This window comes from Mastigoproctus giganteus, chromosome 13 (assembly GCF_048544385.1).
Source record: "Mastigoproctus giganteus isolate SK-2022 chromosome 13, ASM4854438v1, whole genome shotgun sequence".
Taxonomy (NCBI): Eukaryota; Metazoa; Arthropoda; class Arachnida; order Uropygi; family Thelyphonidae; genus Mastigoproctus; species Mastigoproctus giganteus.
Genome location: NC_143587.1, coordinates 155,261,039 through 155,333,127, shown reverse-complemented (window position 1 = coordinate 155,333,127; position 72,089 = coordinate 155,261,039). Strand labels below are relative to the sequence as shown.

The 72,089-nt window shown below is 39.0% G+C and overlaps 1 protein-coding gene across 1 annotated transcript; it reads left to right on the top strand.

Moving 5' to 3' along the window:
* The first annotated feature begins 31,286 nt into the window (after nucleotides 1–31,286).
* LOC150076538 (metabotropic glutamate receptor 2-like) lies at nucleotides 31,287–65,155 on the top strand. Its single transcript, XM_090387657.1, has 4 exons — nucleotides 31,287–31,351; nucleotides 56,956–58,044; nucleotides 64,762–64,958; nucleotides 65,078–65,155. The coding sequence occupies exons 2-3, from the start codon at nucleotides 56,982–56,984 to the stop codon at nucleotides 64,929–64,931; spliced, it is 1,233 nt and encodes a 410-aa protein (XP_090243783.1). The 5' UTR covers nucleotides 31,287–31,351; nucleotides 56,956–56,981; the 3' UTR covers nucleotides 64,932–64,958; nucleotides 65,078–65,155.
* The last annotated feature ends 6,934 nt before the right edge of the window (nucleotides 65,156–72,089 follow it).

The following is a 72,089-nucleotide window of genomic DNA, read 5'->3' as shown; positions in this document are numbered from 1 at the left end:
CCTATCATCAGAAAAATGTAAACAAATGCAGTAAACTTTTGAATTCCTATTTGAAACAAACAAAGAATCGCATACAGAACATTCTTTACGGTTGGCCTTATCACATGAAGACATTTTTCAATATTATGTGTTGATTAACTTTTTTAGATGGTAGATCGCATCACAAATTAAGCTGGCCATCCCTGCTCTATAGCGTGGGTCCGTGTTTTAGCAGGTGGCTGTATCTGGATTCCTTTCCTAAGCCGCTCTACCAGCATGAATATTTTCCACTATTAGAACACATTCGCTTTTTGTAAAATTACAATTATGGTGAAGGTAAATAAAGCCTGCACGAGAAACGTCGGATAACTTACGCGGAAAATTAGTTTCCCGATACGTGTTATCGGTCTGCAGCAAAGTCGAGAACGATATGTTGATTGATGCGCGAACACAACAAATGATAACATCGGTTTAGTATCACTAATGGTAACTTGTCCTAATCGCACGTACCCTAACCTTTTTTCACCATTACGAAATACTGTAATGGTGAAAAAAGGTCAGGTTACCTCGACTTGAATCCCTCACGAAGTGGAGGGGGTAACATAACCTTTTTCTTTAGAATCATGGATGGACTAGCACATAAATTGTTTACTACTGTACTTTTAAAGACACTCGTATCATAACGTCAATCAGCACCTTACAAGATTCATCACAAAAAAACTATTATGCACCGTTTTTACGGGTAAATACACATCATATTGCCAACCAATGAATCAATATATCCTTCTCGATTTCTGCTCCAGACCGATAACACCTACCGTCTGTTTATCGAGCGAGCAGCGCTAGAGTACGGTGTCGGGAAACTAATTTTCCGCATAAGTTATCCGACGTTTCTCATCGTTCCTTTACCTTAGCCAAAATTACTTCTTCCCGCCATGTTGCACCCCAGTTTTTCGTAAGAAGATCTTCCCACAAGCTGCCGGCTTTAACATTTCAAGAAGTATTTCGTCTTTGAAAAGTTGCCTTAATGTTCTCTGTACTAAGTCTTGTGAATGCAGGACCGTTCTCTTCCAAAGCTTTCACGAAATTTTTCATGATCCCCAGTTTGATGTGGAAGCAAAACTTTATTTGAATCTCAAGATCACCAAATGCTACGCTCTTCATTCCAGGTGTTAATAATTTTCGTTGAGGCCAGAATCGTCCATAAGCAGTGAGTTCACCTTCTGTTTGATAGAATTTATCATAGTCTTTTCGAGTACGAAATGTTACTGTCACAGCCTCGAGGCCAAAAGCTCTGCCTTATTTTTCAGCAATTCAAGATCCTTGATGAGGTCATTTAAGCTCATTTTCTGTTAATGAAGGATAAAATAGTGGATCCCTTGACTTAGATGGCATATTTGGGTATGTCACTGCCAACTTAGGAGCACCATACAGAATTAACAGTCTGTGGTGTGATTTGTTGGCTCCCTCCATATCATGGGCACTGCGAAAAACATAGAATGTCCTTTTCGGTTCAGCTAATGTGACTTCTCCACATACGCAATAGCAGTCTTACGACACAAATACTGTACTGCGCAAAAAGTAGGAATCTCACAGAGAACAAATCAGCTAGCCTAGCCGTATTCGGGGATTATTGCAACAGAGTTGAAGTTGCATGTGATGCAAGAAAGCAAGTGTATGAGCTTATGCAGAATCAGCCAAAAAAAATCACACCATTCCCTCCTTAAATTTATTCAACCTATCAACTTTCACAACGACAGATGGAAGTTTGTTCCAGCAATTACCCACCCGCTGGCTAAAGGAAAATTTCCACACATCTGTCCTTTCTTAATTTGAATTTATGCCCCCTTAGGTTCGTAATCTGAACAAGTGGAAGGATCCCATCAGAATTTAGCGTGCTCAACCCATTCAAGGCCTTATACACCTCAATCAGATCACCGCGCAGGTGCCTAGTCTCCAGCCACTGCAATTTGCTGAACTTAAGCCTCTCTTGGTAAGAGGATCCCTTCATTCCCCTCACCAATCTTGTTGCCCTTCTCTGTACACGCTCAAGTAAATCTACATCCTTCCTAAAATGAGGCCTCCAGACCTGACCATTGCCTTATACAGAGGGACAATCACCTCCTTTTCCCTGCTAGCAAAATTCCTATATAACATTGACAAAACCCCATGACCTGCCCTGGCAGCATTGCTCAGAAAACTTCATATCTGACTGCACAATTACTCCCAGGTCTTTTTCATTCTCTACCACCTTAAGTGTAGTACCACACAGTTGGTACGTTTCTCTGGGGTTACTTCTACCCATATGCAGTACTTTGCATTTGTCAAGGTTAAAAAATGGGCTAAGAAGTGGCAAAGTTCAGTTGCCACTTCTTAGCCCATCTGCCCAAATTATCTAGATCCTGTTGCAGCAGCACACTGCTATTACTGTCATTAACAACCCTGATATACCATCATCAATAAATATACAAAACAACAGTGGACCCAACACCGAACCCTGTGGGACTCCACTAATAACATTAGTCCACGAAGAGCAGCACCCACTGATCACCACCCTCTGTCTTCTGCCACTTAACCTTAATAGCATTCTGCTCCAATTTGTACGTGATGCAGAGCGCCGTAGTATACAGCAGCATAAAATTACTCAAGATTGGTTATTTTTGTAACGTGTATCCTTAACTAAACGCAAAGATTTGAATTGCCTAGAAAATCCTCTAGCTAAATTAAAAATAACGAGCGTAACTACTTATAGATTATGATTTAATATGACAGTTAAGGCAAAACGGAAACAGTCTTCAAACACTTATCCATTGCTTGCGCTTGGATAATCTCGTCACCAAATATATACCTCTATCGGGGCTCCCCCCCCCCCAAGTGTGGTCTCACTGATTTTTCAGAAAAGGAAAAATGCATCTTTTCCCTGCACAACATGACACCATACGAGTGTCATAAGCAAACATGTAACAAAACCGCTGATGGGTAAGACACCCAAAAATCTTTCAATATTTGCTATAACAGCTTATTCTCGGCCATTTGTCTTCTTTAACCTTGATGAAGTGTGCTGCTTTTACCGGAAATCCGTATCTCGTAGGAGGCGAAGTAGTGATACATAGAACCTGCCAGACCGTCACATTTTTAACAGTCTTCTTTAGATACGGAAGGCTTAGTCACCTGATGATGATCGCTCAGAGATAACTACAAGGAAGGCCGCCGACCACGAAGGTTACCAGGTGGAGAAAAGGTCGCTGTACTTGTGCTGCGCACCGTCCTGTGGATTCCATTTGTCCAAATTGCCTCTCAGATTACTACGTGATATAAAACAGTGTAGTGCTTACCCGGCAGCATGCCTTCAGCGTTCACTTTCGTTCGAAGAGGGGTGTGTTCGCGGCCATGGTTGTACAGAGGTTAAGGGTCGTCGGTGGACTCATTGTGGGCGTTCCACTATCTCATCCATCTCCTGCTCCTTAGTGCCGAGCATCTCCCGGATGTAAGAAATTGCGGTAGTTATTCGTTCGTGTTCTTCCCTCCTACTTCTCCCTGCGTGTACCCTTATGCGCTATCGACCACTGAACTCAAAGAAGCCATGGTAGTGAATAATACATTGCCATGTTTTTGTTTGCTGGAAAACGTACTGAGCGAGAGAGTGAAGTTTTTATAGCCTACAATTGTCTGTAGGATTACTAGGTGATATAAAACAGTGTAGTTCTTACGCAGTCCCTTCCCCCAAAATAAGCAGGAAGAAATTAAAGTAACTGCTATTTTTTTACTTCATACATCAATTGATTCGCGCGAGCTAAATGCCGTTAAATTTCGCTGCGTATTTTGGTTTCTGTCTGGATTCGGATTAAATGGCGAAATAATTTCCTCATGAAAATACCACAACGTCCCCACTAAATGCTCAACGCGCTGCAATCGACACATGGAATGAGACAGAAGAGATGACCTTCAACCGCTGATGGAATTTCTCTCCTTTGACTTAGTAAAATTTCGTTTGCATCACGTGCTAAAACTGTTCATGCACAGACACCGTTGCAGTAGCGAGCAGTGCATGGCTCCTTCTGTTCAGCTGAATTTGAAAATGGCCATGTGGTCCACATCAATTATTCAATCACACAAGAAGCTGGCGTGTATTGTCTGAAAATGTCAAAGGCTAATTGAAAATTGCAACAATTTTTGCAATTGTCCCTCAATCAATGGACCTTTCAAAAGTAAATTTCCTCCACTCGCTTTAGCAAACGAGAGAACAGTGAACATCAATTCTCCCTTGTTTTACTGCATCATATAATAGTAGATTACGCAAATCTCAACGTTATCCATTCTTATTAGGCGCGTCAGCAGGCAGATTGTCATTCAATTTTATATTTAGTTCTTGCAAAAATATTTGTCGAGCCATCCCAAATTTGGCCGAACGAACTGCATGGTGGGGGGAGAATAAATACAAGATTCATAGATTACACCTAGTTTTAATGCAGTACTGTTAACTTAAATCTATTGTAATTATTTGAAAAGGATACACTGTACTGGTTTACTGAGATGTGCCTCATCCAGCCGATTATTGCAAACATGTAAAGAAATATACCTTTCCCCACCATTTTTTCCTAATTATAAAAATTGTGAAGTAGTATCATACTCCATACCGTTACATATAAAAAGGGATGCGGCAACCTCCTAAAGGAAGGAGTACTAAAATCGAAAACTGATAGTTACCTTATTACGTCAATAACTGTTTACTTTTCACAGAAAACAAAATCGATTGATTTAATATTTGTTTTCTGTAATTAATAGAAGAAGAAAAAAAACTAACGGAAACCTATCGTATCTAACCCATGGCTAGATACGATTTATATTTATTGTCCACTGTCACTTGATTAAGGTGTGATAATCAGCCCTATGGGATCCAGTATCTATCTGCAATAATTAACCTATACTCCTAAGCTCCCCATCTTCTCTTTGACAGTCATTATTCCCGTAATACTTTTCCATTACTCATCAACACTCAAAATAAAAATAAATTTTCTGTAAAGAATACAAGAAATAGCTCCCATTTAAAACCCGGGTACTCTTGCCTGACTAAAGATTCAACTCGCAGTTCTTCAACACTGAAGAATACCAGTTGCTTTTTCGGTATGCTTACTGTCTTAGGTTATAGAAGCGGCCAAGCTTAATAAATATTGTTAAAAAGAAGAATAAAAAAAAGTTTTAATCAATTAGTTCTCATTAAAGACGGGTTTTTTTAATTTCATAGTAATAGAGATATTTCGAGACGAATTTTTCAGTCTTCTCAGGCTAGTAGTTAGGTAACACCCGAATTAATCAAAATATGTATGCCCTGTCTAGTACATAGAAATTTACACCCAAATAATCATCACTTAGAAGCCCTAACTGTGAGTGCGCGCAGAGCACAAATTTAAACCGTATCTCTATCACAGCTCCGCGTCCAATAGCTGTAGCGTAGCTTGCAACGCTACGGACTGCCAACCACCAAAAAGCAGAGATGGGTCCCATCAAAGTCATTAGCTATAGATAACATTTAAAAAATAACTTTTTTTTTTTATCTTACAACGACTCGCGTTAGCTCTCTACACCCAGCCTGGAACTTAGTCTTCAAAAACCGTTCCTAATACCCGCCCATCGTTTATGAACAATAACTTAAATACGTTCTTCGGTTTAAAATTATTATTCCTGTATTTTTCTAATGGGTGCAAAATACGGAGCTCTTATATGTGTAACCCCAAGAATAGACAGAATCCACTTGTCTCACAGGTAGCGTGAGATGCATACCTTCTGGAAGAAGGGTTGTTTTAACAGTGAATAGCGGTACGCATTCATTCTGAACATGCTTGAAAAGGAGATTCGGGTTTTACGTGTATATCCTTTGTTATTTCTCGTATTCCTAAGATACCTAACAAGAAAAGCGTATGAAAAGGGAAAAAGAAAGCTGCTTATCTCGCGAGCAAACCCCCCCTCCCCTTCACCACGTTCGTTCCCGCTTAATTTTACGTGCGTATCTCTGATTGCTCGCTGTTAAGAGGGGTTCACGGTCTCGCGCAGGATCATCTTTTCTAGATAAGTTTCCCGGAAGTGGATGGCCGGTATTAGTATAGTGGTGATTTACCCGACTACAGAGAAAATATAGGGTTCACCAACCCCCGGACTCACGTGACCACAGAGAAAGAACAGGTTGCTAACAAAGCACGGTTCCTCCTCCATTTTCGAAAAAATCATTTTTGCTCCGCTACCAATGACAACCTACAAACTCGTAACGTTTACCAGTTCTCCTTGGTCTAGACAAATCTATGATCAAGGTCACACAATATTACTACTGAAAATGGCCAAGTAACACATTGAATCAGTAAAGTATGATTTGCAAGCAATCAGCACAAATCTATTACATTATCAGACTAGGAAATTGTATTCTTCTTCTATTTATATGCAAGATGTTGTACAAGCGAATCCTCCTAATCAGTCACTTCGGAAGACACCTGAACGATCCCAGCCCACACCTCACAGCAGTCTTGCAAACAGTTTCAACAGATGGACAGTAAACCCCTTGAATTATAGCTTTAAAAAAGTAATAAAAACTTTAAAACTTTGTTTGCCCCTTAAATGAACTTTCGCAAGTGTTATTGATACGTTACGATTTAATTCATGTCCGGTAAGAAAATTCAAAAGTATTAATTACTTATGTAATAAACTGCCCTTTCGAATCACTTGATAAAACAGTCACGAATTCGTGCCAATTGGCATTAAAAGTTAGACGCTGGAAACGATTGTCGCATTTGAATGGGTTGATTAGGTCAGGAGATATCATTCAAAAAATGTTTTGTGCTTTCCCTTCTGTAAGTTAAATCATCGAGAACGAAAATACAAGTGCGTGAAGTATAAGCAGTTGTAATTACAATACTTGTAAGAATTCGTTATGACTTGTTTCTTTTTTGCTTCCATGCTGAAACAGGCTTCCACAACTGGCAGGCATGATCCGAGTAATTCCTCGCTATCCTGTTTTGTTGTAGCTGGAGGCAACGTTGCCTCCATTTCACAGTTTGGCTTCAATAACACCAATCCGAATTTCTCTCATTTCTTGCACAATTTAAGTTATTACACAGAACCAGTCATCAAGTACAACTTGTATTTTTGAATATCAATTGCTTTTTCCTTACAAGATCGATGAAATGTTATCAAAAGTATTGCAATACTTTTGTTGCAATTGGTTGTAAATCTTGTTGTAAATCCAAACGCCATTTTTTGCATGTCAAAATAAAAGAACCTTGATTATTCAAACTAATCAGATGGTTTTGTGAGTTGCCTAATATAACATGGAATTTAAGATCAAATAGTGAATGAGCAACTCAAAGAATACCTTCTCCCTTTAACTTATTGTAGCTTTCTCATCCTCTGTACACAGAGGGATGAGGGAAAAAAATCAATTAAGATATTTCATAGGAAATAAATGTGACCGAGTTATTAAGCAGAGAAACTTTGTTACACTCTTTATTGTCAACCATCCACACAAACTTTTCCCTCCGGTTAATAAAGATTAGTCCTGCAGTTGCAGAAGCTCCGGGCTAATCATCCAAATAAAAGAGCTCACAAAAGTAGTTTGGCAAAGCGAGACGTTGGTTATTCGCTTTGAACGACCAATGAAAAGACTGTGAAAGGCACAAAAAGCGATCCAAAAAGATTCCCCCGACAAAAACCTCATTTTTCTTTTGGGAATTCGTTTTGTGTTTCCTCCTCTTCAAAACTACGGACGTCATGCAGAAGGATCGTCGTCTTCTGTCTTTATCTGAAAGCCATCTTGTACAAACAATTGCTCGTTATCCCACTAAAGCCACGAACCACCCACCGCTAACGACCACGCATTTACAGAACGCTCGAACAAAGTGACAATGGACGCCGTGTCATTCAACATTTTGACAACACGGGGTTGATTTATGAGACAAGTCAGCGAAAATATTTCACATTATCAGATAACTTTTGTTGGTTCGCACATTCTTACTGTTTGCTTGAAGCATTTAAACAACACCGACCGTATTGAATTCGCTATGTCGAAAATAGTTATGGGAGAATGGTATAAATTCACGATTTATATTGATCTTATAGAAGCCCCTATGCCACTACGGCCATATTAGCACAAGTTAAATATATAAATCACAACGCACTTCAATTATTCCACTAACAGAAAAAAGCCAAACAAAGAATTGGTCTTAGAAATTTCTATTTAATAATTAGTTTATAGAATTTTATTGCTGGAATAAAATGTTCAGTTCTATTTGAATTACATTTTTCGTAGACCCTTGCCTAATATAAAAGACACTCCTGGGTAAGATCTCTTTAGATCGATACGCGACAAAACGCTAACGAATCCGTCCTAGGATATAGCGATGGTTATCAATGAGCACTGCTATTTGTAGACTAATGTTATCAGTGCAGTGGAGTCCTCCCTCAGGGCTGGGCCCATTGTTATTTTCAACATTTATTAATAATATGGATGAAGGTAAATCAGGCTTAATGTCTAAGTTTGCAGAGTGATTAAAGACAGTCATCAGGGTGAGCTGCTGCAACAAGATCTAGGAAAATTTGGTCGATGGGTTGAGATATGGCAGTTGAAGCTTAACATTGACAAAGGAAAGGTACTGCATATGGATAGCAGTAATTGTACAGTCAGATATGAAATTCTCCGAGCATGGATAAGGAGGTGATTATCCCTTTATATAAGGCCATATCTTGAGTACTGTATACAGGAGGTCGGGAGGCCTCACTTTAAGAAGGATGTATGTCTGATGGAATGCAGAGAAGAGCAAAAAGATTGGTGAAACAAAAGAGTGCTATTACCTAGTACTATTTTAGTTCTGCAAATTGCAGCGTCTGGAGACTAAGCACCTGCGGGGTGATCTGACTGAAGTGTTAAAGGCCTTGAATGGTATTCTTCCTCTTGCTGAGAATACACACATGATGTGGCATAAATTTAAGTTGAGGAAGAATGGTTGCAAGTTTGCCTTCGGTCAACGGATTGTTGGAATAGGCCTCCATCTGTTGTTGTGGATGGTTTGAATAAATTGAAGGGAAAACTAAACAAATTCCTGAAGGGCATTTGTCTAGTTCACGATTTATATTGATCTTATAGAATCTCCTATGCAATTACGGCCATATTAGCACAAGTTAAATATATAAATCACAAGGTGGGTGAAGTGTGTAACGTTTATTTTTATTTTTTTGGCTGATGCTATATATTAAGATTTCTTTCTTGCATTATTTGCCACCACTATGACACCTTTGGATATCGGTAATCTCGAAGGAAAATTGTCCCCTTTGGTGTGCATAAACTGATTTGTGTGTCGTTGATGAAACATCAGATATTGTAAATATGTTAAGTAGCATCAGGATTAATTTCAAATTTGTAAATGATATCTCACTACTCTTAAAAATCATTGTCCATCATGCACGTCTCGGTATATGATGCTGAATGCAGTGTCAATATCCCTTCCTCCAGCAATTGTTAAGACTCTTTCATGTACGATTGAATTGTAGGAAGTTTCTTCCTACTTTTCGCAGGAGGGAAATTCTAGCATATAACAGCTGCACGTAGAATGCATCTCACTGTTTGTCCCAGGCCAGTGATAGCTTCATACGCGTATATGTTTACCTTCCCTCTTCAACCTGATTAAAAGTAACTACGGTACTTGTATTTCTTCTTCATTGAACAGTCGTATATACTTTGAGATAATGTTGATTTAGGAACACCCCCTCCACCAACCGTTACTTAATAATTCAGCCCATACCCTAAGGAAGAGGAAAGGTGCGGTTGGTAAGAATGATAGCTACACAGTGGAAAAGTGATTCAACCACCAAACTGCAGTTGAACCTCTTTGTACACACGTCAACTTTCAAGAAAACTGGAATTTATTCAGAAAATTTAATGTGTGGCCCCGTCCTTTTTGGAAATAAGCACCTGATAATTGCTCCATTTCTTCAAAGCAGTCGTCACTTGCGCATTATACTCGCAGAATGGTATTATTAATCATGTCCCGATGTGGCGTTTCAAATCAGCACGCGGTGCCAACCACCTTTATGATGGTACAAGCACGAAACTCCCACGATGTAGACATCACAGAATTGTCCAAACCAAGACGATACCAATAATGAAAACTTTCGGGATTTACACTTATAAGAAAGGTGCAGCCATTATATAAACCGGCTTAAACTGTGTTCCGCGAAAAACAATAATAAATAAATTTTGCATATTTGTAGCGTACACCACTTTTGTATCATTATAATATTTAACATAATTTTTTTTCGGTTATGAATATACTGACATAGAAAAAGTAGCAATGTGGTGATCTTTTATGCCATCCAGTCTGGAATACACGGGTTGAAGAACAGGAGAAAGCGAAGCGAAATCATAACTAAACTCACTTCCTTGTATAATTTTTTGTATTTCGAAATATTATTATTAAAATATATGACCATAGATTTGTGGTTGAAAAGAGGAACAATAAAACGAGAAGCAAAGTACTTCTAGTAGTGTAACTGTGTTCGATGAAAACGAACACAATATTGTCACACTTCAAAGTAAGGATGAACAATCGCAGCCTTTTGTTCTCCAAAAATCCGAAGTGGAAAAACGAGAACCAACTAATAAAAGACCAAAACGAAAGTATGATCACAGTTATTTGAATTTCGGCTTTACTGGTGTTGGAAATAAAGATGCTCCTGATGCACAGTGCGTCGTATGTAATAAAATATTACGAATCCTATTGCAGCAGCGTACTGTCATTAGTGTCCTTAACAACCTGCCAACCTTCGTATCGTCTGCAAACTTGTGTTCCATTCCAAAAAAAAAAGTTTGGGAAACGCTGATATAAAGTTCTATCATGAGTACGGGAGTGTTGGTCGACTTGAAGTTTTACGGAACGGTCCTCAAAATTCAACACTCCAGCTGTCGTCTTAATCACCCCAGGGGCTCACATCTGGTGAGTATGGGCTTGGCACACCCAGGGTCCTGATCTGGATATCATCATTCTTCTCTCTCAGGGTAACTCGGAAATTTATTTTAGCTGGTGCAGCAGAAGCCTCAGGCTTCCTTTTCCTATAAGGCTAGTAATACTAATAATCCAAGCTGTCACAAGAACTTGTGTTGATTGACTATAGTCTGAAAGTTAATTAACTGGGAACATCATTTTTTGAGAGCTTTGTCACTAAAGAGATCTTCAGACGTTCTGAAATCAATTATGTGCTAAATAATTCTTTGCATAAAGACACTAATTTGGAAAATATGTTCGGATATCACTAGCCTGAGACAACCAGTGAGACGCCTATTACATGTAGCTGTAATATGCTGAAATTCCCCCTCCCCCCCACACACTTCTCGAAGAAACTCGCGAAACTTGTATAGCGCATTCGTACATGGAAGAGTCTTAACAACGACAATTGCTGGGGAAAGGGGTATTGCCACTGCATTCAATTAACCCTAATATTTCCACAAGAATGCCACTTAACATATTTCTTCTCAAAAACACTGGCGTGCTGGTAACCAAAATCCCGGAGATACGACCTCTTGAATGAATCGCACAGCTGTGGATTGGCAATCTCTGACAGTTTAGGGCTATCGTTATCTCATAGTAACATCCTGCCCCAATCTCTAGGCACTGAGAACCAGAAGTTCCTTTAATCGAGTTGGGTCAGATAGATATATTTTGGGATCCGCAAAGACATAATGGATAGGCCAGAGGAAAAAGACATTCCTTCAGCAGAAACCCCTTTTAATTGCATACACCAAGTCCTCCGTGACCGTATAGTGGTTTCGTTAGTCGTATGAGAAATCCGGTTTCTAATTCCGTTGGCAACTGGAGGAATTGCTCAGCCTCTAGTTAACCAGTCTCGTGTTGTGTGGACACTGAAAAACTACCTGCTGAAAACAACGAACAGACAATCTTACAGTGTAACACCAATCACTTAATGAATTCTCGTTGGTAGGGATTCAGCTAGATCCCTCAAATAGTTTGTCAATGTTCATGCCCGTTCTGAAAGCAATTTTCAAATTTTGTGGATGCTGTTGTGTTTCTCTGCTTTCCTTTCAACATAGCGCCATACGTTCTCTATAAGATTTAAACCTATGACTTGGCCGACCAGTTTAAAACAGTAGAGGGCGTGAGAATCTGATAGTTATCATCTTGGAATAAAGAAATCATGAGTGTTTCTTAAATTTTGGAGAAAACTCGCAATCTGATCGTTCAGACTTGTAAAGCCAGCTTGGTAATTGAAGTAGGAGATCAATGCATAGTAATTAACATTGCTTCTCCTGTGAACTCGGCTCTGCCCATCAGAGTGGAACAGAGAAAATTTGGAATCATCAGACCACATCACAGCTGTAAACATTGGCCGCTTTCAGGGGCTTTTTTACAGATATCCGAGTCGTTGGATAATGAAGTTCTTAGTTAGCTGTTTGCATAAGTTGGTCTTCTTTAATTTAATTCGTTGTCGTTATGATCACTTAGCGCAGTTTCAAATAAAATTCAGCTCACACCATTCCTCATAAAAAAAAAAAAGACATCAGCAAATTCTTTAACATCTATCACTCTATTTTGCCACTCAAGCTCCATCTTTCGTGATGGAAACCCTTCAGTTACACATAGTATACTATAAACAGAGAAAACAGGTTAACTATATACGAAATGATGCACGTGCTCAATCTCAAACCCTAAAAGGCCTAAATACTACGAGTGAATAACTTTTTGTTCTGTGTCAGTATATGAACTTAACAGTTTTATAAACTGAAGAATTGTTTTTTGACTTTTTAAGAACCCACAAAGTAAATAGCTTAATATAAAAATCTGTTTGGTTCCCCCCCCCCAAATATAAAGGAGGAAAGACATTTTTGTCAAGATTAAAATATAGGTTCGCCTTGCAAGCTAAACATTAATTACAGTTTTGTAATTGCTCATCACTGCCAATACGTTACTAAGCTTACGATAGAATTAGCTGTTTAATGGCGAATAGGAGTACGTGGCGAAACGAACAGTGGATGCCACAGACTCATTCCGTTACCCAGCAACAACAACCCATACAATGGACGACGTGATCTTTCTGCCCTATTAAGCATTTCAGGCAACACTCGGCAATTTAAAAAGCAGGTTCCATCACCTACACCCCGGTTTCTCTTAAATTCATTGCCTCGGCGACCAAACAGCCGTCATTTACCTCTTTCGCACGTGCTTGGTCACGTAATCGTCACGCCCAATGACCGCCGCAGATGCGGAGCTGGTAAGCCTCACGGCCAAGGCCGATAGACAAACCTGAAAAGGGCCAGCACGTTTGAATTCTTTCATCGGCGTCGCATCTCCGCTGTTCGGTTGTAAGAAATGGGTGACGCCACACACATCCATCATTTTCTGGAATCTCCACTGCGCCCCCTGTCGGTGACTTCTGCGTACACCAGTGGTCAGAGGTGAATTCTGCTCCGCAGCACTTCGCAGAATTGCATTGTTCCGCCATTTGTTATTAAAATGTTTTTGTTGCGGGAATGTCTCGGACAACATATGGCTTGCACGCTCACCGGTCGTGTAACCAAAATGATGAAATTAATATTATTATTTAAAAAAAAGAGGCTATTGTGGGGTACTTTCACTGGTTATTATTTCAAGATTAAGAATGCCCTGATAAAAATTATGCATATTAGGACAAATACTGATTACATCCTTCCATTTCCTCCCGAGGTAGGTTAGAAACGTTCCCCATTCCGTGACCACATACCCGTCTTTGTCTATTTTATCCCCCATATTCAATTTAACAACTTAACTAACGCTCCTAAAAATCCTCCTTCACTACCAACAGTTTCATTAAAATTTATCAACACATGTTTTGATCATAAATTTTTGCAGAGAATGATCTTTCGACATTAACAGAAAGGAAGCCAACAGAGACATACCAAAAGGAAGAATTGCACTGATGCTGTGGTGAATACTTGGTGATATCAACGTTTGCAGACTAACATTAGTGGAAATTGTCTTCTCCCTCTTTTCTCGTAATCCACTTCCACAGTTTCCTGTTGCTGGTTGAAGCTTGTTCTGAACCACCAAGTGTCTACAGAATTCTTCAGGCAAAACGGGAACAGTAACTAGGTTTTGACACTTTTGAATTTGTTAGTGGGTTCTGAGCCTTCACAATACAACAGCATCAAGAGTGAAAAAAACTATCCTCTTTGGCATCAGCACAACTTTCCTGCTATCACATTTGTTACAAACCCACGTCAGTAGTTCTATTAATGTTAACAAATAGCGGGCTGGTCCATTGGGCGAAGCGGAAATCGCTACCGGAACCAATAGCAAATTTCGGCCATCGACTAATTCAATTAGGTAACGTTTTGAAACCCATAATTAGGTGCAATGTTAACAGCCTCCTCCTTGCCGAAGTCATCGACTTACTAGTCTATCCCAGACGTTAGCCATGTTTCAGTTGTTTCCAACGATAACAGTTAACCACGCTCCAGTGGGAAGTGTGAAACCTTGGCAGAAACACACAATTTACTATTGTACTTTACAAAGAAAACTTGAGTACTTTTTCCATAGGCACGATTCAGCAATCAAAAATAATAAAATATTTCACCAAACCGTTTTGTTTTCAAAGCAAAATTATAAGGCTTTTTTCGGATGTTTATTAGATTGGCATCAGTATTTAAATTTGACTTAGGGAGAATCATCTGCCCTCTTTGCAAACAAAATTTTAAAAATAATCTGAGTATAAATTATGCTCTTAAAAACGAAATACGCATTTTCTCCAAATCTCTTTCTAGTGAATAAGGTTAATATAACGGCATTTGAATATGTCAGTATTTCGAGCTGTCGCTTTCGTCTTGACTGCATTCCAAATCGCCAGTTTCATGACCCCTTCTAAAAGGGCAAACATCAAACGAGAACCGACTCTCCACCTTCAACTACGGAAATAAGACTTACACACCCTAGTTCGTATACACAACCTACCCATGCGTGTCTCATGATTTCATATACTGACAGAAACGAGCATGAAAGAAGAGGTAGTTCGCCGAACCCAACATAAACCGGGCTTTCACGGTGTGGCCCAAGAAAAACTTCTGCTGACAGAAGGAAATTACGACGAAATCACCTGGGTTAGGCAACTGATTCATCGTCTCGAAGTTCTGAACAGTTATTTGACTAGGTGTTCGTGAATAAATTGCACGTACAATTTGAAAACTCTCTTAAGTCTAACAAATGGACCTAAATCTCGTCAGTATTATCCTTATGGTATTTTTTGAAACAGAAATTTAGGAATGTGTTTGTAAACGGTTTTCTAAATAAAGAAAAAAATGGTGTTCCCATTTTTTACTTTTGCTTGTGTGGTGCAATAAATAGGAATCTTTTCAAAAATATCTATTCTGTTGAATAAATTGATTCAAAAGACACAAAATTGTTACGATGTGATGTCAAGATGATAAAAAACATATTTCATTAAAAAAAACAGTGAATTTTACCTGAAGTATTGATATTATTCTTGAACCCCGTGTTTCTGCTAAAGAAATTAGTGAAGTCACTGGTAAAAGTCGTCTTTCAAAGCTACTTTCTTTTCGCCTCAACAACCTCTCGTCATCCCTAAATGTTAGAATATCAATTAATGATTCCAATATAAAACTACAATATTGCAAAAAATGTTGATTATATACATTTAAATACTTTTTGAAATGCCAACAAAATTTCATTAATCTTTGTATATTCTAGGGGCAAAAGATGTCATGAAGCTCAAACAACTTTTGCCCGTTGGAACCATGTCTGATATATTTAAAGTTAACCTATAAAACCTCATATGTGACTATCTCGGGTGAAGAAACTTAAGTCTCATTGAAGAAGAATTATATCATATTCTTCTTCCCTCATCTCATGTATAGAAGGTTGTTTATCTATTCTCTAAAGAGCTTTTTATTCAACATTTATCCTTCCCCCAGCAGACCTAGACCAACTAACTCAGCCCTACCTGAAAAGATTTAAGCTACCTCAGTATTTAAATTGCCAAAATTCGAAAGATTTAAGAAAATTTGTTAAAAAAAAATACCTCAGTTCACGTTATTTATGCAATTTTAAATGGTTTAGCGAGACCCCCTTCCCAAAAATAAACCTATCCATTGTACAAAAGGATACAAGACTCCTTCACAGCTAGAGACATTTCCAATAGATTCTGTTATATAGCTGGTATACAGAATTTACATCTAGAAAATGAAATCATTTAAGTGAAAGCGGTTGTAAGAAAAAGTTCAATTTTATGTCGCAATGCAAATTTGAAAGTCATTCTTTCTCAGTGTTTCTTTCTTCATGATAAAGGATTTACTTCCAAAATAGGTCAATGTTACAAAGATGAATAGAGCAACACCCAGCGTGAAGTTACTGATGGAGTGGCTATTCATAAGCAGAACCAATCAGGTTTTAGTCACTTAACAGTCAGACATCGAGCTCAGACGATATTGGTTAATGCGTAAATATTTATATAACCTTGCGTAAGGTACACGGTAATGAATACCACATACGTAATTCTAAAAGCAATAAGGCTCTGAAGAAAGATGCCACTGCCCTCTTGTCTGAGTGAATTCAAGGGAGCTGTTTTATAAAGCAATAACCAACTCTAATGTTAAATTTGGAAAAATGTATTAAGGAGATGTCATCACATGTCCTTGCCATTTGAGGTTGATTGGAACTTGGTTTAGGACCGACGACTGCAGCTTATTTTACACCTTTCTTAGGTGGATCACTTAACGCTAACCACGAATTTTATTTATGGAACTGGGGAAGGGGTCAAGTCAATCAGAAAAAATCCCCATAACCAAAGGTTAGTGGCAACAAACTCTCCCAACAATAAATTCTCCGAAAATTTTTCTGTCAGCTCAGTAGCTGGAACTCAACTCGCAAATAACTACTATAAACGCTACCGATGATCCAATCAATGTACTGCAATGAAAGACTTCGCGGTTATTTACAAAGAAGAGAATTTTACAATGATTTATGGGCTATGAAAACATGCATTTAAAGAAAAATCCATCAAAGAAACCGCATGGACATGGAATTTCTGATTATTCTTACCTCAGGGTACAACTGGAGTCTTTTATTTGATCGTTAACCAGATTAATTTTCAACTGTGAGACCGAAATGAATTCTAAATAAGCCAAAGAAGAATGATCACACAACTCTGAAAGTAAACTAGACCTAATTAATGACCAGAGTTAAGACGACATGGAGCCAATTAAGGTAGATAATGAACGTGATAAAAGCATCCGGAAGGAAGAAATTACAACAAAAACAAAGCCAGAATAAGTATTGCAAGATCTGCATCAGATATAATCATTCAGGCACGTCGTCCGCACCGAATTAATAATCCCTCCCCTCCCCCCAAAATGCTAAATAAACAAGACACATTAGGTAATTCATTCCAATTTTCAATAGCTAAATTCGCATATAAAGATGCTCTGGTAACAACTGCAGATAAATTTTTATTACATTCATTCTTTATGTTTAGAGTGTCTTTATGGCGTGTTTTCGTTTTCTTTATAAAAAATGTAATTCTGCAAGTTTTATAGCTACAAGGAGTCTTTGTAATTGCAAATTACGCCCAATATTTGGATGTCGGTGTCCTGAAAACCCACTTACATTCACCAACCATTACGGGTGTAGATAATCACCTATTTCCGACATACTGGAACTCCTTGGCTCGTATTTCAATTATAAAAGACTCTTTACGACAGAAATATAAACAAAAATTACGTAAAGTATTTTGAAATTGAAGCGTTGTAGTTTCAAGAAAAACGCGGGTTTTTTTTCTTTCTTTTTGAAATAAATTGTCAGAGTAAAAAACATGTCCACTCTTGTTAAGAAGGGATGGTGGTCCAGGTGTTCTTAATTAATTATTTAATGGAACGCCCTGTTAAAATGGACACCATCTTCATGATCATCTATTTTAAAATGCAACGAAGTACGGCAGGAATGATGGATTGTTAAGGTTGTTTTGGTTTTTTAGGCGATTTTCGCTCAAATCGGTGCCTTTGCACTGTCCGAAGTTTTCTGCTGGAAGGATGTAAGTTGTTACGCGTGCCTTTCAATTTAGAAATAATTACCACAAGTGATTTAAGAAAAAAACTAATTCCAAACTTTTAAATATCCCCCTACCCTAAACAACACTTAAGTAAGGTATTCTTTCACTGCTTTATTAATTTATACTCATCTATCACTAAATTCATCGTTAACCATTACTTTTTTCCAAAATTATCTCCGGAACATTCAATTAACAAAGGTTATCAAAAAAAATGAACCTCTCCCCCCCCCCCTTCTTTCTGGCCTACAGCATGCCCAAACACGATTTTTATGGAAGAAGAACTCGACAAAGCAGATTTGGTTACTGCTTGAATTTATGAATAATCTGTACCAAAAGGCGTAAATTCTACAGAATTGCAAATCCCACCATCCATTTGGTGGATTCAGCAAATATAAAAACTCCTAAATTTTTAATAATATTGTTGATGCATGGTTTTGCTCAAAATACGGGTTTTTACAGTTCGGAATATACGGTATATTTATGCAGAGCATTAAGTGTATTTATCATTTAGCATATTGTTATTTATACAGAAAAATATAATTTTGATTTCCATGAGGGCTGCGTTGAACTGAAAACGTTTTAGTGTATTTTCAAGGCATACTGTTTATGATAATATGAGCTACACAAGCCGATCCCTCTTTAGGACAAAAAATAAATAAATAAACCATAAAGGAAGGAAGCAAAATTTATAATCCTTCTGTTGTCCATTTAAGAATTATTGCAATTATAACTTGAACTATGATAAAGCAGAAGGTATACTGAATAGGAATAATCCTTTGATCACTTCATAGCTCTCTATCTCCTAATTTCCATGGGCAATGATCATGTGAAAGACCCTCATCCATCGCAACTTGAAATATTGCTGCTGACAGCAGTTTCCATGACTGCTGCGAATGCTCCAAGTGGAGATTGTCACCTTAGTAACTGGTACATCCGCATTCTATAAATGCTGAGAAGTTGTAGGTACCCAGAAGCATCATTTTATAGTGGGTTTTATGTACTGCGATGTGTTGCTTATTTTGCCACAGGGTGCTGCAGGTCATTATTCCTGCCGATTTCTGTTAGAGGCAGGTGACAGGTCCTGAACCCACCGGGTTAGTGATATCCGTCATCTACAGAATGCTTTGCGACTTCCTTGCAAGAGAAATTCTAAAGAATATAATAACACTTTTCTTTGGTTGTGGTTAAGGGTCACCTCTTAACAATAAACAGTACTGACTTTTAAAGTCTCCAACATTAATAGGTTTTAGGTTTCCAGGTTATGTCAATGATGCCTGTACAATAGGATAATAATCATCCCCCTCTAGTTAACCACGGACCTCCTAAGGCGTGTAGAATTGCAATAAAGATTGTTGTCATTCTACAAGACCAAAGGGGAATGCTACTTTTAAAAAGATTGTAATTTAAAAACAAAACGGACAGAAATAAATATTCATTTTTTCCCCTAGAGAATTATGCCATGTTAGAACTAAATCACAATTGTTCAATGTTTAGCTAGAGTTAGTTTTTATCCTCTCCCTCTTACACAAAAATTAATGCAGGAAAACACCGGGGACGATGCCATCATACAAATAATTTTTTTACCTCTGCGGTTCTGTTGTTAATTCAGACAAGCGGAAGTCCAAACCTTCCTCAATACATTCATTCAATTGTTTTTTCAACGATGACTTGTGTTACGAAGAAATTGATTAGTCCCTGGAAAAACGTGAGCTTCATTACTCACTTCTTATTTTCGTTTATATATTTTTCCTCGCTCTTCTATTGTACTGTACATTAGCTGTATTTATTAGTGTAGAATTTTTACTTTGTTCATATACTTGCCTCTTATATATTCAAGGTACAAAGCGAAAACTAGGAAGTTGGGTTGACAACTCGTTAATATCTTTCCATAGCTTGGAACCAAACTGGAAGCAAAAAAAAAATTGTCCAAAGGATAAAAACTACAGAAAATATGCAGTTTTTTGGCATGTTTGGGCGATGAAGGAACGTGAGAATTCCGACGTTGTGTTTGATCGATGAGCATCAAACCTGTTGTGACACTGACCTTTGGAAGAAAATCCATCATTTCGCAGTATGATTGCCAGCTTTTTTTTGTCTCTTACCAACAGGACACTGTACAAATACATGTTGATCGACTTTTACATTCCAATTAAACGTTTTTCTTTTCTTAATTCTAAACAGAGAAAGTCTTTCCAAATTGTCACGGGGATTGGTGAAAATATTTGGTGTTAGTCTGCTCACAGGATCCAAAACCATGTAGGTAACCAAGAAACACCCTTGTTAAAACAAAGTAGTACCATTAATTTCTGTGCTCAATCATCTGATGACATTTCCCATATTTTTCTACAGTACCTTCCATCAACTAACCTCTTGTGTCTCTAACTTCTCTCGCTTTCTTGGACCTTCTAACCCTATCAAATACTTCCTGTATTTCAGTAGAGTTTTTATCAATTCATCTTCAAGTTTATGCAATATTTCCGTATATAAGAATTAATTGTACAAGTCTAATATGAATTGGATCACATTTAGAAGACGAGAAGGGATAAAAGTTGCAACGTTGGGATATTTCAAGTCCCGTGATTCCCTTTTCACAGTAGCCGGAAGGAGTATCCTTAAGTATGCTGTGTTTAGGCTCATGGTTTTGTTATAATACTTTTAACTTACAAAGACATTTAATATTTGTATTATGTACCATATTGTCTTAATCTAAGAACCAGCAGCCTTTCCCGCTGCTGTTTTTAAATAAATCACGCTAATTATAGAGTTACTGAACAGAACAGATTAAGTAGGTACATAAATTTGAAGAAAACTTAAAACTCATTAAGACAAATGATTGAGATTTCTGGCATTGGTGTTTTCTAGAAAATTATATTTAGTTAGTCTTCAGTGCAATGTTCTTACCCATGGATCTTTGCGACAATACGCAGGTCTAGGTTCCCCCACTTCTTCAGTGATTAGCTGCTAATCACGGTTATTTTGCACATAAATTATCCATTTCTGGACATAATTTCGTTTTCCGATTTAAAACCAGAGGCAAGGGATGAAAAATTTCTGATAATCCCCTTTTGGCGTTGATTTAAAATCGGGAAGCCATTTTCCTCCCAGGAGCAGATCTTCCAGTCACTGCAAAGCAATGAAGTGTGTCAAAGATCCACCGGTGCTTAAAACTAACCAACCTTACACAGTATTTTTTATTTCTACGCACCAAAACCGACCATTTTTCCCTCTAAAATAACATACCAACACACTGCTCTTGAATGAAGTGTGTGATCTCCTCTGATACTAATGTCCTGGAACTTTGGGCTTCAGAATTGAACCCTCCCCCCCCTTAAACCAGGAAAGAGAAACTTTGCTGTTTTTTTTCCAACATTAATTCTCGTACCCGGACTCCCATTTTATTTATTTGACCTTTCACCCTAGGACAAACTTTTCTATAACTTTCAGGTAATGAGTTAACAGCGTGACAAGCTCACTTGACCAGAAACACTTCAAAGTTCGTTGCTAAACATGACTAACAACTCGTACATAAGAATCCAACTTTGCAATGGTGAATCGACTTCAAAAATAACGAATGAAAGCTGCTCATTGTTTTTAATATTATACAGTTCTCACAACATGCAAATCTACACTTATACAGACATATTGCACAAAATAACACGTGAATGAGTGCACTATGATCAAAACAGGAATTGTAAATTTTTTTAGCATATTTTCAAATGCGTTAAGAAGTTCAATAGATCTTGCTGGTTTCAGCTCTTGGCCAGCGCTCTCCACCCCTTCCACCGAGAAGTTTCTCATTCCACTCCGAATTACCCGTTTAGGAAACCTAATGTCACCGAAATAAGGTTAGGCTGCCTAAAAAGAACTAGAGAATCCATCAAAATTCGTTTTGATGGATTCCAACATTGAGATTGTAAAGCTATAGACTTAAAATTATGAAAGTAACGTTTCGACCATTCCTGGTCCATTTCGACATGGCACAACTGCAGTTCTTTCTTTCGTGTAGCTGGTTCCTTGGGTATTCCATTTATTGTTGAGGATGGCCGGAAATTAAAACCAAACCGAATAACACGTTAACGAAATAAACGTGTTAATTTGGACTTAAAAATCATCACGACTTTACCGCTCCCACCACTGGCATTGCATACTCTGCACCCGAGTGAACCTGGCACTCCCACAAGAAAGAATTTCGTATATTCAATGATTGAAATCACCGAAAAAAAACAAGTGATTTAAGACATCATTCAAATTACAGAATGCTTTGAAAAATAACATGCAGCGCACTTATCCGACCTCCCCCTTGTCATCCCTCTAATCCAACGACTGGATTTTCAGGTAAACTGCAGTGGATAAATGTGCTACTTTGTTTTTGAATATTCTAAGGATAGATAACAGAAAAACGAAAAATTACACCAACGGTTTGCTGGAATATAACTCATTAGTTCGCAGTTGCAGAAGAAAAAGGCGAAACTTTAATGTTGCTTAATGCAATAAGGACAGGTTTTCTAGAGTTGCTTTTTTAAGTCTCAAAAAAAAATTATGGAGTTAATATGAAATAGTATCGTTATTTATCGTAGTTTACCTATCAAGAAAAATAGCTATTTCATATTATTGTTTCACTTACAATTGGCTCGAAGTGCTTAACAATCCGTTAATTCTAATAAGAATCCCAAACATTTTTTTAATATAATCACACTCACCTGAATTCAAGTGTTCGACAAACTCCAAACTTGTTCAAAAATACGAAACACACTAATAAAAAAAAAGCAACCGCCTCTGTTCAGCACAAAGTAACAAATGCCAAACACGACATTCATTGCGCCCTCTGTCGACAACTTTCATCCTAAGTATCCAAGACTAAGGAATATCTTAGTCAGTACTAAAATAACATGAAGAGATATCGGGTGGTACCCCCAACCAGCGTACTGAGTACATAGGGTGGGGGTACCACCCAATGTAAACCCCTTCCTTCAACATTCCTCACACGGGGAAAAAACCCCGTGTGGCGAATATTGAAGAAAAGTGTTCGGGTCTGTCCCCCAATGTGTTCTAAGGTCGGTTTTCGGTCTGTGAGGGGAAACCGGAGCCCCCGGAGGAAACCTCACGACCACGGCCCTGAGACCGACTAACTCAGGATGCTGAGTGGGAAATCCGCGAATAATCCGTAACTACCGTCAGCCGGGCTCGAACCCAGGCACTCCACTCAGCACAGCCTAGCACTCTTGCTAACATGGCTACCGGGCCCGATGAAACTCGGTTAAAAAGTATTATATATTTCTTCAAGTTACACTAAGAACAGGCTAAACGTCTCTTAGATTTAATAGTTGACTTCACAGCGAATATTCAAACTGTCCATAAAACAATAATTGTTCAAAATATTTCAATTCGTACACTTCTATTACTAGCAATTTTTTTTTTTAATATGCAGGTCTCAAAAAACTCTTTGAAAATCCACACAATACAAAAACTAAGCAATTCTTAGCAAAGTATGATTATATCGAATTCATGTTTTGTTGACTTAAGGTTTGGGAGAAAAACATTTTTTTTTACATCTTTGTAATTTTATATTTTGTTTTTTTTTTTATTTAATTAGTTCCTTATCGCCAAAAATAATTATTAAACAACTTATTGGCAATTTTTTAGATCGATTATTTGAAAAATTATTGGCAAAATTAAAAAAAAACAGTATTCGGATTTTTGGAAAAAATCGACCAATCAATTAAAAATTCATATTGGTATTTTTTTTCAAATTGCCCACAACATGTTTTTTTTTTCAATAAAAATCTTATTGAAATTGAGGATGAAGTTCGGTTAATAAGTATTATTTATTTCTTCAAGTTACAGTAGAAAAGGCTAAACATCTCTTGAATTTAATTCATAATGGTTGACTTCACTGTCAGTGAATATTCAAAGTGGTCATAACTTAAGAACAATAATGGAATTATTATTGCGCAAAATATTTCAAACAGCCAGCAATTCGTGTACTTCTATTAATAGAAGTTTTGTTTTTTTTTTAAATATGCAGATCTGAAAAAAACTTTAAAAATCCACACAATACAAAAACTATACAACGCTTGGCAGTTTTTTTTTTTTTTTTTGACAAAATATGATTATATCACATATATGTTTCGATTACTTCAGGGCTAGGAGAAAAGCATTTTTTGTAATTTTGTATTTAATTAATTCCTTATCGCCAAAATTAATTATTAAAAAAAAACTTTTGGCAATTTTTTAGATCGATTATTTAAAAAAATATGGGCAAAATTATAACAAACCCATCGTTTTGGAAAAAATCAATCAATTAAAAATTCTTATTGGTGTTTTTTTTAAGTTTCCAGTAACACTTTTTTCCAATAAAAAAATCTTAATTGGAATTTTTTAAAAATAATTATTAAAATATCTCTGTAAAATTGTTTTTAAAAAAATTATTAAAAAATTTCCAAAAGTCAGTCTTTAAAAAAATCTTAAGTGAATTATTTAAAAAAATAAATAAAATCAATTATTAAAAAAATTTTAAAAGTATATACGATACTTCGCAAATTTCGTTAGTTGTATTTTCATCGAATAAAATTTTTTATTAATATAATTTTAAAAAATTTGCCAAAAAGATTTTTTTAATAATTGGCTTAAGTTTTTTTAAAGTTAGTTTGTCAGTTTACAGTGAACATTTAACACCCCTGTATTTTCTGTACATAACATCTGATTAGAACACTATAGGCAGCTGCTTTGCAATACTGATAGCCCCCTCGGCTGCACAGTGGCTACGGAAGAGTCCTTGTTTCGAATCCTGTCGAAACAACTTTTTTGGGAGTATTTCTTTTTCACAATGTAGCAGACTTATTCCAGATAGATTAAGCCTTTCTCTCTCTCTTTCTCCCAACATTTGTTAAGAATTATTTTGTAGACAAAACGTAACTCAAACCCGCCTCTTCAGAACTCGAAATTGTGGATTCAAAGGATTTTTAAAAATGCGTAATAACTACATAGGGTCTGTTAACGGCCATATCTTTCTGTAATTGTGTGCTGCGGGTATTTGAGGCGAAGAATTAGTCACAAACTTAATCCGAGAATAAAAACATAACGGAAGTACAGCGATTAAAGAACAGACGTGACTCTGTTCAAAAGACACGAAACGTGTTTGTGAAAATTTACACAGGCGCATTTTTACAAACAAGAAACGAAATGCTCATTGAATATATTACGAGTCCTTTTAACTTTTTTCGTTTAAAAAAAAATAAAGAAAAAAAGAAAGGTTCCGGGTCGGTGACCCAGCACAAATGAACCGCTAGTATGCACCTTACTGAACCTTGAACTGTGGGGCTTCCACACGTGTTAGGACTCACTTTACAAACATTACGACATTGGGTGGCAATATACAGCGGGATTATACGCATATTTTGGTGTAGCAGAAAGTGTGCAATTAAACTTCCATTGAGCGAACAACAACTTATTCTGTTAGAAAATATCACGCGCAATGATTTTTGATGTTTTTTCAATGGCGGCCAGAATTAGATCGATAGGCTTGTCTCGATTTAAGCTGTTTATTTGGCCCCCGATTGGAAGCCGTAGTTTCATTGGGATATAAGGGGGACTATTTGCATTCTAAATCACGATCCAGTAATCTTGCCTTCAATGATCATCAACAATTCTATTTATGAAAGATTATTGCCATTTACTTAAAAAAACCACCGCTTGGGGGAGAGCGAACCTAATTACCCACTCCCCCCCAAAAAATAATTTCTTTGTTAGCCATTGCAGGTAGTTGAAGTTAGATTTAAACTCGTTTAAATGTTCTCTTAAAATATTGCAGTAGGATGCTCCTGTTAATCTCCAATATACCCGATGAAATTTTCGCCAATTGTTCCTGCCCATATATTCATGCTGAATGGTTGCTGTTCTTGATTGAACAATGGCATGGAGATTTTCTTCAGCCCATCGATGAGCTTTGTGAAAATTGACCACACCATCCGTAGTAAATCCATCTTCATCAGTAACCGACACATCGGATAGGAAATGCTGATCACGTACCCACATCTGCAGAAACCAATTACAAAAAATTTCTCGAGGCTGGAAGTCAGCTTCAGTAAGTCCTTGTACTCTCTGAAGATAAATAAAAATAAATTTTCTGTTTATACTCCGGGACGACCAAACGGTCAGAGGAGTATGAATAAAGCTGTCGGTCCCATAAAATTTTCCACACAGTTGTATGCCCCACGTTTTCTGTTGTTGCTGTTCTTCGGATGTTCTCACCAACGTTTTCTTCACCATTATCGAGGACTCGTTCTTTCAAATCAACAGTTCTGGTGCTGTTTCTTCCACCAGCTGAACTCATTTTCTAAATGAACCAGTTTCCGCAAGATTTATGCAGTTTAAGATATACAGTTTATACCACTACAACAAGGACCTCTATGAGATAGCGAGCATAGTTTGTAAATATTGAATGGACCTAACAATTTATGGAACGAATCAATGCCGCAAAAATGGCTGTTACTTGGAAACAAGGCGAAATCAAACCTATGTTTACATTAACTGTTTTTTATTTTATTTTTGTTTTCAGGTCCTAAACCCATTCCTGAAGTGGGTTCCACATGTTATGATACATTTTGACACGATTAATCTTATATAAATAATATGGATTGACGTTAAAAAAACCACAATATGGCTTGATCAGGGGGGTAGTGGGCTTGGAAAGGCAGTTACATAACATTGCTACCGAAAAATTTGCGGGGTGGGTCAAAAAGGGGCATTGTGACTGTCAAATGCTGCTTGGATGTCACACCAACGTCTAATTATTTGCATTTTAAGATGAAAATGGGACGTTCTATGAGCTAGACTTTAATTACCAGCAACACGAACTTTCAGGTTATAATAGTATTGCTGTCGGATAAATCCCTTGGGATTCACGCAAACACTATCTAAATAGTTTTAAGACAACGCCACTGGCAATCATGGCCAAACAATCTACCGCTCCACGGTGGTTGGCACAATAATCCTTTAATCACCGAAAACACTATAAGTACTAGAAAGTTTAAAAGCAGAGGAATTTTAGATTTAGAATCACATACTAATTCTATATAATGAATCAACAAGAAATCATTTTAGATCAATTAAAATGTAAAATTTGTGGAGATTATAAAGAAATCATTATTGTACCAAAATAAACCTTACTAAATTACCCAAAACTAAAAGAGGGCTTTTTATTTGTGCTCAGTGTAAAAAAAATACGAAACCAATAACTTCCTGTAAAGCGCAAGGTGAAGCTCGCATTCAAGAACCACAAAATAAACGCCCAAAAAATCTAATGGATATCGATGCTGATACTATCCAGCCTCTGACCATCAGGAAATCAGTACACATTCTCCGAATAAAAACGTGCAATGCCTAAAATAGCCACGCATTACTAATAGCAAGTACGGGATTCCAGAATACAAGAAAATCCCCTGAACAACTCTCAGCTGGAGTAGAAGGTATTGCTTTGAATCTGAAGAACGCGCAAGAAAATCTAGCGGTTTGGATTGACGAAAACCAAATACTTAGAGACGCAAAATACAGAAATCTCTCAAGTGCTATTCACACTCAAACAATCCATCACGAGTCTGCATTTATCAGAACATGCACTGAGACCTGAAAGTCAAAACAACGGGATAAATAACATGAGTCAGACGCGATGTCAACAAAAACCCAACGACTGGTCACTGATGGTATTGTCACACTTGAACCAGAGAAAAATCTTATCTAAGTGTAGCAAACAGTTCCCAGTGATGCTCTCATTAAGTGGATACATACCGCAAGCTCAAGAACGTTTTGTTACCCTCGAACGGAAAGAATTGCTAAGCATTCGCACAACGGTACAGCCCTTACTTCTCACAGCTTGTATCGTTATGCGTAGCGATAAAAGCCCCACTGGCCAAGGGTAGAGACAACAAAACAGCACCTATGAAGAAAACCAACCTCTTAATCCCAGCACTGCGTCTTATTTCCCTCCATTTCTAGCAGTCATCAATGAAAATGCGAATACAACTCATTATCCGAAACCCAATGGCTTGTCTAGCATATAACTACAATATAATTGCTGTACAGATTCGGGACAAATCTTTGTCTCAAGATTAAATACAAAAACCACTATTCAAGTAATCACAGAATTGTATTAGAACGAATACTCCATCAAAGTAGATGTAAGACAACGCACGAGGCACGCATTTCATACCTCTTTCATTGTCTCAAAGCTAGACGATCCCAACCAACCGCTAATCAGATTGGATCCGTGGCCACGAAATACCCTAATCAAACATTTCGAAGACAAAAAAGCTAGTGCGCTGCAGAGGGGACATAATAATACTCATGCATGGCAACTACAGAGTGCCTCATCCACACTCGCATCAGTAACTATCAAATGCTACATTCATAACATAAGAAAATTTCAAACTCCATATACTTCAGTCTGCTCTCCTTGCTGCAGAGTATGATATTTGTTTAATGGAGACCTGGCTGAACTACAATATATCTACTGATATGCTGCACAATTTAATGGACGGGCCATTCGCCGCGGTGGCGATCATCTATAAAAATTCCTTCCTTTTCTCGATATAAGACCAACTCAAGTAGTTCTGTAAACTTTGAAGCCATCTCTGTAATCCTTGACCTCGATGAAATTAGAACTAGAGGACCAGAACCAGAACTAAGAGTCTTGATTACTACGAACCTTCAACCAACGTCCCTACTATTCTCGTAGGGGTTTGACAAAAACATCAAGGCTTACAGCAAATGGCAGAACTCCTGAAGATAGACTGCGTCATTTACAAAAAAAGAACGAGCCTGTATCTAAAAGCACAAAAGCCAGGAGTACAACTTAGCAACAAAAATATCAACTTCACCATGGACGAAACCTTATTTAGGGAATGGACGAACAGTATCTTCGGAATCTCTACATATCCTAAATTAAAGTTTAACTCTCCGGCAGCAGACAATACCAGTTGGCTGGTAAATTATATGAACAAAATAACTCCATCCGGATCCACGTTGATATTACACCTTTCCTAACAGAAATCACCATAACCAAAGAAAATATATAATTGAGACATTAAATAGTCTTACAAATAAATTCACTTCTGACCCTGATATGTTTTCCCTCTACATCATGAAATTAAGCTGTCCATTTATCATTAAAATAAGAACTGAAACAAGAAGGACCTTAGTCCCATCTCTATAAGCTGCGATTTAGACTTGCTGCAATTCTTGTCATGCATTGTTTCCGAAAAAAAAAACCTTCATATTTACACACTGTGATTCCAAAGATATCGACTGTGGTAAATTTAATGGACGCCCTATTTCGGGTTCAAACGACTCAATGCCAAAGGACACGTTGGTGTAATTTTTTCGACAATGTCTTTTAAGAAATTTTAGAATACAGGTAGGCTTATTAAAAGTCCTCGTTTCCATTTTCAAACAGTTATTTGAGGGTTGCATACAGGACCTTCCAATCGAACCATATCATCTACTGAGGAGTCCTCCAAGGTGGCGTCCTTTCTTCCCTAGTTTTTGGTGCCGCTTCGGACCTCCTTTCTCTCTACTCATCCTGATTGCAGCACTTACGCAGATGACATAAAACTCTTCATCTCGACAAAACACGGTGATAAATCTGACGCTATCAAAGCCCATGCCGCTGCCCTAATAGAAGAACTTGAGAATATTGACCTATCCACAAATTCGACAAGTCAACTCAAATATCTTTCACTAACTTGAAGAAGAAGAACCTGGACATATACATCAACGGTACTAGGATCCAGAAGGTCTCGCATCCACTGATTTAGGGCTTACGTGCAATGAAGGCCTTACTTTCCAACAGAATTTCGACAACACTAAAGCAAAAACTCTGTCAGCAATGTGGGTGATAAGACAGATAATTATTGGAGTAAACCACAAACTTGTGGCTCAGTATATATATGTTATGTACCATTTGCATGTTTATTGTCTAGATTATAATGAGCAAATGTATATATGTACCTCCTAGCTGAAGGGTGTTCAAGGGTGAAGCCTATGCAATAAATTGAATTAATAATAATAATTCTTTTTTGACCCTGATTTCGTTAATATTAATTTGGACTTTAAGAAGATTGATTGCCGTAGATCTGTTTGTGTGGAACATAGTAAGCCTGTCCAAGAAGGAGTTTAGTTTGACCTGGGTACAGGAGGAGCTTCTCCAAGAATGTTAGAAGTTTTACAAGCGATGGTTAGACCGCATTTGGATTATTGTATTTGGGTCTGGAGACCGCACCTAAAAAAAGTGACTGAAACACAAATCAGGGGACACACCAATAAAATCTCAGAAGACTGTACCTCACGAAGTCCACCTATGGGCCTCGGATTGCAATAAGTTACCTCCCAACGTGGGGAAGGCTGTCGGTCTAAGTTTAAAACAGAAATGCAATGGCATGCAAATCCTGCTGTATTTTAATTATTTTTGGCAATGTAGATAAAGTTCGATTCTTTGCATCATTCCACCTTACTAATATACTAAAAGCGATAAAATTCGGAACATCTGCTCTTGCCGTGTTTGTGGTGGGAGGTTGATACGCTTTGCCTGGTTATTGACAGGGATTTGAGACGTTTGTCTGGCGAGATATCATATTGCAAATTTATTTTAACTTGAGCAGTCAGTCCAGAATCTGGGTAATGTGGTCTCTCCATTTAACAGGGTTGGGACAGACTGGATCCCAAACTTGTTCCTATCTATGATCTTATCAATATCTTATGCTGTATTAAACAAGATTCTTTAAATCTTGTAAACGTTTAAAAGAAGCGCTCCCAAACTGTGCTGAGTTCACCGTAAAAACAATAACATTTTATCGTACACTTTGACATCTCCCTCCGTGATCCACCCCGTACTAGATCAAAAACCTGCAAACTTACTTCCCCCAACTTGATATCCCCCCCTCATGTTCCTTAACAACTCAGCTAACCTCCCTACACCTGCGGAGATGGGTTAACCTTTCTCCGTCACTCACGGATCAGCAGGGCGCTGGGTAGCCTCACCATAACCCGAGGGGAGATGGCAAAGAGGCCTCACCTGACGCTCGCACGAGATAAGCGAGTGAGTGAGAGTGAGAGACAGACGGAGAAAGTACGGCTGCTTGTAAAGCTGGAGGGTGCGTTTAGGTGTTCCGCCAGTTCGGGTGTGGAGTAAACGCGCACGTGTGTTTGCCATTGCTGGAATGGTCTGCGTCTACTAGCGAGAACGGCGGAACCGTCTGGTCAATATTTCGTCGATTGACGCTCTTCCTTTCTGGTAAGTACGACGTCTTTTCTTGTCTCGGTAAATAGACTCCGCAAAGAACGCAGCAGCATCTCCGACAGACACGATGAGGTCAAGGGGAAATGAGCATACAAGGGCATCCTCGTAATTTGTATTGGCTGACCTTGGACAGTTATTCCTCTCGATCTGAGTGGCCATCGGGACGAACGGCTGGTAGGCGGCAGGGTGTTCGTTGACTTCGGTTGTCTCGACACGCTCCACTTGCAGTTCTCTACTTGCCTTTTCTGGATTCAGTTAGATTCTTAAAACTTTACTCGCTGACGACATTAATGCAATCGGGGGTCAATAGCATCAAAATTACGGTATTTCTCTTACCCAGAACTTTTGCATACCTTATTGAGTTTCCACAGATGTCTATTGAGGCCTTTAGCCGGCCCTACTAGTTTTTCATCCCTTTCACCGATGCTTCTCTTTCTGTTCTGCCATCCTTTTGCCGAGTGTTCCGTCAGCATCTTTAAACCTCGAGAAACTGTTGATTAACATGTCCGGGTTGCCAGCAAGAACCGAGGTCAAATCTCTCATATTTATTTCTTTTCACGGTGTCAAAGGTCGATAATTCCCAACTACTCACACACCTACATAAACGCTATTCAAAAGGAGTTCTTCATAAAAGCGTAGCTGGTATCACTTGAGCCAACACAATTCTTTACTGCACGAGCAACTGATTCTTCCTTTAGAAATTTATGCGCATAGAAGTCAAAGTTCATCTTCAATTCGTCCGTAATATTTCCTCGCTGTAGCAAATCTAAGAACGGCCAATTATTTATTTAAAAAGTTGAAAAACTAAGAAGGTATTGATTGTCAAAGTAATTTATTACATAAATATATAAGAGAAGACCCGTTGGTTTGTTTATTAGAATTTATAAATTTCAACGTCTTGAAGGTGGAAGTCCTTAAAAGAGTTGAGCGCAAGAGAGCTACATTTTTTGTTGCCTCGCTGCTTGATTTTCCAGTGCGATTACCAAGAACATCTTTGCATGACCCACCCAAAAGGAAAACGAATACTATTGCTCTTAAGGTGTGGACAGAGAAACGCCTTCGTTGTTGAAATAAGTAGAGTTACAAGGACAGGATAAGGAGAAAGCAGATACGACCTTAAGAAAGTGAAGTTTGGGTGGGGATGAGACTTCAAATCATGTTATTCTTTCTTCTTTTAAATGCGCGAGTAGTCTGAAGATAAGGGGAAAGCATTTTTGTTTGCTTTTCACAGTCAATATTTTGTCTCGCATGTTTTTACATTCAAACTGTTTATTATTTTTCTCCTTTTGTGGCTTGCTGACGTGAAAATTTCTATATTTGATTTCTAATTTTACTTTTATTTTAACAAAAGATTTATTTTAATAGGGATTCTTCAAACATACGAAGCAGAAAGTTTCACGTTGTTAAAATTACACAAATAGACTTTGTTTAATGGTGTTGGTTTTATATGAACAATTGAATATACGAACCGATAATTGAATGTACATAATTTACCAACGCGATACATCGACGCCTCTTGACCTCGGCTCTAATTTTGAACAGAAAATCCAAAGAACGCGAAGATTTGACCTTCGATAATTCTGAATTGCTCAGAAGCTACTCTTTGGTAGCTTGATGAACACACTGAATGAAGCATTGACACGTGACAACACCATTATATAATATAAACAAAATGTTCTTTGGGGACTATGGTCCACCTAAGATATCCAGGAAGTCCAAATATCTGATCTGTAGGGAAAAAAATAATATGGGACGTCAGTGGATTATAATTATTTTAAATAATTTGTCCAAAGATGACATTCCCATTAAATTCCAAACTACTTTACAACTTCGAGTTTTTCGTACTAACATTATCACTGTGTAGAGGAAGGTTTCCAGATTTGGTTGGCAAGATTGAATACTGCAGAAATTGTCCTGGAGTTACTGGATGAAATTTTTGACATGGTGGTTTTTAAACGTTACTTTTAGGTGTATGGCAAAGGCTTTCAATGTCGCCTGATTTAAGCCCATATGATTTTTATCTCTTGGAGTTCTCTCAAAGACAGATTGTAACAGAAGAATCCACGGACCATTCCAGAGCTGAAGGAAGGCGATTGAACATGGTTTTTTTTTTTGGTTTTCCTGTATCGGGGGAAAGTGTGGAGCACGTTCGCTTAAAAACATGAAGGATACATTGAACATGTTGTGGCATGAATATTCCACACTGAAACATAGTTCAATATCTGTTTCTAAACAATATTTTATGTTTAAGATTATTAAAATGGCAAAAAAATCATCACCATTTGATGCTTAATAGTATAATTATATATGCCAATTTTTACAGCCGAGAAGCAGTCTAAATCTCTGAGAATTTTCGACCCGAGATGCCCATAGTTGATAATAACACCACATTTATTTGTTCAAACAAAGGGAGGGAAATTTTGTTTTAAAATACAATAGAAATATGTCCAAGTACGCTACACCGTACTTTCATGGATGAACTCGTGCTTGAAACAGAAGTGGGATGAATATTAAAACGGCTTAAAGGATTGGGAGATTCTATGTAAGATCGTATTGCAATAGCAAGAATTTTCCACTACACCACAATCATATCCAGTTCGATAAATAAACTAAGCCTCCAGCTATGGCCACACCACATTCGAAATGTTGTTTGCGTAAACAAAAAGACTCATTAACCGTCTTTACTCGTAAATTCTAACAGAAAACTGGTTCAGGAAGTCATTACACGGTCAGGCTCAGTGATCGAGTTGATTCGTAGAAAATATTTACCGTGCTTGTTGCTCCATTCTTTCACTGACCAGATGAACGTGTTTGAGGTTGCCCGAGAAGATGCTTAATAGCAGTAGGTCTGTGTTTGTATGATTTTTCAGAAATGTTCAACCGAGCATGATTGGGTAACTGGAAATAGCATTCTCAGGATTTATATACACCGAAAAATAAAATACAACTTGAAAACGTCTACGGTTCTTATTGCTTAATGTGGCGTGACCTTAAACAAGTTTTGACATTCTAGCTAGATCCAACTGCGCTGGATGGAAGTAATCCGTTGCTTAAAAATAAATAAAAGACCAATTGGAGACAAAGATACTCGAAGGTCGGACCCCGTTCTTAATCAAGTTGCAATTTCGACATTAAAAATGCCTGCTATTTTCTCTTTTATGGTTTTGCAATTGCAATATTATACAAAGCTTTTTGAAACTTCTGTACCAGAAAGCTTTGTATAAAATTAGTCCTAATTTCCCAGAAGCTGCAGATCAACATTCGCCGTGTTCAGTTTTCAGTTTCAGAAAAATGGTCTTTTCTGAAATTGGCTTCCACCATGATGGACTCAGGTGAAAGCGGTGACCTGTAATTTCGGTTGGTGGTCAAATAATCGTATGTTTGACGTGTTCAAATTACTTAATCGCAACTGAACATGCAGAATATTGATGGTTCTGGCTATCATTTTCTAATTATATTAGAAACGGATTATATTGGGAATCAGACTGTTAGATAAGAAGAGAAACACATGGATTAGGCAGCAAACTCAAGTAAAGGACATTCTTATCAAAACTAAAGAACTAAAATGGTCTTGGGCAGGACACATAGCTCGAAGACATGATGACAGATGGACTAAGAAAATAACAGAATGGTACCCAAGAGGAGCTAGAAGAAATCCTGGAAGACAAAGGCGGAGATGGATAGATGAAATTCATGAGTTTGTAGGTAGTAAATGGATGGCCAGTGCTCAAAACAGAAGGAACTGGAAAGTTGGTGGAGAGGCCTTCATCCTGCAGTGGATTGAAAATGGCTGATGATGATCATTTTCTATGATGTGATTAGTAAATGTTTGATAAAAATGTATTTAGTATTAAACAGCTAAATAATTCAAGGAAGTGGAATTTTTCTGCATATCCCAAAAACAAAAAAGGGAAAAAAATCTTGGTGTTCTAACGATGAAACTTGATCCAGCAGATTGCCGTTAGGAGGTGTTGAACTACGTTCCCCACCCCTTCAATGAGTGGTTCTTGCCTCGACCTTATTTATCCGAATTGGATTCTGTCTTCTTTTAGTTTGAGTGTGCTGGTTGCCTGGATTTAGAAGTTGCCCAACGATTTTCCTTCGTAGTAAAGATGTGGTTGATCGTAGGAGTTTCTCTTCAAAATATACTTCCACTCCAACCGTACAATTCTTCTTCAAGCTCTACCCTTTGTAATTATGTATGAGGGTATCTTTGGCTGATGAATTCCTCTGCTTTTGGCACTGTATGTCATTCATTTCCGTATTGCGATATCCTGGAACGTGTCCATGTGTAATATCTTCGCACAGTAAGCTATGTGGATTGTTTCCTTGCCTTTTTTTTTTTTTTTTTTCAATAAGGCAACCTGAATCTTGGCGTTATTGTAAGGCTCTTAATAATTTTTTTTTTTTTTTTCTCAACTGCAAGTAGAAATTCTAATGTACTAGCATTATTTGACTATTTTTAAGTGGTCGTCAAAAGGTAAGAGGTTAATTATAGAGCACTCTGCTGTTTCGTAGGATTTTAGGTCCGTTTTCTTGCTCTTCATAAAGGTTGTAAACTTGCTGTCTTTTCTCTTCATTTTCCTAATCAGACTGCGGTTTAGTTCTCACTCAGTAAACTGTTTTAATTCCAACGCGAATATATATTGCGTACGGGTTGTCACAGGAGGGATCTTTTCATTATTTTCTCATTACATCCTCATTGACATTGGTAATTTTCCTACCACCCCTTTTAACAGTTTGATGTCAGGTTCTCGACTGTCAATCACTCATTGAATACTAAAGAAAGTAAAAGGTTTTTTTTGCATTGACTACACTGAATAACTGTCTCTTATGACTTATTTCGGGTTGTTGGTCTCTCTTGGAGTATGAGGCCGACTATAGAGTATCTTTCTTATTCTAAATCTATTTGATGAACAGTGATTGCTGAAGTTTTCAAACAGTGGATCAAGTGAACTTTTTGTAATTAGTGAAGCCTAAACTTCGTCCAAGTCAAGGGAAGACTAAACGAATTACTCATATTGCACCAATATCTGGAGACTTCATCCTTGCTACAGTTTGGTTGGAGAATTTCCTCACATTGCTCAAGATCGGTGCCTAGTGATCTCAGTTTGAGAAAATGGAAACTCATTTTGTAATTAAGTAACGTACGAAACTTGTATGTAATTCTTAATCGATGAATTGAAATGTATTTTAAGGTCTCGTAAACCCCAGCTCAATCATGTTTTGGGATATGACCAAGTTATTTCGTCTGTAAATTATTTTTTGGTAATAAAGAATATATAAATGTTGCTTTTAATGTCATGACCAATTGAAGGAACCGTTGTTCAAATCCACTTGACTAAATATGGTTAATGATTCTATTGCCGGAATGATTACTTGTAACCCCTTTGACATTTTTTTGATTGCTGAATTGCAAAACTCTCCACGGGTAGTTGTCTAGAAGACTGATATCCGTGGGATTGCATCTAATTTTTTAACAAAACGAAGATAGCCATAAAATGTAGATCGTGGATTAGTAACAAAGAAGGAACCGTAGTGTCACATTTCATATCGAAATGCTTGCAATTATGTCACTGACTAGTTTCTAGACTGTTCTAGTCTAGGATGGGCATATTTGAGAACGTCGTTAGTTCTACGTTGACTATTCAGGGATAATTTAATTACGATTTAAATTACCTGTTGATCGAAATCTTAGTGACCTTCGCGATGAAAATGGCTTCGAGGTTAATAACGGCATTTCTTTCTCAACCACAACTTGGAAAATCTTTTTGGCGGACAACTTTCAAAAAAGTTACGTGCCTTCTCATTGATTATTAACGTCTTTATGCACAAAACATGCACCCTCAGGAGTGTGAATATTGGCCAATTTTAACTGCTGACTAAACACTGTTCTAGGACGCTTCAGACTTAAATATAAGAATAATTTAGCTGGCGCTAAGGCAACAAGGGAAGTTAGCGAACTTCGTAACTTGCGTTTTAAGCCGATTCGGGGGATGTCGACGTATCGTTCCTGGAGATCGCATAGCTCGTATCCTCAGAAAAATACATCAGTGAATTGCTGGCGTCAGATTCAAAGGTGGACCTTTCTCAAATAGGTTACAATTAAAGTGGTTACGGCAGGGGACATCAGTTTTTCCCTGTAGTTAACTCAAGAGTTGCTCGGCCCTTGAACACACTTCGACAGATCCAACACATTTGATTTGGGTAACGGTCGGACATCGTTAAAAGCCACCGGTCCTATTGGTTAGTATTTGAGAAGACTAATTTTAATTTCAAGAATTTTATCATGTTAGTCAGGTTTCCACGATGAATTTTCATGATCTACCTCTGGTAGCTCGCGAAATATTTTAAATGTGACTCACGGGTTGGCGACTCTCGTTTGTAAGTGATTGATACCATAGATTAAGTAACCGAGAATGAACTTTACAGTGACTATCCCACAAGCATTTATCTCTTTGGTGGGCACAGTCGATAAACACTAGAGAAAGGCAATAAGAGTAGGCCCAATACATTTAAATATTCTTTGATTACGAATTGCTTCATGAAGTGACCAGTTGAGTAGCTTATCTGAACGTAGGACTGTCACAACTTAGGATAAGATTCAAGGTCATCTGACCCTTCATTGTTTATTCCTCCAGCATAGACTCAATTGCCTAATCTTTAGGGTAAGTGACCTCCAACTGGAAGCCGTTTCTGTTTCTGATCGTGCATCTGCAGTAGTACACGCGTGAGTGGGGTAAAGATGGGGGAATCTTTTATGCAGTTGATGGCGATATGAAATAAGTGTTGGTTACAACTTTCATTGGCGTTCTCTTGCAATCTTCATAAGCCGTGCTAGGCAAGATAAAAATATCTGAGTGTTAATTTCTGTGTGACAGTTTCTAGAGGATACTACCCGCCCTCTGACAACGGGATAATACCTGTCCAACAAAGGATCCAACCATGACAGGCAGCTGGTGTTTTTATTAACACCAATCGTGTCGTCATTGCAACTGAAGTCGTGATAGGGAGTGTCTGCATAACTTAAAATCAAATTCGAACTTTCGTATTGGATTTTGAATAAATGATACTTGTTTGCAAGTGCTTCTACGAGATGTGGTGAATTATTCATCCATTTCAGATTATCGGTGATGTTCAGGACAAGTTCCATGTTTTTAATTTTATCATGGATTGTTCATCGAAGAATGAAGACTTCTTGTTGTTGCTGTTACGTACGTGGTACCGAATATAAACAGAACAACAAAAAAGAAGCAAGAATTCATTGCTAACCATGATTGGTACCTGCAGCCCGACCCTCCCTTTTTTCTTCCCTTCAGAAGTAGTCGAATGAACATTACAAATGTTGTTGCGTGCAGAGCATGACTTCATTACCAAGACAGCCATTATTAAGTGATGTATTGTAATTAGTGGGGTAATTGCATTACGGGGATGTCGTGCGGAATCTCCCTTGCGCTTAAAGAAAAGTTTTCTCTATCTCAATGGCTGCTTTTAAAATATGACGGTGGGGCAAACAGCTGGCGAGTACAGAGGTCGGCGGTTTTCTTTTCTGCCGCCCATGCTCTGTGCGGCTAGATCTTGATGAGCAATTCTACATTCAGAATGTTATTTATGTGTACACAATGTTTTCTGGAGTGTTATTTATGTATACGCTACGCAATTTTCTCCTTAATGTTTTATGCGTGTATAATATAGTGGGATTGCACGCAGCTCCGTTGAAGTATAAACAGTCTCTCGACTTTACGATGAGTCATATGTAAGATTATGAAGTTGTATAACACCGGCACACTTTTGGGTTGGTACCTCTGATCATAGTTTTTCTTCTGGAGAGACAACCCGCTGAGTAGGGGGTAGTGTACGATTTACGTCCACAGAGGTCACAGGTCAGATCTGAGTGTGACTTCAAAGCAATGTTAGAACGTGAGAGGCACACAATATTATACATAATTTCTTGTCCAGCTACTTTTCTTCGTGTTGCCTCATTCATGGGTGTTGTGGATTTCTTATATCACGGCCACTGGGATAAACATTCCAACCCGCTATTATTTCTGTACCGCTGAGAGGTTTGCATAATTGCTATCTGGGTTCGTTGATACGGCACCACACAACTGGGAAAATCCAAATAAACCGGAGTAATTTGCCTGTTTTACGGTGTCCTAAGATTTATGTCTATTATGGTTGGTACGATATATTTTATAATAAATTTTCGCTTTCTTTACGACAGATTGCATAGCCAAGCTCTTCCTTGGGAAAGATTTTATTCAGCAATGTATTCCCATAATGGGACTGCCAGAAAATTTAATAAAAGTAAGGGGTTTGAAAGTTACTGCGCAACGCAAAGATATTTTCAACGTGTCTACGTCAAGCTCATTATTATTAGCCATATGGTGCAAGGAAGCCTGAGGCTTACGCCGCACCAGCCAAAAAATTTCTGAATTACCCTGTGAGAGCGAGCGCAAGAGTCAGAAGCAGCAGGGAATCGCGAAGAAAGAAAAATGACGATATCCAACTCAGGACCCTGAGCTGGATATCATTCTTCAGCTGGATCAAAAAATTTAACCTAACTATTTATCAACAATTATTAAAAACATTTTTGCCAGACTTTCGGCATGTGTTTGAATCGATTTGGAAAGGAGGGGGAATTACATGCCAATTGAGAAGTGCCCATGGAAGTATCTATATAAACATGAAACAGAAGTCTGAAGCAAGTTGAGAGACTTTGTATTTGTAAATGACGAGCCATTAACTTGACTACCCTCAAGAAGCGAAGGTGTTGGATACACCATCCCAGAGCCCACGTAGGTAGCACATTTGGTAGAATGACCATCTCCCTTTCGAATCCCATCAACGAGAAATTATGGGTCTTTTTCACAACTTAGTTGAATTAGTCAGCCGAGGGTAGCAGGGTTTTTCTCCCGAAAACTTTTTTTCCTCCAGAAAACAGAAAATCGGCCACAGAACACTCAATTGACAGACATATTATATATGGCCTAATGCAACCTACCACCTCAGATTTGGACAGAATATTCCATGGTAGCACGAAAGAGAAAAACCCATTTTGCTTTATATTCAGAGGAAGCAATATTTGATGTGCTTAAGCCAAGAAAGATTAGAAGTCAGGGTAATCCTTAATAGAGATATGAGATCGTGTCTAGAAATCCGAGTGTTGGGGTTTGAAAACTTTCCAAAAAGGAGCAGAAGAATCCTTCTTGCGAGATAAGACAGAACAGTTTTAGGAAAACGGAGATCAACTAAGTTATATTTTCCCCACTGGAGGAATTACCTAGAGTTCAGCATGTAAGTTAGTTGTGATAGATATTTGAGAACTTGAAGCTGTTGTGCAGGGGCAAGGTTTTTCAAACAGAAGGCTATGGATAGGATTTCCAGTCAATGAAAGGTCATTAATATACAAAAAGGAAAGAGTGGAGAAGAACCGACCTCAGGATAACACTAGCATTAGTGGAGAAGTTAGACGACAGAGCCATCTATCATCACCTAGCAGTTAATAGTCAAAATAAAAACTGGATATCCAATTTCCGAAAAAAAGAAGTCGGGCAACATCAGATAAGAGCTTGTTTAGAAACCTTTATGCCAACCATGTTCAATAGCCTCAGATATGTCAAAAGTGTCTAGGTTCACTGAACCTTTCCCAACATAAGTAACATATGCCAATATATCACCGATGCATCGACACTTGTGGAATCCATATTGACGATTATTCAAGAGTTAGAAGAAATGTAATCTCGTGTCAGCTTTATCTTTAGTTAAGGATACAATAGAACTATTAGGTTGTAAAAAAAAAAAGGTTAATAGACAAATTGCAGCGAATAGCTTTTGACTAAAGAAATGTAATTTAGATAAATGGTTAATTAAAAAATGGTTGAGTTTGGACATCAGTTATTCTACTTTGACACCCACTTTTGTTTGTATTTTTCGATGGATATTTTTTTACATAATACTATACCACATTTGTTGAAGTTAGTTTTATAAAAAAAAAAAATTATTGATACAGCCAAGGCTGAGACTGCACAGGTACGCAACGGAATACCGTTTCTGTTCAAAACGAAACACGCAGGAGCTTTTTGTGCGTTGTCATATCGCGTGTACACTCCCACCTAAAAGTTTAGAATCTTAGTTTCATTCTTAATTTTCAAAGTTTTTATTAAAATATTTCCTATTATGTATAAAAATCAGAAAAACTTTATTACTCTCACTTTCTAGAATCATGTACGACGTTCGGGAATATTCCCGAACGTCGTACATGATTCTAGAAAGTGAGAGTACTGTTTCAACATTACAGAAAATTGTAGATGATTCTAGAGTGTTTTGCAATAATATAAATTGAGGTGTATAAAATCGAACATCCTTCGTTCAGAAAGAGTGTTTGATGTAAGTTGTGTATTTTATGATAAACATGGCAAGAAATAAGGAACTGAGTGTTCAAAAAAGAAGTGTTATTATAACTCTGCATAAAGAAAGTTACTGCACCTGAAATAAGAGTTCAACGGGAACAGAAACTCGTGTCTTCATCCACTGGAAAACTTCATCTTAAACAAGACTTCATGGTCCTGTGACTGTCCGAAAACCCCTTATTAAAATGGAAAGAAACGGTCGACTTGGGCCAATAGCCATCAACATTGGGCAATCGAAGAGTGGAATAACGTACCGTGCACGGATGAATCCAAATTTGAAATTTTTCGATCCAAGCGTAGAGTTTATACGAGGCGATCAACTGAAGAATGTTTTCTGGAATCGGTAGCATCGTCAGAATGAAAGGATTTCTAAGAAACGAAGGCTATAAAAATATTCTTGAACATAATGCAATATCCTCTGGACTTCAACTTTATCGAAGAAATTTTATATTACAATAAGACAATGACCCGAAGCATACCAATAAGCTGTGCAGGGACTTTCTAGCAACTAAACAACAGGAAGGGATATTGCATATGGTGTAGCCGTCCCAATCGCCGGACTTAAACCTAATAGAGCTTTTATGGGGTCTTCTAGACCGTCAAGTCCACGAAGTCTACTCATATTCCCAAAATTTACGGGGAACCTTGCAGATCGCTTGGAATAATGTTAGTCAAGACATAATTATTATAAAATTAATAGCCAGAATGTCACGCCTGGGTAAGGCAGTGATAAAACATCGTGGAGGATATTTTTTGATGAAAAAAATCAGCATAGTTAATATTTCTGATGTAAATTTTTCAATGTTTAATAAAAAATTAAATACTTTGTAGCGTGTTCTTTAAATTACATTGCCACAGTTAATTTGAAAAAAAAAAAAACCTGCCTTTTGTTATATTATCGTAACAAGTATTCAATTTCTTAAAACATTCTGTTTTGATCCCTGAATGTAATGAAGTTCCTCAAGCCCTCTGAGTTTACGAAACCATGAATAAATCCGACTATATACTTAGTTATATTCTCACATCTGATTCAGACGTTAATTAAAAAAAAAAAGTCATCACGGCTCTGAATCTCAATGAAAAAGAGGGCGCGAATAACGACGAGTGAAAAGGTCAAAATGAATATCTAAAGTGGAGTGAAAACGTGGAAATAAACATCCCCCCCCCCTGGCGCATTCATCGGCTAGCTTGTAGCATATATTTCAAGGAATCTCTAAGGAGCTGTGAGTCAGCTCGTTCTTGGCCTATGTCCTACGTAATGAGGTCAGCATTCTTTGACCTTGGCACGCTGAGCGTGGAATTACTTCTATGGACGATTCCAGGTATCCGGACGCCAGACACTGTATAATCAAATGAGCCGTTTTGTGTGACCAGCCGTTAGCGGTATACAAGCGGGCGTGCAGGTTCCTGAAAGTGGCTAAGGCGGAGAAAGTGACTTCTGTGTTGCTAAATACAAAACGGGGATTAATTTACAAAAGACATAAAGGATTAAGCTTTTGTGGGCAAAAGAATCTCATTGGCTATCGAGATCCATCAGATTAAGAGCAGTTGTTCGCAGCACGTGTATTAGGCACTCCAAGTGGCGCATTTACAGTTATGCTTTTCTATTTCTTAGGCTGGAGGTGCGAATGCGGTTTTATTTTTTGGTGCTTCATCAGATTGGTAGTAAATGTGGTACGGTGTAGTGAAATACTAAATAATTCGTGCGTAGTTTTATCGGGTTTGGATTTAACCGTTTATTAATTTCTGGTAAGTTGGTTATTTTTTTTGAAAATACTGTTTGATTATTTAATGAAAATAAAATGTGATATATTATTTTTTGTTAAATTATCTAAATATGAATGTTAATATAATTAAAGCGCCTTTTGTCTTCTCTATGTCCTCTGTTCGTCTGCAATTTTATTTATTTATCAATATCCAATTTTATTTATTGGATAAAATAATGGAAAACTATTCCATTAAATAAATAATATTTTATTTATCTAATAGAAATCCGGAAATTATTTTATTGCAATTATTATTTATTTTTTTATACCTTTTTATTATTTTTTATATTTTATTTATTTTTTGTGAACATGAAATTGTTCGTTTTGGTGATTTATTTGTTTATACTGAATATTATAAAAATCATGATTTATTACTATTTGGTTAATATACTAATCACAGCAGAAATGGAAATAATTTATCTTTCAACTGTTATTAAATCAAAGCCAGAATAAGTAAAGCGCATTTGTTTATTTTATGAAATCAGAGAAGGTCCTTGGAATACGTGTTTCATTTTTTTAAATTAAAAATCCAGAAAGAAACTATTACCAACATTAACGGATTATCGCGTTGTGATTAATGTCCAATGTTGTTAAAAACATTTGCTAATTACAATTATATATTACCTGATTAATATTAGTTATTTACTTTCCACTTCTATTGACCTTCTAACAAGGGGGGAGGGGAAACATAACCCAATAACAAATTAGTAACGATATCTGGAAAATTACCGGATACATCATTAGTTAGCAAAAAAGGAAAGTGCAGTTCAGAATTATTGTCGTATATTCCTCTTATAATTTATTACTGCCCCAACTAGGGGGGGGGGAGGAATTCCCCTTGGTCTACTAACTGGGGAAGTGGAAGTAATGCTTTGTTCCTCCCGCTGGATTTCGGGATATTTCTATGCTGTCTATTTTACGGTTTATAATTATAAATCTTATTTAAATAATTAAAATTATTTTTTTCAATTCTCTATCAATGTCAGAAAACATAAGCAGACTGAAAAACACAGATGAAACTACTTTCATCAGCTGTCATTAAATCGATTTAGAATGTGCGACACATACTTGGTTTTTCATCCCTTAGACTTATCGATAATGAGTTTGAAGGATGTAGAGTATAAAGTCCTCTGGAAGGACTTTATACTCTTACCTGGGACTGGCTAACCATAACCCCATAGAAAAGCCTTTAAGTAATCATTAGTAGATGACTCAACAAGATAAAATCTAATCAACTTGAAAACATCTGTTCGGAAGTTAAGGTTTGAGTTTAAAAGAATTGATAAGAAGATTCCACGCTAGGTCCAATGCTATTAGAGGTCGCTGCCATTTCATCGAACGCAAGGGTTATCGTGACGGTAATAGGACAGTATGATGTCCACCAGCAGGTTGATCTTTAATCCAAAGAGTCTAAAACAAAGCCCTTTCCCTAAAGGCTGATTTTGTTCAACAGCTGCCTAATGAAAATGAACCTTCGCGCTTGAACAACCTCGCTTCGGTGGTCACACCTGATGTTAATCGAAGTTTACACGCCCACGTGCTGCTTCAGAGACTTTATCGGCCGTTTAACCTTAATGCGGTGACAAGGGGAAAGAGGTGTTTCTGTGTCATGTACGACATTTTTCCAATTAAACTTTTGAAAGGTTAAGTAGAAGAAGATGGATGGAGAGCGGACAAAAAAGGATGCTCTTATTCGCTTCGAATGTTATGCGTTCAGTGGCTTCCGGTGTCACTGTTGCGTAATCGGGACGGGCGAAATGAAAGAATACCTCCGAGCCTCTTGGCACTGCTCACGGATGGTGTTGATTTATTGGCACATTGTGCACGAAGGGGGATGTTTACACAGAGTGCGCATGTACGAAAGAGAAAATGACATTGTCCCGTGGCAAAGAAACGCCGCAAATCACGAAATCCCCATGAACCCAGACCGACGATCTTTCTGGTTTTTTTCCCGCCAGTGTTCCGCAGACTGCCCTTCGACCTGGACATAAATATTCTCGTGTTTTTGCCATTGTCCTCAACCGTCCCCCGTAATTTTGTCTATTTGTACACTCTACACGTGCCACGGCTGTCGTACCTGTTACCAGTACATCACGAGCGCCGCGCGTGACACTTGGAGCTTCTTCCTTCTTTCCTTCCCCGGGATTGGCGTCCTTTCTTTGTTTCAGCGAGAATAAAGAAAAAGAAATGGTTGTTTGGCTAGAGCCTTGAGTGCGTTATAGCAGCGATGCGGCTCCGTCCATTATCTGACGTTACTGCGTTGATGAAGGTTGGTAATGTACGACTTACGGAATTCACCACGGATACGAGCTCGGAATAATGTCAACTACACGAGCTGAACACAGTCTGAACAGAAAGTTTATTTTGGGGGAGGGAAGGGGGAATGTACCCACTCGGAAAAGGGACCAAATAAATCGCCTAGGCGCCTCACTTCGGAAAAGAAGTGGGTGGACATCGCCTTATCGTTGGCTGGCCAACAGCCGTGCTGATTTTGGCTGAAAAAAATCAGTAATATTGTATCGGGATGAAATATGAAGTATGTACGCGCAAAGTATACAATAGAAGTCACCATCACAGTTTGCAGAAAAGGTCTGCAAATCCCAATGTCCAAACAATTTTGGACATGTGGAATTTCACTAATGCGTTTCTAAGATGGCCGACATATATTTGAAAACACTATATTCCAAAAAAAAAAAAAAAAAGCAATGACTTTTATGCGCGAACAGAGAAAATTTCGTTTCTGGGCATCCAACGAGTTGGCAGTTCATTCCCCAACCAGCGCATGGTAACAAACAAATACCACTGCTTCAACTACAATGTCCAATATATGGATAGCCTTTTGATGTGCATGGGGAAAAGGAAAAAAAATAAATAATTGCCGGATTTCTATTGGTCCGATTTTAATGAAATCTGGGACAGTTCGAAGAATCTTTTTAAAGGGGCCAAATATAAAGTGGCATGAAAATCCATCTCCTGAGAGTTCCTCTGTTACATGCAGGCAGAGGATATGATATCTTGTGTTTCCTTATTCAAATTATATTTCGTATTCCAATGCAAACAGACTTGAGATCCATCCCATCCCATCCCATCTGTTGACGGATTCAGTCTTGAAACGAAAATTTTACTCCACGTCTGAACCGCAAAAATATTATAAGAAAAGATGGAGTTTTGGGGCTGTCCTGGGTAAGATTTATTCGTGAGGGGGAATGGAGTTCCCTTTGATTCGTCAAGGTTGCCTTATGGAGAAGTTCCTTTCGCGTTTACTTCAGCCTGTGGAGTAGAACACGGTCGTTCAAATGCAGGTAGGCGATCGCCACCGGTAGCGGATGTCGTAAATTGCCATTTACGTTTCTAGGGACTGCTTTATTCTCATTTCTTCTAAACTTGGAGTTTCTGAGGGCTGCACCCAGCATGTTGCTAGGTGTGGTCCCTGCCCGAAATGTGGAAAGGGCCTCCTGGTTGCCTATGTGCCGACTCTCCCGCTCTAATCCTTATTTGTTTTGCTTATCTCAATATTGTCTCAGTTTAATTTGTTACACAAAACCCCGATTGTTAAATTACATCTAGATGTTTAAAGTTAGATTGGGTTTGACATTATTCTTTATTTTACCTTAAATCAGGATCCAACACATCCAAGTTTGGGTTACATTTTAAATTGCCTCATGTTTTCATAATGTTAGTTGCAATAAAGTACTATTGTTTGAGCTTGAAACAGTTAATCCTATTGTCCTTGGTCTCAACTTCTTTCTTCACGTAGTTTTAACCTTCCTAGGGTATTCACTGTATTCAGTGCTGGGACTGCTACCTTGAAATCTTCGTGGCGGAACTCTACCCAAAAGACTGTTCTTATAATCCTTAACCTTGTAACCAACGGCATTTCAGTTATTGTAGCATTTAACGGTAGAAGGAAGGGATTGAATCACATTGGTCCACTTGATGTTAATAGGTTAACTGTTGATGACCCTGTGCAGGTGGCTGATAAATTGAATAGGTATTTTGCATCTACAGTACTTTCACGCATGACAAATTCTTTAGGGCAGGGGATGCCAGAAGCTTATCAACGGGCAGCTAAATGACTGTGATAACTGAAAGGAAGTTGAAGCTGAATAAAAAGACGCCGGGTGGATGGAATCTATCCAATTATATTAAGGGAGGTAAGCAAACCATTAGCCACAATCAAGAGAGCATCTTTGGATTCAAGGGAGATCTCTATGGACTGCAGATGTGCGAATGTATCCCCAATTGATAAGGGGGGGGGGAATAAAAAGGTGATATGAGTAATTATTGTTAGCGTAAAGTTTGTTCCAGAGAAAATAATGGAATCACTTGTTAAAGAAGAAATGCAGGGTCATTTGGACAGGCATGCAATTAAACCGCAATCTCAACATGGATTTGTCAAAGGGCGGTCTTGTCTAGCCAATCTGATAGGTTACTATGATGCAGCGACCAAGGAACTGGATGCAACAAATAATTTTGATATCATGTACTTGGATTTCAAGAAAGCATTTGATACTGCTGCACATAAAAGACTGCAGTACAAACTGGAGCAGTGTGACATTAAGGGCAATTACTGCTATGGATAAAGATTGAGTGGGAGAAGACAGTGGTTATCGATGGACACTACTCTTCGTGGACTAAATGCTATTAGTGGAGTTCCTCAGGGTTCAGGGCTGGGCCCACTGCTGTTTTCAATATTTATTAATGATATTGACACAGTTTGCAGATGATACAAAGGTTTGCAGGATGGTTAACGCAGTAATGACTGTATGCTACTGCAACAAGATTAGAAAAATTAGGTCGATGGGCTGAGAAATGGCAGCTGAAGTTTAACGTTGAAAAATGCAAGGTACTGTGCGTTACTATATTTAGGTCTTTTTCATTTGAGAAAATTAAAAAGACCTTGTGCAGTCAGATATGAAGTTCTCCGAGCAGTGCAGACACGCTGAAATGGGGTTTTATCAGTAATCTCCTCCTTATCCAGGTGTAAGGAGGAGGAGATTATTCCTTTATATAAGGCCACGGTTAGGCTGCATTCTGAGTGCTGTATACAGCTATTACCAGGAAAGGCTTCAGTCTTGCAAGTTGCGGCGTCTGAAGGTGCGTAGTCATTTTATACATATCACATAGGTGAGCCTATGTGATATGTATAAAATTGTTGTACTAGTATGGTTTTTGGATCATCAGCGACTAATGCCATATTGTCCCATATATTACATGTCTGTAAATTGCGTGTGTTCTGAGGTAGATTTTCTGCTTTCCTGAACAAAAAAACTATGCTACCTCGTCTGCAACCGACTAACTCAGCCACGTTGAGAAAAAGTCCCATAAAAATTCCCCCATCATCGACAGGACTCGAACTCAGGTCTTTTCCACCCGATGTCTTGGGGGGGGGGGGGTACGCGATCCTACCAACGAGGGCGGTTATTCATATATTGTAGCATAAGAATTGGATGTTGTTTGTTTCCATGCGCTGGTACAGGGATGAATGGGCAATGTGGCGGATGCGCAGAAACAAAATTTTCACCTTTCGCGCATAAAAACGATCGCTTCTCGCTCGTTTTTTCGATGATAAATTTTAAATTATTGATCACTGATTTAGTCTGCGTGGTAGCACAGCGGTATTCTTAACTTTCCTCCTCAGAGGCCCGGGTTCGAATCCCGTCGATGACGAGAGAAACTTTTAGTGGGCTTTTTTCACTCCGTGGCTGAGTTAGTCGGTCTCAGGCGTAGATAGCAAATAATACTAATTGACAGTGCTTTTTTTTTTTTACAAAAAAAAGCATGCTATCTACGCCTGAAATATAACATACCGTGTACATTAACTAGCTTGTTTCTTTTATTTAGTATTAGTATTAGTAACGGCCGTATGGTGCAAGAAAGCCTATGGCTTATGCTGCACCAGCCAAAAAAAAAAAAAAAAAAAAAAAAAATCCGAACAAAACATCCGAACATTTAAAGGCGTTATAGTAGTGTACGCAATGGTTGGCGGGTCTCTGTAGGAGAAAAGATTGTAATGAGCACCTGGACTACACATACTGGCAAAAACGTTGAGAGATGGTGGAAATCTGATCATTCTTAGTCGATACTCAATTTGATATTCCAGCTGTTAACTTATTTCGTGTTAATATCGCATTTTCATAAAACAAACACCATTTCCTGTCCTTCCTTTGAATTCTCTCCCCGGCCCTCAAAACTGGCTAGGGTTTTAACCGAACACCGCTTTGGCATTTTTGGTTTAAATAACCCGTTTGAGGTTATTGAAATCAAAATTGATATAACGCTACTGGTGACTGGTTTTTTCAATGTACAAGATTTTGAATAACACTGATTTGACCAGGGGAATTGAAAGTTCCTGGGACCGTTTCCGAGCGATTTCTTTGGTGAGAATTCCACAAATACATTTACGCTTGCATTGTCCCCCATTGATATTCTTGCAAGATTTTGATGGTGCATCTTTATTTGATCTGGTAACAAAATCAGCCTGGACTCACCTGAGAAAGGGACCGATATTGAAAACTACAGAAAAGAGCAATTAAGTAACAAACGCATTCCCGGTGAGGCACTTTCCCTTGGGGCAATGATGGTTCTCGGATTCCCCGGTGTGCGTGTGTATGTTCCTTTTCAATAATGAATGCACCACATGACTGCCGAAGAGGGGACAATCGAAGGCATGGTCTGTGGATACAACTACTGCAAATATCCGCGATTTCGTGTAAGGTAAGGTTGATGTTCCGCAAGTTGTTTGCCTTTGGGGAGGGGTGGGGAGGAGTACCAATACAAGATGCCGATAAATTGTCGTAGCCGTAATTCTATCACCGTAATAACACCGCTGGAACCACCTTAGGGTACAAGATGATCCGCGAGGAAACAGCGAAAGCTACAGTCAGAAAGAGAAAAGGAAAGAATTGCGCGAAAGGCTCACCAGAGGGTGGCCAAATCTTAAAGTAGTTTTGTCTTTTCATTGCAAACTCGTGATTACTTTGCAGCTAGAGATACGTTAGTATTTTTCTGTTTGAGTTTCAGCCTTCACACCCAGCAAGATATTTTCTTAAGTGATCCAAGCCAGCTGAGATAATTCTGAGTGATTCCTCTTCTGGAGACGGACCTTGGGTAGAATACAGTCATCTTTTATGTGTTCTGGACTCTGCTCTTCTTGATGTTCAAGTTGCAAACTTCAACTATAACGACATATTGAAAAATGGACGAAATTTCAACAGAAAAATATGTTTCCATTTAAGTCGCGCTTTTCTAGAACGAATCCTTTATAAATAGAGGCCTGCATTTCAAAAGCCAAAGATTTCGTTTCGTGTGTAGAGAAGCAGTGTTTTGCCTTGCGTGGTTCTCTTTTTCAGAAAGTGTTCCGTTACATTAATTCGTGCCCTGTTTTCTGCTGAGGTAGTAACCTAGGGTCCTACAGTTTCATGGCCGAGTTCTTGAAGAGTATCTGGTATCTTAAAGCGAGAAACGGCGTGGATTGCTTCTGCAGTATAAATGTGGATCCCCCAAGTCGAACTCCTCCCCCGTCTTAGTTGACGAAAATGCTATGCTAGGAAGATCAAGCATCAGTAATAGTGCTAAAGAAAAATGGTTCACACAGTCCTTGGCTGATGCATCATACAACCCTCTCCTGTCCATCCTCATCACGCTCCTTTAGGAAACTCGACAATCGGTGGATCTTCACTTATTGGGCGTAACAGTTGCGGCACATATCACTTCCGATCTCACGGGCACACTGCCCTACAGATTTTCGATGCGGCCACGTGAGTGCATGCATCGCAACTGGAGCAACATAGCCCTCCCCCTTCCCTCTCACTTTGCCGATATGCGAGACCCTCCGCACGTTGATCGCTTGTACGTTTCTGTACCGTCAACCTGTGTCACGTGCGCATGCGGCCTACGATTTGTCCCTGCCGATTCGTGACCCCGACAAGTCGTACTGCCGGCAAACAGCGGTGGCATTACTCATTCCACCTTGGGAAGGCCACGAGGAATTCAGGAACGCGTGTCTAAAACTAGTTCGAGCACCCTCCCCGCCGTGGGATTTCGGTTTCCATAAAGAGGTTAACCGCCATCAATTTTGTAGTTCAAATCAAACGTGCGCAGATTACCTTATTACGTCAATCCAACGATTACACGCTTAGATGGTAGTGGGTGTATCCGATTTTACTTGGACATTGATGGAAATGCACAGGCAAGGCTAAATCTGTCTTGTCCGTGCACTTCCAAACATGGTGTCCGAGTACTTTTGACTCTAGTGTACTGATTTTCATCAATTCAAATTGTATCTCATTACATATTCATCGATATAATTAATACTTGAGATAAAATTCGCAGCCTTTGGCAAAATGGCATATCTTTCAAGTCTTCCATTCATTCATAAAATCCTCCATAATCAAGGTCATTGCACAGACCTTAACTTATTTTAAATTTCATGTCCAAAACAGATTCATTACACAAAAAAAAGGCTTTAAAATCGTGCAGATTATGGTCGTCCTAATCCAATCTGTCGTTTGTTATGTTTATAAATATTTTAGATATGGATCCTTTTGTTAAATTTCCTTCTGTAGTTAGACTTTAAATTATAATTAAAACTTCCTCATAATTTTCATCAGTGGAACAATTGATTTATGCAGACAAGACGTCGCCTGGCCGATTTAACCCCAGTGACCGATTTTCCAATCCAAAAAGCCACTTGATTATACAACTGCACGTGTGGGACCATGGAAACCGCTGTCTAGACGAATCAAAAGGCACCGTGCAGCAAATATAAAGTTCTTCGTGCCCTGTCGTACTAACCTACACCTGTTTATATCGAAGGCGGGTGGACGCACCTTGCCGAATTCCAGCCACGTCGGAAACGTATTAATATCGGAACTCGGAGAATTTCTATTAAAGAAGGAACCCCCCGAATAATATAGTGTCCTATCATTTTACAATGAGGGGGTGAATGGGGGGTGGGTAAATGTTACTGCCGACTTCAACCCTTGGCTTGTCAGTTCGGAGGATATTGGAGATTTATGACGCCATTGACATTCGGGTACGTGTCGCCGTAGAGCTACCTGCTCCCCCGGGAGTGCACTGCTCCAGGATGCGACCCTTTCGACTGTTTCCTTCTGTCCCTAATTACACCCTTTCACCACCATTTTACGGGCAATTCCCCGCGGTCCTGGTAGTCAGTGATCTATCACCTAACCAGGACTGCGAGGGGTACAAATTGTGGTATATTTGTCCCTAAAACTCCATCCGCTATTTATCAGCGTCTTCTGCTTGATGAAGCCGTTTATCTAAATCGCTTTTGTAACACTGGAGTGTGCTCGGAATATTAATTTCATCTCCAATCTCCCCCTACCCCCCTATTTATCACCCCGCGAGGGGAAGGAGTCTCCTTCTTCTGGGCTCCGAGAATTTGGGTTATAACCCGATGGGTGGAAACTGCGAAGGTGAGTGACTGTTGAAATATGAATCCACCTGTCGGTTTGGGGTCATCTACTTCCACTGTTTATTGCTACTTACTTCGATTAGGTTGTCAGGAAACACAAGATAATATCGTGCTGAAATACTCGCGCAGTTCTTTGCTTTTATTTCTACTGCGATGGGCAGTTTCATTATCAGATGGATTTTTATTGGCTGCGTTATCGCGTCTGCAATCGTTCAGGGATGAAAAACTACGACAGATAGCTGCAGATTAAGATTGCCGTTCTAATTTATAGTGGCTAACATATTAATGTTATTACTGATGATGAGATGGTCGCCCTACAAGTAATTTTCCTGGGTCGAGTTCTGGAAGGATTTTGAACTCCTTGTTACGTCATATCCTTCAATGTACCTTAGGTTGTATCCGTTTAGATAACAACGACATTTTGTTTTTTAGGTGCAACTTCATTTATATTGCGAATGACCCTCTTTGTACACCGAGTACCCACTTTATTAGGAACACTTTTTGTGAAAGGATGTATACTCAGATTACAGTATGATCTAATGAGTACTAACTGGAGTGTAATTGTAGTGAACTTTCTGAATACATAAATTTTTTTTTTTTCTGATGAGCCACCCTCTCTTTTTTCAAACTTTTTTTTACATGATCATATTAAATCTGTTACCAGAATTTGCAAAAATAAGTGTTCAGTACACGGATTAGAAATTGTAGTTGTCGCCTTTTTTTCACTTTCTAATTCGAAAGGTGTTTTACCTTCTACTTGGAAATTTGCTCGTGTCCAGGCAGTTCCAAAAAAAGGTGACAAATCCCTTCCATCCAATTAATGTCCCATTGCAATTACTTTCTATTAAATCCAGCTCTTAAACTATCTATAAACCTTCCATCTGATCAACGATCGCCAGGATGGATTCTGATTTATGTTACCCATCTATGGACAAATTCAATGGAAAAGTTTGGTGAAACTCAAGCAGTTGCTCTTGACATTTCAAAGGCTTTTGATCGTGATTGTTGATCGTGATTGGCTTAAAGGTCTTCTAAATGAGCTTCCATCTTATGGTTTGCCAACTGTTTTTTGTAACTGAGTATCCAGTTTTCTCTCTGATTGCTCACTGCAAATGATGATATTCATATTTAATAGGAAAAAAATTGAAATCACATACTATTGCCGAATCCCTTGCTCTCCCTGTACAGCAACGATTTAAATACCATTCCTCTATCCAGAGACGCAGCGTATTACAGTTATCGCAGACAACATAAAATTCTGTTCATTAAATCGATTGAGAGAAAGTCCAATTTTTGCAATACGGTTAAATGAATTCACAGATGTTTAAAACTTTGCTCAACTTATTGTATATGCGAGATACTACGAGGAAAATATTTTAAAGAATTTTCTATTTTGCAAAGCTTTGGAAGGAAGACCAACGGACGAGAAAATGGTTTGAAAAACTTAGTTCCCTTACTGATAAATTTGAAAAACTTAATAATTTAAATTTAAGTCTTCAAGGACAGGGAACAAATACTCAGCGATAAAATAGAAACTCTAAAAGGGAAGCTTAATCTTTGGAAAACTGAATAAAAGCGTAATTTAGTAATCTAAAAAGTAGCCTTCAACCGGAACTCTGTTCCAGTTGAAGGCTACTTTTTAGATCACTAACTTTGTTAAGTTGAAGCAAAGATTCTTCTTATTATTGTTCATTAATTTCAAAACAGGAAAATTGATTGTGCACACTATCACATAACAAGAGGGCCATTACGTAACTGGCCAAGTTGTACACAAATAGTTTATGGATGGTCTTTACAGTTTTCTGGTAAACTACCTATAACAGGTTTCATCAACTTCTTTGACTTTCATCGTATACTGAAGAAGGGGGGAGGGGAGAACGCGAATTGCTTTGCAAACACATCACGCGCAATGTAGTCTGTACGTGGTACTTACCGCCGAAACTTTAATTGCATTTGGGATTTATGATTAGGCGTATGGTCTGTAAGTGCGAGTTACTACGGGCAACAAAATCAATCATATTATTTGGCGAAAGTGGAATTGGCTGTGATGTGGTTCCACTTTCATCTACTTTGTCTGCCCGATGACCCTGGTCATTATACATCGAGGTGAAAGAGGATCTGTTGGTGGATTTTAATTAAGCCGTTGGTTGTGTACAAAGTAACTTAAGAGAAAACACGTTAAAGGACAAGTTGGTGTTGTTGGACAACTAAGGCGCTCTTGTGAACTGGTTGTTAGTTAATAACTGGGTTCATTGAGTTCAAGTGAAATTATTTACGTTTAACACTCCGGAATAAAGACAGGAGCGTGTCCCGAATTAACTGAAATAGTACAAGGACGGACCTCGATGTTATATTATACTTTGTGGTTGGGTGTGTTGTTCTAGCTCCAGAATGAAGTGTTGTTGAAAGAACATGACTAGATAATGGATGTTCGAAGAAAAACACACTTTGGAACTGTTTTTCTCAGCAATTCTTTATTTGAATAACCTAAGTAGTATATCTGTAAATATTATTTACCCACTGAACAGCAAACATGGAAAGGGGAGAGTCAAAATCTTTTAAAAACAAAGTCCGGCTCTGCAAGTAAAAAAGCCGGATGCAAGGCCTTTTAAACAAAGGTATTAAACTTAAAAACACGTTTCTCAGCCTCCTTCTTAGAATTCAAATACATTTTTCTCTCATTACATCAGGTTATCTTTTTTAACAGGCGTATCATTCATAAATCAGCGTCTTACCCACATGGGTCTGTTTAATGCTCAGTACTGAAAAGTGTTTGTTTGTCCGGTCTTCGGGAGAAAAAGAGCGCCGGAGAATCTAATTTATCCGAAGTAGTCTTCATCCTTTTCCACCGACTCTTCCGCATCCCCCTTCTGTGCATCCTATTTTTTAAATCTGTCGTTTATTTTCATCTTGCCCGCAACACGGACTTCGCCGTTTAACCCTGTTCTGGCTAAAAATGTCACACTCGCTTACGAATGGTTCCATTTTATTTCGCAGTCACGCTATTCTTTCGAGGGTTTCATTTCCGTCCGATTATCAGTTCTCTTATCCTTTACATCCCCCCCCCCCTTGTCATCGCGGCCGGATGTCAGATCTCCGAGCTACCACACTCACCACGACGCCGGCCTACGACTGGAGACCAACCAGCAATTGTCCTCCGATCACGGTCGTGGCTTCTCGCTGGTCTCCAAATATCTCTGGGCTATCCGGGAGAAAAGTTCAATGTTCTAGACGATCCACTAGAAAGAAAAGTTCCCCGACAAGATAACGCCCCCTGCAGTCTCAGTGATATAAAACGGCTATCGACTACTACTCCTCCCTGTCTCGTGGTTGTCTGTCAGTGACCTAACTTTTACTACGGAGGGTGGGCCAAATGACTTTGGTTTTAGAAAGAAAAGCATCTCCCTCACAGAATGTCACTTCTCTGTTCAGAAAAAAAAAAGGAAGAAGATCGGACTGTGTTATTACTATGTTTAACATCCTGCCTATTAGAGATTGCTTATGGCAGAAGGACAGGAGACGTGCCCAGATCACTCTTAAACACATGCGAGTCTAATCTACAATCGTAAACTGGTGTTCAGTTGAATGAATGGAAGAGAAGGGATTGTTGATTTGGATTTGTAGAATTGTGACCTCAACACACACACACACTTTATCTTTTAACCGTTAGGGCAGTTATAAGATAAATTGAACGTTCAATATCTTCCTTGATTCCTTCCAGTTCTGCCAATAATACCCAGAATTCATTAAAAAATGAATACAACGTACAAATGTAATCAACCACTGAACTCACAGTAAATACAATTATCGTTTGATGAGATTCATTTTACTGGGAGTGGAGGGGAGGAATTGTGCTTGAGGTAGTTTAAGTTGCCATCTTCAGAAAGGTAGTCATTAATGTTGTACTGTCGTTTCTGAACTAGCGTTACAATAACAAGATGTTTGTTTCTATCGATACTAAACTTGCTGTTTTACTTTCAGGTCTTGAAGACTTCCTGCACGGACTGATGACGAAATCTCTTTACCAAGGAATCCTTTTATGGGCCTGCTCGGTAATGTGGCTTGTGCAGCGATCTTGCTCTCAACGGACACTTAACCGGACCCTCAGTCTTAGTCCGTGGCCGAACGCCACTTTAAGTGAAGATGCCAATAACTGTACTTTCAAAACCCAACTGCAGATGAGGGAGGAAGTGTGGGTGATTCCCCTTATGGTGTTGGCCTCCCTCAATATCCTGTCCATTGCCAGTTTCGAGGTGTTCGTACTCTACAAGTCTTGCAGCAGTCGGCGTCGGCATCTGTTTCTCGGGCAGATGCTGCTGCTGGGACTTTTCTTGTGCTCCGCTCTGGGTTTCGCCTTTGTGCCCACCCCTCATTGGGCTACGTGCGCCATCATTCGCGTCGGTGTCGGCCTGGCGTCGGTGCTAGTGTTTGCCACGCTGATGGTGAAATGCGTCTTCCTGCTGAGTCTTCACGTGGGGATCTACCTTCCAGCCGCCTTCCAAGGTGTGCTTCTCTTCTTTGCCTTCGTCGTCCAAGTGGTTGTTGGAGTTCAGTGGTTAGTCTTCCACCCACCCCGGGTACTTGCAGTGCACGTTCTGGGACAAGACATTGTCGGGGTGTGCAACACGACCCCATCCGACGTGGTGCTCTCGCTGGTATACAACATGTTCCTCATCCTCCTGGTGGCTGCCTTATCTATCAGGGCCAGGAAATTGCACGAGAACCACAGAGAGGCTCTGTTCATTGGAACCGCCATTGGCCTAACCATACCCATATGGGTGGCGTGGATAGTGGTCGCCCTGGTTACTGACTCTCGACACTATGAGGCCTGCGTGGCTTTCGGCATCGTGCTGACGGCCACTGTGGTTTTTTTGGTTATGTTCCTGCCCAAAGGGCGTCAGCTGGTTTCCATGGGAAGAGAAGACATCTACAGCGATGATAGGGATGGGATATCATCGGTTAATCAGTCTACCTACACTCCTTCCTTCTTACATCTGAAGCCTCCTATGCTACCGCTTATGAAGCAAGGGACACTCATCAAGCCCGTGTCTCCAGCATATTCTGCTCCAGGTAAATGTACTTTTCTCTCATTTTGGTACATATAAAACATAACATCCGAAAGAACTAAACTATATATTTGATATGGAAACTATACTTTAAGTTCTTAATATTGAAAATAATAACTATTGCACCCTAAAATGTTTGAAATTACTTTTGTCACCTAAGCTCGACTGGTGCGCACCTTATCTTTTGAATACCAGTGTAACTTCATTGTATATTCTCCTATCAGATCGATAGGAATTTACTCCATAGCATTTTCCGTGGCTTATGGGCAACTGGTAATTCCACTCTGGCAGCCTAGATCGACTTATGCATTATTTCCCGAAACTACCCTGCAATGGTTGCGTGATTGACAGAGACACCTCCTTCTCAGGATTTTTCCCTCAATAGCTACACACACTGTAGAAACATCAGTGAAAGTTAATTGCACTGACCCTTTGGACAAGAACGTCTGTATGGTTACGTAATTTGTTAATTCCGATGGGGAAGGGTTGAGGCATTTTCATTTCTAGACAGTCCACTTTTTGGTACTCAACTGATTCTTTAAAAAAATGTTGATTGGAACATGAGAAAAAAAAAAAAAAAAAACTTTCGAATCAGGAGGGTGACCACCGGAATCCTATCCCACATCTATTATTCTTGGAAGGACCCCTTCCCAAAAACAAAATTCAGCGACTTGGAATCGTATTGTGCATTCTGTTGTTACAAGTCATTAATGTCTTGTTCTGAAGAGTCAAGTTTAAGTAAAATCGAGATAAGTCTGGTATCGCAACATCCTGTACCGATGGGGTTTCATCGTTCTCTTACCAGGAAAGATGCTGCGGTGATTTTCAGTGGAAACGAGACTCAGACACGCCTGTCAGCCATCGCAACTCGGAAAAGTTGGAAGAGGAATTATTGCCTTTTAATTATATGTGTAACAGGGTCGTAGGCATCCAAGAAATGCGCTGTGGACGACGCGACGAACAGATATGAAGCTACCGGAGTTACTCGTATCTTGCACCGAGGGAGAGGGGGACGCAGGGATCGAAATGGGTGTCACTGTCGTCCGCCGATGTCCTCGTGGCTGCTGTAACAAATGATTACAGTTTAATTACAGACTCTGCGGCTATAATTTCGTATCATCGGATCCGTTCGTCTGACGCCCACTGTAGCTGTTCGTGCCTCCTTTCAGCACTGAAGCACGAATTAAAAATAGTTACCGACATTCGTGCTGCGATTTTGGAGAAAAGTAGTGGACGAAGCGAAGAAACACCACCGCTGGATGACATGTCGATGTTAGAACGCTGCTGAACTTTCTTACCGTACAAAACATCCTGTGCTATAGTTTCGGACATCTGCTCCATTCTGCTAATTAGTAAAAAGCATGATGAATGGAACTGACTACGTACTTTGATCACGAGTGTACACCTCTATTGCTAAGTACACTCACTGGACGGAAAATTAGAAACTCTTATTCAATATTTCGTAAGGCCTCTTTTGTTGAATTATATCCCATACACGTTGGCTTCCACTGGGTCCTGAGGAAGTCTAGTTACTCATTTTACCCCTGGAGAATTAGGTGGCCACAGCAGATATTGGAAATCTTGAGAAGAATGTTCCTCGAATTATTAAGATTCGATTTTTCACGGTGGATAGTCGTGGTCGTCTTGAAAAAATCCATCGAATGAATCACTGCAGATTGAAGTTGGTCCAATACTACTAAAAGATATTCACCGGGGGTAACTATCTTCTAATTGTATGAGTGGACCCAGTCTGTACCAACAGAACATACCATAACACCACCTCAAGCCGCTTGAGTGGTGGACATGAGACAATGTGGTTGCATGTTTTCGTGGGTTTACGCCCCACTTTCGTCCTACCGTTGGTGCGACAGAAAGTGTAAATCGAGACTCGTCAGACCACATGAGCTTTTTCCACTGTTCCAGAATCCGTGGGTGGCGCCATTCCAGTCGAAATATTCAACTCCCGTCGCGTAGTTCGACGCGAGTTGAACACTGGACCTCGCATTCCGCGGTTTCGTTCTTTGAGTACCCACTTTCTGCTGCATTCTCCTTGCTTCCAGTCATTGCATTCTTTTCAGATGGTTGTTTTCGACACGTTGGCGACTTTATTTGTTTTCTCAATTGTGGCTCCTTGCAAACGTGCTCCAACAATAACGCCCTTCTGAAAATCGGAAAGATCACCTAACTTTCCCATGACTGGAACCACTACGGAGTCCCAGGAAAGCAGACAGTATTTATCTTTATACGAAGGAACTTGTGGATCATACCATACAATTTGCATCTTCATACTGTATGTTTAATTATCTGTTGACGCCAATTCCAAAAGGTTTCTAATTTTTTGATCAGTGATTGTAGATCGACATAAAAATAAATAAAATGTGATTTCCCTATCACATAGTTAAGATAAATGCCCCTGAAGACCACATACATTCAAACTAGCTGTCGAAAATGTGCCCGGTAACATTTGGACATCCAGTGTAGACATTCTTTGTACAATTGCCAGACACTCGCTAATTTCCTGCGCCCAACAGAGAAAGTGAAGTCTTGATGAAGTTATTCATGCCCAATACCTTTTTCAAACAGAGCGGTACGACGTCTGACCTTAGTACCAAACTGCCAGGCTAGATGCCGTCCGTCTGACGAACCTTTTGTGTGGGAATATCATCTCTACACGATCCCAAGGTCGACGCTGCTGTCTGTGTATGTGGGGGAGAGAAACCACTTCGTTATGGAACTTCTCTTTCCAAGAACCAACACCAGACTGCCACCAACAGGTTCCAAGGCATTCTAGATGAGGTGCCGCATTCTTATGGCTCACTTGGCCTTCGCTATCAGCCGAAACATTTATTTATTTTCTTTCTTTCATCAGTAAGTAGGATGCAATTATCTGTACACAGATTACATAAATTTCATTTTCAAAAGAATTTCTAAAATCTAAAGGTTTTTCATCTTTAGATTTTAACTTTTTCTCTCTGCTCTGTTGGGACTACCCATAATACGCAGCAGGTCACGTGAACTGACTATCTGCAAACTTTTTACCCAAATTGATTTCTGGACTTATGGGTGGATCGACTTTGTTGAGGTTTAAAGGATACTGTAATCTGGCGAGACCAGGGTACTACAGAGTAAAAGTGCCTATGCCAGAACTGACATCGTAAGTTGAGAATATCATATACCAGAATAGTACTAATCGCGGGGAAAGGTGAATTGACAAAAGGCAAATAGTAAATGCTCAGTAGACCCCAGTGCAAAATTCGATCTGGGGGTTAGGGTAGACGCCCGAGTGCACTAGCGAAATTTTAAATATATTTAAACGAAGTTAAAATTTATGCCATTGTATATTCAATAGATCTTGATACTTGGGGCCCATATTCTTATACCTTTGAATAATTTGTCCATTGTCTTCTGGCCTAGGGGCCCAGTCTTGATTCGAATTCAGAGAGAGCTAAAATAATGAGGGGTCAGTATATCGGCTCTGAAAGTTGCATGTTTGTTTATTTTTCTGGATGAAAATCCAATATTCCGGAGGGGAAAAAACAAACACCTAACTTTTTCCTAAGACAGACTACCTCGTGAAAGTTACCTATAAAAGGCACAGGTAATGATATAATAGGTACACGTTATAAGCTTGACTTATAACGTATGGATAATCTTTCGATAGATGATGCCCACGCTTTGAGGTCAGTTAACAATGAGTTTGAAGCCCCGATATCCCCATCATTCAGAGGTAAGAATCTTTTTTTCGGTTGTCAATGGGTTACCAAGTTGTAAGTTATGTAAAAAAACTACACATTATATTTATATTCTCAAATTCCAAGGGGCAGCTGCGCTCCATTTTACCTACCGGTGGACGCCCATGTTTACACAGTATATTAAGTGTAGGAAAGAAACCTTCCTAGGAGTCTAAACCTGCTTCTATCATTGGCTGAGGACTGTTCATCACTAGGCGAGCAGCCGTTGTCATGAATAATCAGTGGTGGATTAGGATCCGACGCTGCTCTTTGTACCGTTCCACCCAGTTTCGCAACTCTCCTCAAATAAACCACATTCCCAATTATGATGTTCTTGACTAATGAGAGGGGAGTTTTCTGCAGACGATGAGGTCATAGGTTGCTCCGAAGATAAGCACCAGGGAGTCAGAAGGTGGTGAATCATGTGCAGGTGACAAACACAAAAAATAAAGCGACTGCTTGGGTTGCCCTACGATTCTTTGTATGTAGAAAGGGCGTGAGTACGAAAACACCGAAAATTTAACACCCTGAGGTCACTGCCATCAATTCAAAGGTCATGACAAGGTCTTTGTGCGAGATATGCAAAGTTACTCATTCTGTATACATTTATTTCTTTTACTTTTCCATGACTTGGACCTGCATTTCACGGTTCTGGTATGAAATCTGCTTGGTAGCGTTAATCAGAGAAGAGAACTGTAATCCTGGTGCCACTAAGACGAGTTTTACAGGCTAGAGAGAGAGAGAGAGAGAGAGAGAGAAATGACACTGGCAAGTACTATAATATCATCTTACGGTACCTTTCGGTGGTCTTATACGGAGCATTACAAAGAAAACGCGAAAGTTTTACGTGCCCGAGAATGGTTGGCATCTCACGAACCAAAAAGTGCCCTTGATGTTAAAGATCGAATGTTTTACTTCCTCGCCTGCCTGCCTCTTTCTTTCTTTCTCTCTTCCAAGAAAAAAAAAAACTGAGAAAGGTTGAACCAGGAAACGGTTAGAGTTAATGGAAAGGAGACTAAAAGAGGTCATTTAACTTTTATTCCGCTTAAGGGCACACCCTCTCACAGAGGAGTGGTCCAAGTCATATGATTTCTTCCGCTTTATCAAACTGACAACCTTGACGCTGCCGACTGCCCGTTCTCCATTCCTGACAAGAGCTTTCTTTCCATCCAAGTCTCCGTTACAGAGTTCCGAAATAAAAGGGGAGGGGAGAGAAGGGGAGCATTTTTTGGACCAGACCACCTCGTTTAATAAATTTTCTTCGATTGTGACCTGTTACGAAGTTCAAACACGGATGGCTAAACATGGTAAGGTTAGAAGTTAAATTTATAATATCTGGTAGAAAGGATTCATGCGTTTAAATAATAGAAAAAACAGATCTTGAATAGACACACTGGACAGAAAAATACGAACCTTTGTATTGAGACATTTACAGACAGAAGAAATGCAAATAGATGCAAAGAAAACTGTGACGTGGGGGTAATGACGTGTTGCCTCGTTTGAATATAAAGATTGCACAGGCTGTTCGACTGCAGCAATCTGAAGCCAGAATTGAGAAAACGCAGGATCAATCAGACTTTAAAAAAGGTCTTATCTGGGTGCACGTTTAGTGGGAGCCACGATTCAAGAAACGAAAAATATCACTGGTTTTTCAAAAGCATCCATTCCAAAGGTTTTTCAATGACCGAAAAGCGTACTTCAAGATGGAAGCTGTCGTACTCTGAAAAATAAGAGACATCCAATAGGCAGCAAATAACACTTGAAAAACCCAGAACTGGCCTTTTCCAACCCATAGGGAATTGGATTTTGGCAATCTCCTGCCTATTCGGAAGCCCCTTATTTCGGAGAAAAACAGAAAAATCTGCTTACAGTAGTGCTGAGAACGTGATTGGACAGTGGAAGAAAGTCATGTGGGCAGACAAATCGCTATTTTTGTTATGCACTGATGGTAGGCAGAGAGTGCGGTGAGAACTTCACGAAGTGAAAGAACCCTGCTTGCCTTGTTAAGACAACCCAAGCGCCTGAGGAATTTTGTTGGCACGGGCCTGTCCGTTGATACCGGTGGAAGGTTGACTGTTATCCAGGGAGTACCTGAATTTTTTTTTTATCAGATCTACTGCGCTTTGCAATGCGACACTTTTATCCTGCATGTGATGACCACTTTATGGATGAAAATGCAACAGCGCATCGTGAAAGAAGTTCGAAGAACATGACACGGATTTCCACCGTCTTCCCTACATCTACCTTATATCAATACTACCGAGAATGTGTGCGATATGCTAGAGAGATATTCGGCAACGAAGTCCTCTTCCTTCAACTTGTCGAAGCTGCGCGAAATTTTGCTCGAAGAATGGTTACAATTGGATCAAAACGCACTAAAACCTTAATAAACTATGCCGCGCTGCACATTGCTGTTATTCGAAACAAATGGAGCCTGATTCGATACTAAATAAAGGTTCGTATTTTTATTTATTTATTATTATTTTATTTTGATCAAGTCAAGATCCAAAATCGAAATTAGACTATCATTCAATAAGCAGTTTCCCTCCCATATTACTAGCAGAGCTTTCAAATAAATATATTAGTATTCTTCTGTTTGTTAGCATTATTCGGGAAATATGAATTTCTTGGAAAAATGAACTTCTTGGATACAAACACAAACCAATCGTTGATTCAGTGACATTTATAAATAACAATTATGGACATTGAAATAAAGCTGACATATTTCTGCAGCATCCTCAGGTATTGATTATCGTGAACTAATAACCAGTTCAATACACTGATCATTAGTTTCAAATACCATTTGATGTCTCCACATGCTCAGTACTGAAGGCATTCAAGCGCAACACCATCTGGTGGTCATATCGAAGGATCCTTCGAAATATGTATTATAATAACTTTTTAATATTAATATAAACCCTAAATTTACTGGATCATCCATTTCTGCAATACCCAGAGTATTTACTAATCGCTGTCAATCTCCGTTTCAGATCGTGGCTTCTACATTCCTCCCGCTCAACCCTCCCGAGTATGGCGATACAGCCATCCTGTTGGAGTCCATATTCCCCCACCCCCTCCGCAGCCAGAGGACACCTACTACAACACAGATAGAATGTTTTTCAGCCCAAACATGAAACTGTACCGAAATCCCATCTACTGATGTCCTGAGGTTGAATACTTCTGCAAGGTGAGTTCCTTTGCTTGATGGAAATTGGGAGAAAAAATTATGAAAAATGAGCTTGTAACTGCCTTTCGATTTGTCTTAAAGTATTTTTCAACTAATGCAACGTTTCTCTTTATCCGTAGCCATCCTGAAGTCGAGGGTGAAGATGTGCAGAGTTCTGGAAGGTGTTTTTGCCTGCTGACCACCGAGGATCCACCGAGTGCCGGTTGTCAGACATCGCTGATGTTTATCTGAGTGCAACTGGCACTAAATAAGACTAACAACGTAAAGAAAGTGTCACTTTATTTTCTCTGTCACTGTGTGCAAGCGTGCGCTTCCACTAGGTGGCGCATGTCTGTTGGTTTTCGCGAAAATTGCTTGACTGCGTATTGTTTAGTAATAAAAAAATATATTCGTATTTTTAGCCTGTTTTCATTTTACTGTTCTTCGAGTCATTTCGTTTTTAACTTACCAGGATCTTCACTTAACACTGGGGACTAATACTAACGTAATAAATATGGGTTACTTCTTCCTCTTTGCCAAAGTTAAAAAAAATTGTATTTATTATCGGCAATTCCTGGTTCATTTGTTTTTCCGATTTTTAAACAAGGTCATAAGGGCCTTAAAAAAAAAAAAAATTTGAAAAAGAAATGAGCCATTGGTGTGGAACTTTTTTGATATTTTGGACTTTTACCAAAGCGAGTTGGTAACCCATAGGATTTTGAGCTTTTATTGAAAAATATGCACATAAATTAAATTCTTTTATATCGAGACAGCTTCAGTTGATTCTACTCACCTACAGTCAAATATTGAAACCTTTTCGAAACCTGGCTAGACTCGGCTCAAGAATCACCTGAATGTTCCCTCTAGAGGTTAAGCTGTGGTTATTACTCATCAACAAAGCTAAATTTCAGTCTATTGATGCTGCACCCCCCCCCCCCCCCAATGTGCTAAATATATATAAGGCCGCCTTTTTAAAGCCCCTGCGTGGCGCGGATTCCAACTCACTGGGCAACTTCGTGACACGAATTCCACTAACTGCTTCCAGGTATATAACTCCAGCTTTGATCATTCTTTCATCAAGATATTTGTCAGCTGCTGAATTGTTGCCGGTAGAAAACAGAAGAATAAATACCCCGACATTCACAACTAGATTCATATCTAGAGAAGCAGATGGCCGGGATAGATGTTGGAAACCTTGGGAATGTTCCTTGAACCATTTAGATACGATTTTTGAACGATGGATAATTGTATTGCCGAATTGAAAGAATCCATCCCAATTCGGTTAAAATGAAACATTGCAATGTGAAGTTGGTCCGATACGATAGCAAGATGTTCATTGGAGGCAATGCGACCTACAACGGTATGAGCAAAACCAGTCCGTACCAAGAGAACATACACCATACGATGGCACCACTATTTCTGACACACAGTTCGCTTTAAATTACTGTGGTCTCGTTCTTGGAGGATGGACTTTCTTCCTTTTTGTACCTGCACATTCTCCTTTCTTCTTCCACTCATTGTATACTTTTGATACCCACACCAGTTATTTCCACTGTTTCCTCCTCAATTGTGGCTTCTGCTAAACGTTTAATTATCTGTTGACATCAATTGCAAAAGGTTTCTAATTTTTTGTTCAGTGAGTGTATTTAGTATTCTGAGAACGAGTAAAATTTAGCTGTGTGAACAACAACGGCTAAAAACTAAAACCTTTTCTTTGTATTGTATAGATGGCAGAGCGGTAGTCAAAAACGAAGAGGTTTTTCATCCCGAACATCTGAAATTCAGGAAAGTCCCCAATCTAACTCCCATGTTTCTGATCTTAATACTTTAATAAGAAATACATTTAATGCAACTCTTCCAACTAAGACGGTTAAAAATATTTTACACACTTAAAAACCAAGATCGGCCATTGCATTGATGGTACGTCCAGTTACAAAGTGAACAGGACCCGTTTCAACTTGGGACGAATTTTAAGGGTTAACAGCGTTACAGGCTTTCCTTCATTATTCTGCCAGCGCAGAAGATTTTATTGGGAAGATGCATGTTTACAAATTTAGTGCTTTGGACGGGAGGAACAGAAGTCGTAAACTACGTCATAAAAGGTAGTCATAAACACCGGTTGCGGAAAATCCTGGAGGCATGCTGAAAAGTAAAGCAAATGACACCTCTACCTCGGCAGATATTAAAAAAAAAACAAAAAAAACAGTTGATGAAAGTTCTGCACATTTTGGTGCTGCTGGAAAATCTCGAATGCAGAGGTTACTTTGCTCTGAGAGGTTACTTGATTGATGAAAAACCAAGTTTCCGGGAGAAAAACCATGCTACCATCGCCTGTGGACTTGAAAATACCACCAAAAATATTTGGACAAACACTTTTCAGGTTTATTCTGGAAATAAACTGAACATTACAGCCGATTCCAAAGATATTCAAAAGAAACGGATTTTTCATCCCGAAAACAGCATATTAGAGGTTTACAAAGACATTTTGACAGGAGCCAACGATATACAAATAACCAGACTTTGTCTTCAGAGATTGAAATAAAATAAACATTGTACATAATTGAAGTACCGTTCGATAATTATTTCTGGTTGTTTTTTTTTTTTTTTTTTTTCATCACATCGTAAACTTTCGAACCAGAGGAATGTGGGAAGAAGGAACCCAAAACATTGCCATGATTCCTTCTAGAAATCTAGCGAAAAGAACTTTATCTTGACCACCTGCCTGTCTAGAAGGTCGGGCGGACCTCCTCGTCTAACCGACGTTAATTAACCTCACTGACTTCGCCAAATACCGCAATACCGTACGGTTACGTACTGCTATCGAAACATCGGACGTGAGGCACGGCGATGTTCAAACGCCGATAAAATTTCCTTTTTCACGTTAAATTTCAGCCTACAAACTCCAGCGGGTGTGCTCGGATTATTACTACTAGGGGAGGGGTCAAATATACAACAGGGGTGAGGGAGGGGGGTTTAAACTGATAATTCGCGCGTGTAATGAAACATTTGCTGCATGTCCGCAAATTCAATAGCGGGTCGACTCTTCCACACACACACCCTTACTTGACCTTTGTAGACTTTCTTCAGTCCGACCTCTTTGTGGTTAGGGATAAGCAAAGTAACGAATTTTCGTGAGGCAAAATTGTTCACGTGTCAGCAGCCCGAATAAACAGAAGAGGGGAAAAGTAAATATCACAGGAGGTTTAGTGCTGTGACTTCTTTGGCGAAATTCAATGTTATTTAATATACAGTGTCTAATGAATAGCAGATTTCGATTGTCTAAATTTAAATTATTTAAGTTTCCACCTATTAAATTTAATAGGTTTAAACTGATGACTTTATTTAACAGTAGTTCATGGTGACAAATGTACGGATAATACCCAGGTACAGAGACAATATGGCGTTAACAGTGACGGGTATGTCCAGGAGAGGCGCAGTCTTATCCAGTGTTTTAAGGGAATGTTACTATTATTTAACGGGCACTGAAGATGATCGCCCATATCCGTATATTGGGTATTGTCTGTGTTCCCAAACCATTTGCATGTTGTGCAGATTAAAAACCCGAAATGGTAATGATATTCGCCATTTAGTGCAAGAAAGCCACAGGCTTTTGCTGTGCTGGCCAAAAAAAAAAAAAAAAACACAAGTAGATATGAAAATACAAATTATGTGCTTCCCTAGGGCCTCACATAGTTAACTATCCAGTTGACCTTTGAATCTATTCAATCTGTCAACCTCAACTAACTGTGAGGACAACTTGCTCTAGCAATCAACGACTCCATGGCTAAAACAAAACTTACTACAATGTAATCTAAACCTCAACTCCTGTGATTTTAATTTATGGCCCCTAGTTCGGTAATTCTTTATAACAGTGAAAATTCTGCCTTCATTCATTTTACTAACCCCCACCCCCCCTCTCAGTGCCTTATAAACCTCAATCAGGTCACCTCTGATGTGCCTGGTTGCCAAGCTCTGCAGCCTACATAATTAGTCTTCCGTCGTACGGTCCGCCTTTTTCCGATAACACCATTCGAGTTGTCCGTCTTTGGACCCTTACAAGAAGCTTAATGTCGTTTTATATGAGGTCTCCATATTGAACACAGCATTTCATATGTGGTCTTACAATTGCTATATACAGTGGGACTATAGCCTCTATCTCTACAGGATAATGTTCGATAAATCACTGATAGGACGCCATCCCTATCAATAGGGCTTTCCTGGCTGCACTGCTCAGAAAACGTCATATCTGCCCGTATTGTAACTCCCAGATCCTTCATTCCTCTACTCTTTTTAATTAAATCCCACCAAGTATATTGGGGTTACTATTTCCCGAGTGTAAGACCCTGCTGTTTGCTGCCTTAAAACATAGCTACCACTTTTTCCTGACCACATCTGAAGCCTGCTCAAGCCATCCAGGACCACTGCTTGGCATCAATTATTAGCGATTCTACCAATCTTTACGTCAACATCAAATTTTGACAACACCACGCCTTTTATCCCTTCGTCAATGTCGTAGTTTATGAAAATCAGAAACAACAGTGGTCCATGAACCAATCCTTGGGAGACCCTACTTTTGATATCTCACCAATCTGAAGAATGTCCATTAATCATAACCCTCAGCATTCTGGCCTATAGCAACTAAGCAATCCACCTTATAATCTTTCCAGCAATCCCAACCTGTTCAAGCTTATACGGTAATCTGTGATGACGGACCGTGTCAAATGATTTACTAAAATCCAAATATGCTATGTCGAAATTGTTCCCTACAACCAGCTGATGAGTAACGGTGTCAAAAATAGTTTTAGATCAGTTAAGCATGATTTACCCTTAACAAAGCTATGTTGTGTCTTTCCGAATGCCATATCTGTCTAAATGTCCGTGAATTGCATTTTTAATCATTGCCTCTAAGATTTTCCCTACCACTGAAGTCAGACTAACTCATCTGTAGTTATCGATTACACCTTGGAGCCGGCTTTATATATTGGCGATACGTTGGCACTTTTCCAATCCAAAGGAATCTCTCCCTAGTCCAAAGATGCCCTCAGAGTGTATACCATTAACTTCAATGGCTCATTCCACTCCCTGGCGGTCTCCTTCAAAATTACTGGATATATGCCATGAATTCCGGGAATCTTACCCTTCTGCACGACACAATCATCTGTAATTTAAAAATCACTAATTTCATATGGCTCAGATTCACTAGCTTCTGCTCTTCAGTAAATACATTGGCGTGCACTTACTGAAGATGGATTACGTGATTGGTTGAACAAAAAGAAAAGTCGATGCTGTCCACCTGATGATATGAGGTGTATTATTTTAGCTATGGTATTAAGTTTATTTTATTTAAACTGTAAAAATGAAATTGCAAGCAGACTTGGCTGGCAACTAAATGCACAACAATTACACTGCTGGACAAAAATTAACAGGACACGTAGAAAACGCAATGTAACTTGTGCAGCTTGCGATGAAGCTGGACAAAACTTGGTATGGTGGTGTTCCACAGAATAACGATGAAATGCGGAGACAGCGACAAACATTGGACAGGTGTAAGGGACATTTATAGGGCTTGTATAAGGATTACCAAAAAGTTCATATTATAGAAGCCCACACAAGATGCTCGAAAAATTGGTCACATGGCATCAGTATGGCACAGTCCAACAGCTAAACAGGCCTGACAGTGATGAACTATGCTCGATATAAGGATGGATAATGCTCGTTATAAGATTCAGTGGTAACAAATCCCATTCTTCCACCAGCACAGACCCTAGCTCACCAAATGACTGAGGAATTGGCTGTCGATTGAATTTAAGTTTGGTGATAGTTTTGTCCATGGCTGTCGTTGGATATCTTCAATTCCAAGATATTTCTCCACCACTTCAGCTGTATGTGCAATGGCGTTGTGGTGAATGAAACGAAAATCCCGGGGGCTCACATCTGGTGAGTATGGGCTTGGCACACCTAGGGTCCTGAGCTGGATATCATCATTCTTCTCTTTCTTGGTGATTCCCTTCTACTTTTGACTCTCTCTCTCTCTCTCTCTCTCTCTCTCTTCTCTCTCTCAGGGTTACTCGGGAACTGTTTTTTTTTTTTTTCCTGGTGCAGCATAAGCCTCAGGCTTCCTTGCATCATATGGATATTAATAATAATAATAAATCGGGGCCAACCGCACCCCTAAAAAGTCGCTCATAGGGTTCGAGGTACCACTGCGCAGTTATGGTACTTCTATCAAAAACATGAAGCCGAATGCTGCCGTTGATCATTATTCAGCCCCAAACGAGAATACCACCTCCACCCTAAGTGCCCCTTTCTCTGATGTTGAAGGGATGGTACCGCATTCCTCTTTGTCTCTAGTTTTCTCCTCCTCATGGCACCAGTTTCGATAACTTCTGCGGTGGTTTGGGGTTAATGGGATACAAACCACTGGCTTCCTTGCATAGAGTCCACTTGAATTGAGCCTTCCTAACAAAATCCGGTTGGAAATGTTTTCACCTGTGTCTGCAGCGACCTCAGGAGACAGAACATCGTAGGGTTCCGTCTTGTTGTTAGAGTCACATAGCGAGCTGTTCTGGTTGATGTAGCCCTTGGGCAACCTTGCCCAGCTCCTCTTATAATGGTTCCTGTCTCCTTAAACTGCTTCCATAGTGCCGAGACGACCATTAAGCCAACGTTCCACCTGCGGCTGCGACTACCCGATTTCAAGTCGTCCAACGGCCCACCATCTTGAAAGAATCATCTAGACGACGACTTGTCATCCTAAGTACTGGAGATGTGGCTATCCCATTAAGCAAAAGAAAAAACGCGAATGAAATTATGTGGTCCCAACTCGTGTTTTAATAGACGCGAATAATTTGCATAATGTGTTGCAAGGTGGTAGATCGATGTCTATTGTATACTCAGAATTTGCATGCCAGGATGCCTAATATATCAAATACTGTTCGCAATAAAATATTCATGAAAAACGTTTTGTTCTGTTAATTTTGTCAAGCAGTGTAGTTTACTGATGGACTTCCTGCGCTTTATTAAGAATAATATAATGAGTTTATTTCTGATAAGAAATGAAAGTTAGTATCGTGTTCTTACATCTTCAGCTTTCCAAGTTCTTAAGAAGGCAATCGAGATGTTTCGCAGGATGGACTGGAGTAGGTTAGTTGA

What these genes read in the sequence shown, in the direction of transcription:
- LOC150076538 (XM_090387657.1), top strand. Translation starts at nt 56,982, where the DNA reads ATGACGAAATCTCTTTACCAAGGAATCCTTTTATGGGCCTGCTCGGTA. An exon ending in TCCAGCATATTCTGCTCCAG is followed by an intron (nt 58,045 to 64,761) that starts GTAAATGTACTT and finishes TCTCCGTTTCAG; the next exon opens with ATCGTGGCTTCTACATTCCT.